The sequence below is a fragment of the Ptychodera flava genome, chromosome 2, assembly GCF_041260155.1.
Source record: "Ptychodera flava strain L36383 chromosome 2, AS_Pfla_20210202, whole genome shotgun sequence".
Classification (NCBI taxonomy): domain Eukaryota; kingdom Metazoa; phylum Hemichordata; class Enteropneusta; family Ptychoderidae; genus Ptychodera; species Ptychodera flava.
In genome coordinates, this window is record NC_091929.1 from 23,623,972 (window position 1) to 23,694,457 (window position 70,486).

The following is a 70,486-nucleotide window of genomic DNA, read 5'->3' on the forward strand; positions in this document are numbered from 1 at the left end:
TCATGTACTCCTTCAAGAGCTGTTCCCCGATATGCTGAGGGCAACACGAGTTGATGCTGTGTCTTGCCATCAGGCCCCATGCGTTTTCTGTATAAAACACCTTCCTTGAAGCACAATCTATTCCACTCTCTCAGGCCTGCAATAACAGCACTTGGATCCTGTTTTCTTTCTTCTTTGGTGGGGGGATGTATTTGTTGTCTATACCAATACAACCGTCCGATTTCTGGATCTATCTGCTGTAGTTTTTCCACTCTTGTGTAGTTACTCTAGGTAAGGACTCCACACCAGCAGGCACAGGAGGTTCACTTAAACTCTCCGGAACGGCCGTTTCCATACATGTAATGGCTTCAATCCACGCATGGTTTGAAACTTGTTGACACATCACCTTTACTTCTTCTCTTGACACCACACTCTTTCGCTCTCCTCTGTGTCATCTACATCTTCTCTTCTTTGCCAAGATAGCCCATCGGCATCCTGGTTCTGTTTTCCTGGTCGATACATCAGTTCAAAATTGTAAGTGGCGAGTGCAGCTAGCCATCGATGACCTGTGGCATCAAGTTTGGCACTGGTATTTACATAGGTTAGTGGGTTGTTGTCTGTTACTACGATGAATTTATTCCCATAGAGGTAATCATGAAATTTTTCAGTTACTGCCCATTTGAGTGCCAAAAATTCCAACTTATGTGCAGGATAATTCTTCTCGCTTCGGGATAATCCTCTACTGGCATACATGATAACATTTTGTTCTTTCCTTCACCTTGGTACAGCACAGCTCCTAATCCAGTTACACTAGCATCAATATGCAGCTCGAAAGGTTTTGAATAGTCGGCATATGCCAGAACTGGTGGATTGGTTAACTTCTCCAGGATTGTCTCAAATGCATTTTGATGTTCTTCTGTCCATCTGAAGTTGGGAACCTGACAATGACTTCTTGAGATGTTTCTACCCTGTTTATGCTTACGTTTGATAGGCAACCGGCTGTTAACTCATTCAGTGGCTTCGCAATTTTGGAATAACCTTCAACAAACCGGCGATAGTAACCTGCAAAACCAGGAACTGTTTCACTTCTTTAGCATTCTCAGGAACTTTCCATTTCAACAAGGCAGCTGTCTTATCAGGGTCTGTCTCAATCCCTCTCTCTGATACCACATGTCCCAGGTATTTCACTCTAGTCCTGAACAACTGGCATTTGCTTGGCTTGAGTTTTAGGCCTTTTTCTTTCAACCTGTCTAACACTTGTGCCAATCGCTCTAGATGTTCTTCAAAAGTGTTAGAGAAAATGATAATATCATCAAGGTACACCAAACAAATATTCAGATGTAAGTCACCCAAACACTTTTCCATACATCGTTGAAATGTCGCAGGGCTGCCGGTTAAACCCATAGGCATTGTCAAACATTCCCAGAATCCAACAGGAGTAACAAAGGCTGTCTTCTCAATATCTTCTTCCGCCATACCAATTTGTACCCAGACTTAAGATCCAGAGACGAAAACCACCTTGCTCCACCCAGTGCATCCAAACTCTCCTCAATCCGAGGCAAGGCATAAGAATCTCTGATGGGCGGCCATTCAGTTTTCTGTAATCTATACACAACCGAGTCTTGCCATCTTTTTTGCGGACCAATACTATAGGAGCGGCCCATGGACTGTGAGATTCTCTGATAACTCCGCTATCTAACATTCCTTTCAGTACTTGACGAAGTTCTTCATACATGGCTGGAGGAATTCGTCTATACCTCTCTCGAATGGGTTCATTGTTTGTCAGGCGAATGTGATGTTTCTCCACAGAACAATAACCAAGGTCATCCTCATGAGCTGAAAATGTAGATACCTTATCCTTAACAGGTCCTGACTTTACGCAGCTGTAGATCACTGATTGACGATTCTGACATGTCGAATTCCACACCATTCTCCAGAGTGAGGTTGCGAGTAATTCCATCTTTGGTTTTCTGCCTGTCATCTGCAGTATAGACATTGTTTCATTGTTCTTCATCCCTGGGAAATAATCTTGGTCTCTCACCAGGATTACCAAGCCAAGTTACTGCATAAGCTCTTGCAACCACCTACCCTGGTCGAATGGTCACTGGGATAGAGGACACATTCTGCACACACACTGGAACCTTTGATCTCTTCTGTTGGCACTTCAAAACAGACACAGCAGGGCTTGTTGTAAACTGACCAGTTACTTCGTTAGTTGGTTCCACTGAAACTACATACTGATCCCCACTTGCTCCTTTTCTGGAACGACCCAAGATAGTTCTCATACAGCCAGGTTCTATCTTCACTGGATGTCGCATCAATGCCCTTACACTACCAAGATCTCCTTTCGATCCAATAAACTGGTCTCGGTCATTGAGTTTCTTGAATACTCCCCTTCCTGTGGCAGATATCCTCATGGCCCTCACACTGTGTTGGGTTTTCGTTCTAAATGCATCCCTGGGAAATAGTCCAAGTAAATTGGTTCCAACAAGTATCGGAACTTGAATGTTATATGCATTGGATGGCATAACTAAAGCAGGAATTGTATATTCACTATCATCCCCAAACACATCTTTGAAAAGGACATCACCACTTCCACTATGCCAATGAAAGGAATGGATTGATCATTAGCACCCTTTTATCTCTAACGTTTCATCCGTAGGCTGGATTGGTATGGTGGCCAACCACCGATCATAGTAATCCTTACTGATCGTTGTCACCTGTGATCCAGTGTCTATCAAACATGGACTTTCCTCCCTTCTACAATACAGTTCCTTCCATTGCTCTGCCAATGAGACCAATACGTTTGGGTTGTACTTGAATAGGCTTTGTAGCAATTTGGTAGTCATACAACTTACCCATTTTCAGCCGTGGAATCTGCTGGTTAGATTTCTGTTTGCAGTGTTTGGCTAGATGACCCACTTCCCCACATCTAAGACAGGATCGGGTTTCTCCTTTCTTGGGCTTCGTGCAATGTTTAGCCAAATGTCCAGTTTCTTGCAATTGTAGCACACAACTGGTTTTGATGATCGTCCTAGTCTAGCTCTATCTGGTTCACCACCTCCACCTCTGGTTTTGAAATAGTAGTAATGGATGACTTTAGTTCGTTATACTGCTCTTTAGTACGTCTTATCTCATTCTCCAATGACTTCAAATGATCTGCCTGAATCTTCATATTCTGTGTAAGTTCCTGTATTTCTTTCACTGCCAACTGTAAAGCATCAAGTGTTGTCTTTCTACCTCTCTAGAGTACACACCATCCCCAGAAGATGAAATTTGTTGATTTCTGACCTTAGGAGATCGAGTACTTTTCTTCTCATCTGTCCTTGCCTCCCTGTCCTTTCCTTGCCTTCTTGTTCGACATTTCTTGCCATCTGGATCAGCTGTTCAAAACTTGTGTCTTTACTAATCTCAGGACGAATGATATCAAAAATTCTATCAGATTTCAACCCTCTCCAGAATACTGTCTTCAGAGTTTCATTTATGGCACTTGTAGTTATTCCTCCTCTCCTTCTGACAGCATGAATTTCTGCTTCTAACCGTTCCCATACCGGTTCCCATACTGAGACACACTTCTCTTTGCCTGTTATTGCTGTAAAATTTCTCAAGAAGCATGGCTCCAGATTCAACTTCACCAAAGCTTATCTCCATTTATGTAATATTTGTTCTATGGTAGAATCTCTGTCAATATTCATAATTAATCGACTAGCCGATCCCCGAAGTGATTTTCTGACAGCTTGGAGTACTGTTGGTACTATGAGACTGATCCTGTTGCAGACAGTCTACTTCATATTTCCATAGCTCAAAGTCAGCGTCCATTTTCCGATCAGGATCACCCGAAAATGTTGACAGTCTTGGAGGTTGGTATATTGCCAGAGGCACAGCCCCATTTGTAAACTCTGTCTGGTGAAGTCTTTCTGTTGGGTTCTCCGGACATCTTGGTGAGGTATCTTCGCGAAGTAATCCGCCCTCCAACTGCAATCGAATATTTTCTTCCTCCTCTTTCAATCTTTCCTGTCGGTGGATCAACAATTTCATCCTCTCCATCTCCGCCTCCTTCTGGTATAGTGATGCCTCCAAATCATCCAACATCACTTTCCTTCTCTCTTCTACCATTTCCTTATGAGGATCAAATTCAGGTTTGCTATTGGATTGGGTGGTGAATGTCGAGCAACCCCACGACCCCTTCCAGCTGATCGCAGCAGCTCTGGACGCTTCGGTATAGCTCCCTTAGACTCTGGAGTAACCACTCCTCCTTGCGGGGTTCCATATCTAACGGTTTAGCGGTGGCCATGGGGATATTATTATAGGGTACGGAATTCAATGTAATTTACTACACAATAAAAATAAAGAAGCACTAAAGCTCTACCTTAATTTGCAATCTCACTCAAACAGGATGTCTCGGCCAACAGGAAAAATGTATCCTAAAATATCTATGCTTCTGTGTCTCACCCAACAAAACAGTCCAGCACACCCTACACCTAAACCGATCAACCGCTGGCCAAAGTACTATTGAGCCCAAAAGCCCCACGTTGGGCGCCATTTTGTAACCAATTTCTTGTAAGACTAACTCGACACAAGCATGAATCACATAAAGAAGTAATTTTTCGTTCTCTGGGGCAAATGGTCTTGGACTCAATTGTTGATGTATACCGGTTATATGTCCACAGAGTGAGACTGAACAGGGGTGAAAACAGAGGACACAGACCAAGAAATATAAATTATAGAAAAGTAATCTATTAAGGAATTGCGCAATACAAATCAATGTACAAATTACTAAAGGCATATACAAATACTATAGGGAGGTCTCAACAACTACAAGTTACTACCCACTACTACAGCCGTTATATGCAACTCTAACTAGCGAAAAGATTTATCCGTAGAGTAAATCTAAATTTGTTGCCACAGACTGTAATATACACCAAAATTTGTTAAGTAACCTACAACAACATGTCAATACACACTAGCATATAACTCAAATATTGAGCCCCGCACTGGAGTCGAACGTTGTGACTAGGACAATTCAGACTGATGTCAATTCAATATACGTATGGACTATAAATGTGGCACTGATCAAAGATGGATTCTAGAGTGATTAGGTACGATAACGCAGATAGAGTGTATAAATGGACTACGCATAATTTGCCAAGTGTACAAAATACAGTCTAATTACCAAAGAGAAATATCTCATACAGGCTGATAAATTCAATGTACCTTTGATGATAACAGCCAATGAATATTCCAATAATTTAGAAATCGATGAATAAATTAAATGTATCCAAATATAATCTAATTACTCATAACAGAACTCTCAATACGAAAAATCAATAACTAATCCCAGAAATGGGGTATCAACTGGTAAAGTAATTCTAACCTCTGGTAAATATGCAAGAGTTTGTGTATTAACTTACAAAATCAACCACGTATCAATGGTAAATGTTACAAGAGTTGAATATCAAATTTTAAACATTCACATAATCAAAACCCAATGATGAATAATATCTTCAACTCATTATCAATTATTCAAATGTTCAGAAAAATTACACAACAAAAGGGTAACTAGTAATTAACACCCATTCAAACTAAGTATCGACTATTCAAGTAATATACAGTTACGTTATTCAATTCATATACAATTAATCAATTCAATTCATTTACATATAGTGAATTTGAATAAATATTGGGAAAAACCAGTATCGAATAATATATTCAAACCTATATAATACTATATTATCCAAAACTTAGTAACATAGTATACAAGTATTTAAAGTACTAATTAGCCAAATAATAGTTGAATAATTACATAACTCATAAACAAAGTCTATCTAATTAATTCAAAGAAGGGATATCTCCGTCTCGGCTATCAGCACATACTTCAGGGGTAGATAATTTAGCGACAAAGCTAGAGTACATATTTCAGAATACGCGCGTAGAACCTGGGGTATCACGCAGGAAATGTCTCCAACCACTCTTCCGGGTATGCGAGTATATCTGGGATATTGCACAGAAACTTCTTCAACCATTCACTCACACATCAAGGCTGGGTAATGAATTGAAGCTTGCTAGCACAGTGTACACGTGGAAATTCCCCACACTAACAACATGGCCAACACACGAACTGGTCATTCAAGCTACACCAAGGAATTATCCTCCAATTCTGTCTGCTCACTTTGAATCTTGCTACTAATAGTGAAATACGGATATACAGAGTTACTCACACCTTGGCTTGCTACACAGGACTCGCCACATCACTCTGGTTGGTAACAGGAAGACTGCAACTTGTACATGCACAGCTCTGTATCAACTACAACTGTAGAGCTTCATGGGCTTCATGGGCTAACTGCATGCACAAATTTTCTGGATAAAAGTCACTCCATTTGGTACATATTCTATCCCCAACAAGTCTTCAAAAATGTTCCCTGAATTGGCATAGTCCGAATACGATGACACACTTACTTCTGAGGTGGCCAAAAACTGTACAAAGTCACTAATTCCAATTCATCTCAGCAACTCAGTCTCCACAGCTCTATCCAGTGCGGACCTCATGGTACACTCCCCTGAGCAACACCCGTTTTCCCTATTTATACTCTCAATGTCGCGGGTTTCCCAATCCACACAGAAGGGGCAGTTATAGCGCCGCCAGTGGTCACTCTGTATGACCCTGCATATCTGGCGCCCTCCCTAGCCACAGTGTGACAATATCAAACTGCTACATGAGGTTTACAACGTCAAATCGACTCTAACATCTTGGTCAAATTATTTTCAAACCCAAACGAGGTTTTTTTTTTAATTTCAGAGACAGTCCCTTATAATGGCGTCTTTGGACTAAAGTATATACAAATACAGATAAGCTATGCCATCATGACATGGTAAATGTATGTGAATACGATTGTTTAACCCGCCCGAAGAATAACTCATGTCCTTCCGAGGTCTTGATCAACACTAGTATACCTAATCACTCGATATCACCTCTTGGTGGGGTCGTATTGCTGCGAGTGCGGTTGTGGGCCGCATCACACGAGTCGAAGACGAGTGTGATGCGGCCCACAACCGCACGAGCAGCAATACGACCCCACCAAGAGGTGATATCGAGGGATAACCTCTGTATCATATACCATGCCCACGTTATTGAATGAATAAATCTCGTATATTAAAATATGATACGTTTCACTGTGGTTTTTCTTGATGGACTACATTTGTTTGCGTCATCTCGCTCAGGCGGATTGATATACTAGCGTCTGACGTAATCAATCAGCTGGCTCATTGACAATTATTTTACGGTTGAGCGGAGAAATGTTGAACTCTGTCACCAAACATGTAGGATATCTACCGAAGTTTCCTTCACAGAGAAAATGAAGCATCTTAGATGGTTTATTCACTACACAGACACTGCATCGATGTAAGTTCAAACTTTCTTTAATAACTCACGAAACTCGGGCTGAACAGCTCACGAATTAATTACTACATCGGGAGCGACATTGTTGACAATGATATATCCTCCACATACGCATGCAATCGGAAAACTTTTGTTAAAATTTCAATTAAAATCGGATGGACAATTTTAACAAAATCACGAATAAAATGTTTTTAAACTGATATTTGATCTGGAAGAGTCATTAAATTGGCGAGAAAAAAACAAACACGGCAATTTCAAATTCAACTTCAATGAAACACAACAGTCACATGTTTGAGTCCAGCGTGTGAAATCTCATGAATACGTGCACGAACGAAATTGGAAAAATCTGGTTTCGGAAGATCAACAGTCCTGGGAGTTGTCAGAACTCGAAGAATCGTATATCACGGCCCTACGACGTTTGCGTGGTGGAGACTTGAACGTGGACGTGGCAACATTAATGGTGAATGAACCGCCGTAAATAACCGCCCCGCTGAATATACCCGCTGTGGCTGCTGCCTGGGTTTGGTACGTGCTTTCGTTACATGTAATGGTCTTGTGAACTGAAATGGTGGATTTGCTTGTCTTGTCACATTTCCCGATGATGGAACCATTGCTGTTTCTTCCTTGTTACTGTTGGATAGTATGTTGGACATCTCATTTTGTTGCTCGAGCGACGCTACGGCGTAGTTGTTTATGCTCTGAACGTTACGGTGTCCAGACAACTGCTGCACTTGAGTTGGGGGAATCCCGGCGTGGAGCAAATTTGTTATGGCCGTTTTCCGCATGCTGTGATTAGTTTTCTTCCCGGAGATTCCCGCTTTATTACACATCGTTTTGACAACATTAGCCAACTTGTTTTGACCCATTGGATTTTTCTTGTACCAAATATGAGTCGTGGGGGTGTAATTGATACTGAGATAAAACGGACTGTCCGGAGTGTTCATTTTTGGGGACGACGGCTGGCGAATTGACGATAAGTCTTGTCGCAAATATCTTGGGGTTAAACGGTCGTGTTGAACTTCCTGCTTGCCCCCATCGCGTTTTTGTTTCCCGCTCGTTGAATTCGAGATATTCTAGGCCGCCGGCGGTTTTCTTCAGCATTATATCACCCCATTTCAGCTGACGATTTTCTTGCCCGCCGCGGAAACCGAGCATTTTGGTGTGTTAGTCCACACTGCATTGAAGAGAGAGCTTCAGGGGTTGATCGGCCGATAACTTCCTTGTCAACGAGAATTTTTTCTTCTTCCTCAGTCAGTCTGTCGGTTGCGTTTGGTTTGTTTCCCATTCCGTGCTTTTTAAGTTCTACTCTTTTGGCTGCGAGGCATTTTCGCGACTTCTCGAACAACTTATCGCGTATGATGGAAAACCCGTAGCCGCTGTCTTGTAAAAACCGATCGATACCTCTTTGATAGTTGGTAGTGTATCAGGCTCATAGTCGCTGCCGTCCTTCTGGCGAGTTCCTAAAAAAAACGCTGCCAGATAGTCGTCAAGCTCAGCAGGAGGGATGTCACATATTCGGCGGGTTTCGTTTGGCCTCATAGCATTCAACCATAGCTGAAACTGTTTGGTAGCCGTGTTGGTGTTTCGCACGGTATTTTTCTTTTTTTGTAGACTGACGAACTCCTCCCGGTCACTCTCAGTAAACTCTACATACCGTTGATGTTGTTGTTCGGGTTGGGGTGGTAAATTGTCAAAAACTTCTTCCGCAGCTAACAAATCTGACAGACTGAAAAGCTCCTGCAGGTTTTCGCTGACAGACATGGTGGAATGGCAAGGGTTGTTATAGTGACCGTCTTATACCGGTGTCTCATGAAAATCACAAATATTTCAGATCATGAAAATTGTGTAAGATGAAGTTCATTTTACTTCCAAATCGGTACGGTACATGCAAGTGTTGTGTTTGGTATTATTTTTCATAACGCATTTGCCATGAATACATGAAATTTTTGAAAGTTGTGCTTTGAATTTGCCAGTCCTCCGACATGTCCGATAGCACTTTTTGCTTGTCGTCTGCGCGTCTATGCTTAGCACGGACGGAACAGCTGATCGGTCATCGATCTGTCAGTGCCCGTACGGTGTGATGCTCTGCTCTTTAGTAGCAGGTTAATCCGATATCGACACATGTGTTTTAGTTACCCCGCATTTCCCTATGCTTCAAAACCCTGCCACTTTTGGAGATCGGACACGAAATCGTAGTCAAAGACAAAATCATAGACGGGCACCATGGTTTGTTTTGATTAGGGCACCACCATGTAAGTAGTCCGGTATGCAAATCAACAGGCCGTATCAGGCTTTGTTATGTAAATCAACAGGTCGTATCACTTTTTCATATGCAAATATTCAATTGAACGAAAGAAAGACGCGCTGATCATTCCTTTCATATGCAAATCAACAAGGCGCATCACTTTATTGACATGCAAATCAACATGATAAATCATATCACTGAACTCAGTACAGACACGATACAGGGCATAGGTATATGATAGTATACCTAATCACTTAGATCTTACAGAAGTAAAGACTGAGACCATTTCTAGCATCAACAAATACCCCATAGAGTAAAACAGTGGGTTTACATTACAGTCAATTCCATTTAGTTTGCTAGTATTAATGCTCGGAAACGTCCTTGTAATATTGGCATCTTTGTGAAACTTTCACGCAGCGCTGATACAATAACTTATTTTAAAAAATATTCAAAGATTAGTATCCCCCTGTTCGATTTCAAATTAAATGACAAGTTTATTTATGGGCTGAAACTTTTCAGAATTATGTAGTGTGAACTGAATAAAATGAAAATGTTCGGCGTATTACTATACAATGCATCTCAAAACGTTACACTACTACTTTCATCATATTTCTTGTCTACTTATTGTTTCCTATAAAATATGAAATTTTATAGAAAATAACTATGATTTTCCATGTTGTCATCCACCTTCACTTTAGCATGTCCGGGATTCTCCCACAAAGTAGTCTGCGGCTTCGGCGTTGTACACATGCAATTTGGTTTGGACTGCATTGCAACAGGTATAGCAGCCACGTTACTGCCTTGCAGTACAGATGTGCCTATACTTGCTATATCATCTGAAGTCTTCTTAAGCTTACTACTCTACCTAAACTTTGATTTTGCAATGCGAAGTGAAAAACGAGCCATACTTTTTGAGTGGATTGTCGTTGGTGGCGCTGGATGAAGTGCCCTTTTCGAGAAACATTGCATTGTCTGCAGTTAAAATAAATCAAAACGAATAGTAAGATATGCTTTAAACGCTTTATTTCTGATCCTTTCTGTTCAACTAATAAAATAACAAGAATAAAATTAGACAAGAATATGAGAAAAGTAACTAAAAATAGTGGATTTTAGTAATCCTATTACACAAAAGCACTACCTTTTCAATGATATCACAACGATTTCATGCTCGTACGCGAAGTCTGCTTGTTTGCAATATCATGTTTGTTCATTGATCAAATATGATGTTAGATCATTATCAATTTTGATTATTTTTACCACAGTTTCTCCTTACAGGAGCAGCATGCTTATATTCCGTCTGGAGAAAGTCGGACGCGTCATTGTGTTATTTATAACATTTCTATCTAATATTCTATAAGTAATAATAATAATAACAGTAATTATAATCATCATCATCATCATCAATAATAATAACAATGATAATAAGCTTTATGTCAATAATAATTATACGTTTTTTACAAGGGTCGAACATAAGAAAATTATTAACAAGGAACACTTACAGAAATAGGAGGAAAACAATACAATTACAAGAACTATCCGATCAACTAGTAACATTATTAATACAGTTTTAAAGACAAAGCTTATGGCTAGCGTTTGTAAATCCCTGGGACTTGTACAACCCGTTATTTGATAGGTAACTCAATGCTAGAGGGCAGGAGCATTCACTCTAAATGATTGATGTTACTATGCAAGTTTAGAAAAATGATACGTGTAGTGAAATGTTAGTGGCAAATCTTAAAGATCCCTGAATTTATATTTTCATACAAGATTTTATTTGTATTCTTATGAATATGGAATAAATGTTTGATTAGGATGCTTAAACACCACCACAATAGTAGATTATCCCCATTTCTTCATTGTTCCTAGGTCATACCGTCATTGGCCTTATCTTTCATATCAGCGGCACTCTGTCTCGTTGTATTGATGACTGTGAATTCATATTCCGTATGCCATGGCTAGATATGAGATAAGAAATATTCCAACTCCTCGTTAACTGGGTGTAGAACCAATGTCTTGTTCTGAAATGGTAAGTCATTAAGTATACATAACAGAATAAGTATTTAAGGAAGTAATATCTAGCCTAGTTCCATCATATTAAATACTGAGATATGTAATGTATCCCTGGTCAAGAATGATGAGAATTAAACCTGCTCACTGTTTCACAAAATGGAAAAAACTTAATAATATATAAAAAATGTCTTCGAGCTTAGGTGAAATCACTTCACTTCTCATTTTCTTGCAATATAGTTGACTTCGCTATTCATCATGATGTACGGTTGCCAGAGGATTGGGAAAAGAGTATGCGGTATCAAAATGTACACAGAGTTAAACCTCCACACAAACTCACTGCTTCTTTCCAATATGAATCCATTTTCATCAGAACTAATAAAAATCAAGTCACTGATTCTTTGTTTTGTAGAAAAAACGAATATCAATCAGTGAGTTGATGTATGTGTTGTCACTGATGGAGGGATTCTTGACCATCATCACGTATGGATTTTCCTGTAGAACACTGTGTTGTGAAAAACCAGAGATAAATACACGTTAGAAATCCTTAAATTCCTTGCATAGCAATATTCATTGAGAACTGCGCCCTCTAGAAAGTGAACGAATTTATTATTCAATTGGAAGAACGTCGTAAGGCAAGGAAAGGACTATTTAAACAGTCCAAATGTAGTAGGGTATTATGGTTTGGGAGTGGTCAGTGAATTCAAGACCCAATAAGTTCAGAAAGGACTATTACATCATACCAGTATATTGATGGTGCAAGTGAACACACAGCAAGGAACGATGCAAGTGTCAGAGAACACTGGGCAGCCAGCAGAACAAGGAAATGAACGGGATTTTATGCAAAGTGTAGCAATGGTAACTACAGGAAATGGTCAAAATCAACAGAAGAACTCTTTGAAATCCAATGGAAAATCTGAGCAGGACTAAAGAAAATTACAACTTAACCAGACTGTGAACTGTGAACTAATTTGATAACTCGTACTTTGAAATCCGAAATCTTGGCCAATACAGTGTTCCATAATATATGGTTGTACGAACTTGCTTTTTCATTGTATTTAATCGAGATAGAGGATTTAATCGAGGTCTCCGTGGATGGTTAATGTCGTTTCTTTTTCAATAAAATTCCAAAAGGTAGATTAATATTGCTGTGAGCACAGATCCCATGCCATGGATTGTAATTAACGATTTCAACACCTCAAAGTAAAGGAAGCGAGTAAAGTTTGTCAAAGCACAGTGACTGAAAGACTAAGACTACGCATAAAATTTTGAAAATTAAAGATGCATGGTTGTAGAATATGTCAGCAAAATGATACAAAGGTCATTATATCATGCAAAGTGGTGCTCTTTCGAAAATCGAAACTAACAGATGAGCAAGATGCTTATACAACCCCTTAAGAAAATATATTACCCCTTAAGAAAATATATTAATAAGAATATAAGCTACCCTGGTCACGCCTGGAAATGTCATATCTAGGTATTGATGATTGACTGTAAAATGTTGTATGTGAGTTAACCCTGACACAGTTTCTGATGACGGCTGTAATATTTGTCATGTGAAGAATGACACTGAGCACTCTTAGCCTAAACTACATTTGTTTTTAAATATGATTTAATGCAATTAAAATACCCTACATCTTTATTCGTTCAATGTCATTTTTTACTTTATTGCTGTTCAATATATGTTTGAAAGGTATGTAAAAGCTTGGTTGTGTTTATCCATAATTAAAAGTCTAATATTTAAACTCGTTTGTGTTTCCCGCTTCTCTTGGAGATAGAAAAAAGTATAACAATTTCTAATTTTAATGTATTGCCTTGAATGAAAATAATTTTTGGACCAGTTTAATGTGATATTATAACATCAATACGAAGGAAGCTAATATAAAGATAATATACCATGTATGCGAAACACTAATATAAAGTTAGTATTGGTATGTATGCATATGCTCAGTACATTTTCCTTTTGCCAAGTTGAACAAAATTGCAGCACGATGGCGCTATACAAGTGTTCGTTTATTCTTTACGAGGCATAATAAGCATCCTTTCACGAGCAATAACCATCGGTAAATGTTTGATTTTGATCGTTTAATTGGTATGCAAATGATATGCAAAGAAGACTATGCATGTCGGGTGATTCATAGGTTCATTTGTGCAGTTACATTAATTTCAATAAATGTAAACTTCCTCAAAATGTGTACCTACATGGCAGACACATCTATGTGTAAGCATATACGACGAGCATCAGCTCATTTGCATATGATAGAAACTTGACGACATTTATGTCGAGAGATTGTCACATTGTTTTATTTATATTTTGGAATACTTATCAAAATGTTCTTATTTTCAAAAGGAATACAAGTTGAAGACATGTCGTCAGACAAACACGAGACGTTTGAAATCGCCGGTAAAATGTCTGTCATTTCCTGCACTTTGTACGCTTACAGTGTTTAACTACAGCATAAAATATCGTTGCACTCGATTAAAGCAATGCTGACCAAAACGTTTTTCGAGAAAAATCGGTCTTTAGACAGTTAGAACACTGGTCATGAACACAGCAGCAAACGTAGTTTGGTGAGCAAATAACAGCTATTGTGCTTAAAGTTTTCAATATTCAAATCTCCTAATACGCCCACCTGTCCAGTGACCATAACACCAATGCATTTGTAAATCCATAGTAGAGTAGAAAACTATCCTTTGTCCATCTCAGACCAACCAGGGTCCTGCACCACCAAAAATAGAATACACAAGTTTCGAGGAGCAAATAAAGTAAAATGATGGGAATTCTGATATGCAGAAAACTCTTTCCTGCTGACATCGACAAGTGAAGGTAGAACACCCCAATGGACATATTTTAGACACCCTTTTATCCTACTGAAGGTTTCTTGAAAGTTGCTTTCATGGTCTAAATTGGAAGTTCGAGGAGAAAATCAACTTTCATGTTTTGTAAAAATGTAAAATTTTCATTTTCCTATAGGCTTAATTAACACAGGGTGGAGCAGCTATTTAGAATGCCAACTATTTGTCGAGTGTACGTAATTTCTTTCGTAAATGCAAAACTTTGTGCCTTCATCCATAAAATGCATTGTTGTATATGGAAATTTGATACTTCGTGTTTTGAACAACCGGAGTATAACCTTAATACTAGAAAGGCGTGTATGCTGTCCCTTAAGAAGAATGTCGTCGATTGGGAACCTAATATGTCACATTCTGCACTGGACTTAAATCCACTTGATTTTCCTGTTATGAATAAAGAGTTTTCAGCTTAATTGTAAACATGCATTTTCATATTCTTTGATTTGGTTGGCGTAATGCCTAGATGGCTTATTGTCAAAATACTACACTTTAGTTTCCTTTTCAATAGATCTTCTCCCCTCGTTAGAAATTAGGACATAATTTTTGGAAATATGGTTAGTTTACCTTTTTATCTACGGCAGTCGTGAAGTCCATCGCTATCTACGTGTCGCTTTCGCATTTCGAAATATATATGTCAGAATGAAAAAACATGTCGTGAAAATTCTAATGGAAGATGAAGTAACTTCCGAAAGAGCAAGTGAGTATAATCGCAAAGCATCATACTTTTCGAACCTATCTTATTGAAATCAGATGTAGAGATGGCGACATTTCCGACACATGGTCTATACTTTGCTGTTCTCGTTACTAGTCACCCATCTGTCTATGATCAACTGTCAACGAGACTCGTTCCCTATCTCATGCAAGGGCCAAAAACAGGCGACCAATAGGAAAGGGGTTTACAACGTCACCCACCATTTCCACCATTTGACCAGGAAGCTACTGATAAGAATGGCGATTTACATTGCTTACACTGATTAGTTTCAACTACGCAGCATCTCTCAAAGTCAACAAACATTAACAACGTCAGATTATGTGAGACCAGCGCTCACTGTGTCTCTGTAAAGTCAAATCATACGAACGGAATCTGCCAAGTTATCTCATTAAATACACTCACGTCGTGCATTGCTTGGGAAAATCTGATTTGCTCTTGCTCTTGCGACTATCAGCTAACGAGAACACAAAAAATCAACGATGAAAGTGTCGTCTTCTGTACATCTCATTGAAATCAAACTGGCTACAAACAAGCAGGGTGTAGATGAATAATTCACTATTTCTTTAGGATTGAAATACATGGTCGATGTACAAATACTTCACAGTGAATTTTTAATACATGTTTTATATGAGATTACTCCTTTTATGAGTTACTAAGGAAAATTAAAGAATGCCTGTCCTTATGTGGTCATCTGATAGATTCAACGCGTACCATTCTTTACACAAGCCGAGATTTGTGACAGACAGGATTACCAGATATCACGCATTGGTCATAAAAATTAAACTTTTTTAATATACCGCGAGGGCTTCATACGACTAGTGCGAGACACTTTGGCATTGTTTCCGTTTCTCTGTCGTATTTATTATCACATGACATGCCTTGACCAATAAAACGCTTTACACATGTTCTCATTTCTTCTGATTGGTTTGTTTGTCTGTTGCGTGGTACAGGTATATTTTAATAGCAGATAAACAATATATCACCGTTTATACCGACCAAGTCCCCCTCCTCAATCGAGATGTTAATCTTTCATTTAGCCAATCAACAATTATTGACGTAATTTCAGTTTATAGAAAAAACTTAGATATAAACGCCCTGAATCACAGGTTGCAAATTCAGTTTGCCAAGATCACCTGCTGGAAAAGTCATCGTCGAACTGAGCGGAGGTTAAGTATTCGAATATAGCAAATCATAGCTTTTAATCATCTGTTTTTATAAAAGTATTTTTTGAAAGTTGTACGTGTCAAAGCTAGTAATATTTTCATGTCAATGGAAAGGGAAACCATCTTTGGCAAATTTCTCTTGGTACATGTCAACATCTTCGTTGAAATTAATCAGGGTGAACAGATTGTGTAGATGTACTTGTATAATGTATTCTTTACGATAACTTACGGTTGGTTTTACAAAATTTTGAAATTGACCACAGGAAGTACATTAGAGATTATGGCAACACTTCTGTATTCAATGGTAGTGTTCTATGCATTCATCAACTCTATGATCATCGTGACGAAATCCTGGTAAGTTCAACCTGGAAATGTCCATTTATAATATAGCCTTTAGATATAAACAATGACATCCGATTAGCTTGACCAGGAAGATGTCTCTTATGCCTGCTTTCATCACTGTCGCCTGTCACGCCTCTTGATTAGTTGGGTTGTGAACAAGATCATGTTTCTAAACAATGCTACGCTATGTTAGTACAAGTAGCCTAGATTGCTAATTTTCTATTTTCGCATGTTTGTCTAATGTGACAATTGTAACAATTGATAATACATTCTCCTCCAAATAAGCTTACTGTTTTGTCAATTTTCAGGCCAAATGGTTGTTACCGAGCTAGCAATTGTTATGGATACTGCTGCAGCTCTTATAATTGGTATTGCTGCACAGGTAAATGATTTTACAATATATAATGACATTTTGTAGTAAGATTAGGGAAAAAGTATAATTTTTCCTTGGATTTCTGGGCAAAGCTAAGGGGTTGGCAATTTTATTTTACGAACCAGCATATCTACCACTTGCTACATTATACTGATGACGTAGAGTCTACATTTTACAAACTCTCAACAATAATAGAGGCATACAGCAATGTTGACAAAACACATTCTGAACATATACACACGCTCTAAAAGGAAAAAAATATTGTAAAATTCTACGCTACAAAAATGCCATGAAAGCAAAATAACTGCAGTTTTGTCTTTTAAACGTCCTGAAGGTGGAGTTTAACATTTCCCCTTTTGCGTTTTACTTTGACCCGATGTTCTAGCAGTGAAGTATGTTTTGCCGTAACTTTTAAGAAAGCACTGATACAATTTATTATTATTCATCTTGGCCTTAATAAGAAGATACTCTTTAAGACATTCTCACATAAACCTCACAGACGCAGTTACTTTAAATTGATGATACTTTCCTGTTCCACATTTCATATGATTTAAGACGATACATTTTTATCTGTCACCTTACGTGTTTGCAATTTACTAAAAAGTAAAGTGTGGAGTAAATCTTGTTCTGTTGATGTTTTTGAAACAACTCTGATCTTCTGTTTGTCAGTGTAATTCTACTTGTCGACTGTGAAAAAAGTTTAAAACGATTATATACCTGACAACATGGGAATGGATTTGAAGATCCAACGTCTGAGACACTGACAAGTTTAGTAAGTGTCTTTCTGAAAAAAAATCATATGTTGGTGAACATGAATTTGATAAACGACTATTAACTTTTCTAGAATGCATGCTATTGCATTATTGTTAAACAGGATGTAACGGGGACATAGACAACTGTGCCGATGTTCGATGCACCACAAGTGCAGATCGATATTGTTACAAGTGTTCCTACGACAGAGGGAATGGAAAAACGGCATATGTACCAATTGCCCAAGGGTCGTACCCAGCTCGTATATGTGAACGTATGTACCCTCCAATGCACTTTATGCGTTATCAGAAGAAAAATTATTTTCTTTCTGTTTCAAAGTGTGTAACGTTGACACAACCGTAGTTGTAAACTCAAGTATTAAGAGATGCAGTTCTATTAATAAATCGAAGTAGATGTAACAAGACGCTTTTAATAAGAAGGAAACGCGTAGATAGACTGTAGATGACATTGGTAATCGATGGTATTACATAGCTATAGCAACAGGTCTATAGGTTGGTAGGTAGGTAGGACGTGGATCGATGGATATTGATCAGTAGGTAGGTAGGTAGGTAGGTAGGTAGGTAGGTAGGTAGGTAGGTAGGTAGGTAGGTGGACAGATACCGTTTGTTAAGACAAAGCGTACACTGGGATTTGCCGCCCATCATAGTTCTCGTACAAAATGATGCGATGCCACCCGCACTTCCCTTTTATTCCTTCTTTGGTCTCACAAGATCAAAATACCAACATAAAGACAACGCAAACAATATGGCACAAGCCCACTAATTCACTTCCGGGTTCGTTACCCAGTTCGGAAGAAAAATAGTGCAGACCTTGATGTTTAAATATCTGTATGGATGCTTGCTCAGTTTGAACTTTAACGTCAAGAATTTTTGTAAAGATATTTTTCTGCCTGAATCAAAATGCAGACTGTTGTGAATAATGGCTGAAGCATTTGTTGGTAATATGAGGAGTTCTAGGCTGATATAATCATAATAATAAGCCTGAATTTTGTCAAAACACCACTGAGGGCGCTATTTTCATCGCTATCTCAAAATTTCCGTGGATTTGCCAAACGAAAAATTAATCAGTAGTCAAGCTGACAGTGACCTAACACCTGTTAAGAGGAATCGTGCCGCTGAATGTTTTAAAATAGGAAAATCGAGCTCAACGCTACTGTGGTGGCCTATGGGAATTAATTAGTGGCCTTGTGCCATGTAATGTTTAAATTCAGTTGTAAGGCTAGCGTGCAGCATGATGGCGACGATAATTCACTGTTCAAAAGCGTAAATTATGTAAATATGATATTTAAGATTTTATATTACGTATTTGTTGCAATTTTATAAAAGGTCAGGTGGTCCAGATTAACGCGCGCAAGACTGACAAAAACATCTTATCTTTTTAGTCATATTGGTGGGTGGAATATAGATGATGAAAAATACATGAGAACAGACAGACGAATATGTTGATCGATAAAGAGGTACAAATTTCCAGTTTGTAGATCTTAAACACTAAACATACGCTCAGACGGATAAAAGTTATGAAATTCGTACTATGTTTTTATGTAAACAGAACGCTGCTCCTGGCGGACAGACAGTAAGTTTTGTTACCCTGGGACTTGTCGTGGCCATCCTTCCACATGTACGTGCCTGAATGGCTTTGGAGGAGATAACTGCTTAACAGGTAGGTAACTATACATTTGTTCTATTCTATCAGGAAAGGGATGTAATATGAGCGTCGATGGCAGCAAAATGTTTATAAAGGTAAATATTTTCGTAGAAGACTGCTGATGAACATTTTTGCAGAATTTATCCTGTATTCACTATTACTTGTGGAAAACAAAGCAATGTTTTGGGAATAAATGAATTAAATCGCTACTCCTTAAATGCACTTAATGGCTAGTATCATTTACTGATAACAGCTAGCTTATTAATAGACATACTTCTAATTGTTCAATATTTGCATAATTAGCATGCAAACCACCATCTACTTGTGTAGTTTTAATCTAAGACACTGTACCTTATACAATGCAATTTATACGCTAAACCTTAAAAATGAAATACGATTAAATGTTGAATTCAATGGTATTCATTTCTTACAAAGTGATGAATATATTTTCTGTTTGTCAGTGAACACTAAACCAACAATTGAGGCATGTGACGGTCTTATCCAGCGATCTGGCAGTCCTGCGACCTGTACTTTTGATTGCAGTGATGATGGTACTGTATACTGTGGAGTGAATAGCGATAGGTTTGTTGTAGATTGGGTGGCAAGTTATGACCCTTCCCTGAGTTCACTCAATCGACCCTATTATGTAAACGACACAGGTTTTGGCATTGTTTCGGCTGTCTTGAACTGGAAACTTATGCAAGGTGAGGCATCCTTTAATGGCTTTGACACCAATACTCGATTAAATGTCGAGCAGAATCTAGCAGAGTTGATTATCCATACTGATCACACACGGGAACATTCATTTAAGCGGGAACATTCTGTTTACCTCCTATCACATGTCTTATAGATGTATGGCACTTTTTTTAAGGAAATATCAATCTGTAAATTCAATGTGCTGGGATCGTTTTGATACCTCGGTTACATCTTTGAATGCCTTGTAATCGAAATTGCCGATGATCCAATTTTGATGTGTTTTCCATAGACAACAACGCCGCTGATAGCGGAGTTGGAGTTTGTCTTTCAGAAGAGTCACATATTTTGGATATCCCAAAAGATAAATTGCCAAGGCGAACCTGCAGCCACACCATTGGTATAACATCAACTGTGCGTCACAACGACAGGTGCGTAGAATTCAAATCGTACAGTTCAAAACTGAAAACGTTAATTATCTGACCAATTTCACGTCAAACGAGATAATCGAAATATCTCACCAACGTTGTAAACGTACCTTTGTATGTTGCTCAAAAGTTTAAGGCTAGGCGATCTGATCAAAACATTGCAATATTTCGCGCAAAGATAACATTGTTAGAGGAGCATGTGCGATCTTTATGATGTCAATGATATAATATTGATTGAAATGTGACATTAAACTGGTCCAATAATCATTTCCATTCAAGGTAATATATTACCAGGTCTATGGGACAATCGTGATTTACAAATTTAAGTAGGATTATCCTGAACCACTGATAGTTAGTGGTGGTACCAGGTGTCCGGGATGGGTAAGCGATTGGTCCCAAAATTGTCTAAATATTGTATGAAAAGATACAGGATATGAATCACTGTAATAAGTCAAAGCCGGGTATGCTGTCGTTAATCATTTGAGTGACCCGTAATGATTGAATGGTCTTAAGCATTGATGTTTGAATAGTCTTAGCATTGCTATCAGATAAGTATTCTCTAGAATTGCACATTATTTTTTGTTGATTTTGCAACAGAGCGACGTGGTGGTAGAGAATCCGTTTATAAGGGATAAAGTGTGTGTGTTTCGGGATAACTATTATCATACATGCTGTGCCTGTATTGCCATTCTTCTATTGTTCAGACGGTACTGATATAAGCCCATATTTTAACTAGTGAAAATACGAAAATTTATTTATATTTTCACTGTAACCGAACTACTTACAGCGACGCGTACGCGTGACCTTCGCTGTATGCATGACCTCCGTTGGTATATGTACATATAAAACAGCTGAGCGAATAAGACAAATGACAATCCGAAACGTCATTATGATTATGGTCAAATTCTGTTGTTTGCAGTCACTTCATGGGCATTGCACTTAGGCACAAGTACAGTTGTACCAAAAACATACAAACAAACGTATTGAAAATTTGTATAATTTGCCGACACCTGTCAATTCACGGCCGGTCCCGTGGCGGTGCACGGTGCAGTGTTTTCGTGTCGTCTACGCTGCTGAAGATTACACCATGGATGTATGATTGCACGTAATGATATCGGTTGACAGAGCATCATGATAGAATCGCTTTACGACAAGTTTCCTGTTGATGAGCTTAAAGTATCTGGGCGGTGAATTACATCGTTTACAGTCGTAAATGAGCCACGAAAATCCAACCGCACTGAAAATACTCGCGACAGACAAGGTTGAAGGCGATTTGTACATGTCAGTGCACAGGTCATGATCGTGTCTGGTGGCACCGATGCGGTGCGGGTTTCACATACAATGTACCATCTAGAGAAAGTCAAACTTTCGCTTAGGTTGTCAAAGGAAGTTTAGTTCTATTTAGGCAAGCCAGGAACGAAAATATACGAGCAGACGACGGAAATACCTTTGAAATGTTTTATTCCTACAGCAACAAAATCACGAACGAGTTACGACACTACAGCTTACAGTGTACTCACTTCATGTTTTCACTAATCCGCTTACTGAGATGGTAAATTCGGCATATTTGACGTCTGGGAACATGTATAATTCTTCGAGATAAACTGACTGGTATGGGTATTATATCCACTGTATGTGCATTCATAGATGTCGCAGAGCTGCTCGCTCTCTGTGCTCTCAGCTGTTCATACTCGATATAGTTTGAGCGTGGCGCGAGTATTTTGACCCGATTTTTGGCGGCCTCACAACTTTCACGCAGGGATGAGGTTATGTATCAAAACACGAAAACACCCATTTTATAAACTCCCGCCTATGTTTTACATCCATCGTCATTTGAAACTAAAAATAAATCTTCTTCAAATTGTGAAAACCTGTGTCGACATCGTAATATCTAAATTGTTGGCTTTAAAAGTGCTCCATAAACCCTCCTTTGAAGTGGAATGGGCCAGTAGCGGAATAATATCAAGAAGTGATACGGTTGTCATCACTCCTTAGCAACCAACTTTTTATAAGTACAGCCTGGAGGAAGCAAGGTCGATTTCAAGTTGATTTCGTCGCTAATTTCGGAACGTCCGTAGGAAAACAGTCATAACCAAAGCATGCATGTATGATAAAGGGGTTATTACACGAAGTTAGGGCGATACCGCGTCGTATTCTCGTGATGTGTCCGTATTTTGACTCGTTGCTGCGCAACTCGTCAAAATACGGACACATCACTCGAATACGACGCGGTATCGCCCAAACTTCGTGTAATAACCCCTAAATACATTATCAAAGGGATGAAAATATGCTTCATTTTACAACAAATATAACACGACTTTTTAAACAGAGGATATATTTAAATTAGCAGGCGACCTATTATAGTTACCCTATAGTGTCTGCCACTCACGGAATGTAAGTGAAGTACAAGCAGTTCAACGAGCGCAAGTAAGACTGAAGTCGATATCCAACGAGAAATGTGTCGCATATTAAAACGATACTCCCTTTCGGTATCATTAATCAACATTCATGAAATTACACAAGAGAGCTTTGTCACGATTTCCTATTGTTTTTGACTTCCCCATCCAAAAATCATGAATCCTTGTCAGTAACTTGCTGGCCTAAACAATTATCTATTAGGAGCCCCTTACACTGATGGCTCAACCATAAACATTCTTTATTCTTAAAAGGTTCAAATGACGTTCCCATGACGGCTTCGTCACGTGTATATTTTCACAAGGCACTGCGTCAACCGTAGACATCGGCTTATCATTAGCTGATAAACTTACTCTCTAAAAAGTATGGAAACTTGCCAAACAATTTTATCTCTTAGTCTGCTTCCTATGTGATGATTAGGCTTACTTATCTGAACAACTTTCCTGCGAGGCAGGCGAGTTTTTACAAACGTTTCAAACAAACTTATGACAAACTTTTATTCACTATCTTACTTTCGCACATATTTTTGGTAGAAATGTATTCTGATTTCAACGTTTGTATTCGTGATCCCGAATTTTTATTCATTCGGATCTATTTAAGCGTGGATCAAATGTCCTTGAACTACATTATTCTTTTTTGAGTTTATAACGAGTGAAAACTATTCGTTATTAAGCTATTACTTTTTGTCTCAACAAAGTCATTAATTCGCCAAATCGTACAAAAGACATCATTTGAAGAATACAGAACACTATTTGAGCAAGCCTATTGGTGTTTTATGTCAACATTTAATTCAGACATATTCCAAAAGCCTTGCAATGTATCCGTAAATGACGATGATTTAAGATATCTACTGTCTTCTTAAGAATGGAAAAACACATAGAGTTTATAGCTTCGTTCGGTGAAAACAAGATTTCTAATCTGATACCACGTAACCAAGAATACTTTGCGGTGAACTTCCGCGACATTTTAAAGGATGTGCTATTGTTAAGAGTCACGTTTGCATGAGGAAGCAGGAAAAGGATTTAGTGGCCCCTTTGTTGAAAATATGCAATTTGACAAAAGACCCAATTGAAGGGGATTTACTTCCACCAAAACCCTATTCATCATTTCTATTTTAGATATTTCATGGTATGTACGCATAAGAGAGACATAACAAGATCCATATAAAACAGAAGTTCATAAAGATAAAAGTAAAAATAGAGCAATGGAGTACGGTGCATGGTGATAAGCGAGACGTTGGTGCCATGCTCAAAAAGTCGGTCTCGATGATGCTTTAGTTTTTTTCTATCGCATCGATACTTCCCAATTTTAATAACAGTTATTATAGCCGGATGTAATTTAAGAAGTAAAAATGTATATTTCAAGAAAGCCGATGAAAATACCACGTAACATACTTTTTAGATCTTCACTAAAAGTTTGCTCTTCACCTGAAGAGTTAACGTTACATGCGTTTTCTAAGTCTGAGACCGTCTCAGGCACATGGAACCATTATTTAAAAATACAAAATAATATGACAACTGACAAAAAATAATCCCCACACCCCAATTAAGTCACGATTTGAAGTTGCGACTGAGTTCGGTGATCCCAGATGGTAAAACAAATTTTGATGGGATGTAATTAAAACACCGCGTGACTGTTTAAGATGAATAGGCAAATAATTACCGGACAACTCGGTCGAGAGTCTAGCGCTAAAAATTCTTTGCGTCATAGGCATAATAAACTTAATGGGTTCAGTATCTTCATTTTGAACAATTTGCCATGGGACCATCGCGTAATATGGTTCGAAATGCGAAATATTTCTACCTTGTTTGGCTTCGAATAGATCGACGACTGAGTGAACAAACTTGCACAGACCTCTTTTTATCTTTGATGTTAAATTTTTACTGGGCAACATGTTAAAGTTGATTAATGAATAGCTGATCGAGCACGCCATCATCATGTGTTTATGGATATATCTGAGTTTTCTTTGAAACCGAGTTTGACAAAAACATGTTCACAAATGAACACATTTATTAAATAATTTTTAATTTCTGCTGTGGTGATGATTGTTTGTCTGACATTACAAAACTGTTATCTATTGATTTCGTTTTTTTAGACTTTCGCTGACGTTGAGAACAAGGAACAGTGGTTACATAAAGATCAATAATTACGACCAGGAAAACGTTGTTACGGTTGACGACGCCAAATTCTACAGCGAACACGTCACAGAAAAGACAACAGATATATTGTTCGACTTCGCAGCTCCCCAGCATTGTATCGCCACGTCTTCTGCATGCGTCACAAATATCCTTGATATTGGTGATCCGTACACAAGAAACGTAAGTGCAAAATCATTGGTCTTTTTGATGTTCTTTCTAATTAAATCCTGCCCAGCTGCGGTAGTGAATACTACCTGAGCCATAAGACGAGACACCCCTATGACCCTTTTAGCTTTATGGTTCAACACATTGTTACGTGCAGAGAAAACGAACAAAAGGGTGAACTCAGCAGTTTACGTTTAAACAAAATTTATTACGAAAACAAAACTAATTGCTAAGTCAGGGATAGAGTACAAGCTTTAAAAGTGGTACAGACTACTTATCTCAGCTGGGACGGCAAAGCTCCAGTCTCAGAGTTGTAACAGTCAGTCGAATGAATGAACAGTCCTTTGGCTTGCAGGCTTGAAGCTGCACAAAGTCCACAGTATAAATCCAGCGTTGACAGTGAAGGTCTTGAAAAGTCTTGAGAATGACTACTGCTGGAGTTTAGTAACACACAAGAGACACGATCCCAAAAGTCTGACTGGAAGCTGTGCACGTCCCTTTTATAAAGGCATGTAAGAACAATCTAGAACTTTTATTGACATGCTAATTACTGTTCTAAAATTATCTCTCTTACACAACTAATCAACTTTCCAGAACATTCCAAACATGACTAATTGAATTCAAGGTTGTGAGGTCATCAAGGGCAGTGACCTTGAGAATGTTCTAGACTAATTGAACTCAGGTCATGATGAGTGTGGGGGAAATGACCTACATAACACACCCCCTCTTCAAAAAAAGAAAATTTTTCAAAGAAAAATCTTTCTTTTACAAATGTAATCTTGAAAAGGATTTAAGTACTCAAATTTTGTTTTACTCTAAAGTAAAATTTCTTGAAAGTGAACAACAATAAAATTTCTTGAAAGTGAACAACAATAATTTCTAAATACGAGAGAGACAGTCTGCAATTAAATTGTCTCTGCTTTTGATATGTCTAATGTCAAGATTAAACTCCTGTAACATTAAACTCCATCTTAGCAATCTCTGATTTTTGCCTTTAAATTTCTGCAGAAAAACAAGAGGGTTGTGATCAATATAAACCACTATTGGCTGATTTGAAGAAGTAACATAAACTTCAAAATGCTGTAAAGCTAATATCAAAGATAAACACTCTTTTTCAATTGTAGAGTAGTTTCTCTGGGATTTGTTAAATTTGCGTGAAAAATAGCAAACAGGATGATCTATACCATGACTATCCTCTTGCAATAAAACAGCACCAGCAGCCGTATCACTAGCATCCACAGCTAATTTGAATGGCAAAGTGAAATCTGGTGCAGACAACACTGGAGCACTTTGAAGTATGGCTTTAAGTGTATCAAATGCCTGTTGGCATTGCTCTGACCAAACAAACTTTACTTTCTTTTTAAGTAAGTTAGTCAAAGGCTCAGTAATTGTGGAGAAATTTGGACAGAATTTTCTGTAGTAACCAGCCATACCGAGAAAGCGCATCAGTTGTCGTTTGCAGTTTGGTATGGGAAAACTTGAAATGGCACTGATTTTGGCATCAACAGGTTTTACCTCACTCTGTCCTACAGTATGTCCGAGGTAAGTTACCCTTGCCCAACCAAACTCAGATTTGGCAAGGTTGACAGTCAACATTGCTTTGCTCAGTCTCTCAAAGAACTTCCGCATGAGCTTGATGTGTTCCTCCCAGGTGTCACTATACAGGACGACGTCGTCAACGTAGGCTGCACCACCCGTCTAGCCCGGATATGACGTCGTTGATCATCCGTTGGAACGTTGCCGGAGAGTTCTTCATTCCGAATGGCATCACCTTGTACTGGAACAATCCGTCTGGTGTAACAAAGGCGGATATTTCACGAGCACGATCCGTCAGAGGGACTTGCCAAAATCCCTTCAGTAGGTCAAATTTCGTCACATACTTGGCTTTTTCCCACTCGGTCGATGCAGTCATCAATCCTCGGGATTGGGAAAGTGTCTGTCTTTGTTAAAGTGTTGACCTTCCTAAAGTCCGTGCACATACGATAACTGTGATCTGATTTGGGAACAAGTATGCACGGCGAACTCCAGTTACTTTTACTGGGTTCAATAAAGTCATTGTCCAGCAGGTATTTGACTTCTTCCTGGAGATATTTCGCTTTTGTTGGATTCGTCTGTATGGATGTTGTTTTACAGGCTTACTGTCCCCAACATCAACGTCGTGATAGATGACGTTTGTCCTCGTTGGAACATCTTGAAACAGGTGTTTATATTCATGGAGCAGTTCTTTCACCTGTTGTTGTTGTTCTGGCTGGAGGTGTGCCAACTTTGTAGACTCCAGCTTCTCCAGGATTTCTGAGTTCTGAAGCTTGACCGAGCCCAGCTTTGAGTTTAGAGTATTTTCACTCAAGTCAGTTTCAGTATCACTATCTTCATAATGGTTTGAACTGACTGCACTGACAGGCTGAGTTATAGTAGGATTATCCCTATCAAAATATGGCTTAAGCATATTTATGTGACATAGCTGTTTTTGTTTTCGCCTGTCAGGTGTTGTTATGATGTAATTTAAATCACTCAATTTCTTATCAATTAGATATGGCCCAAAGTAACGAGCATGGAGTGGTTTTCCAGGAATTGGAAGTAGAACAAGAACCTTTGACCGGGTTCAAACTTCCGTTTTGAGGTGCTTTTATCATATTTGGTTTCATTGACTGCTGAGATGACTCAAGATTTTCTCTGGCTAATTCACATGCTTTAGAGAGTTTTGTACGAAAATCTGAGACATATTGCAAAATATTCAGACAATCATCATCGTCTGATAGGAATTTCTCTTTAACGAGCTTGAGTGGGCCACGGACTGTATGTCCAAATACAAGCTCAATGGGCTAAAACCAAGAGACTCTTGAATTGACTCTCTAACAGCAAAGAGCAGAAAATGAATTCCTTCATCCCACTGCTTCTCTGTGTCAAAACAGTAGGTCCTAATCATGTTTTTCAAAGTTTGATGAAATCGCTCAAGAGCACCCTGACTTTCTGGATGATAGGCGGATGACCTATACTGTTTAATGCCTAGCTGATCCATTACTTGTTGAAAATTCCAGACATAAAGTTGGAGCCTTGATCAGACTGGACACATTTAGGGAGGCCGAATAAAGTGAAAAATTTGACTAAAGCTCTCACTATAGTCTTTGTCTTTTATATTTCTCAGTGGTATGGCTTCTGGGAACCGAGTTGATGTACACATTATTGTTAGCATGTACTCATTTCCTGATCTTGTTTTTGGTAGGGGCCCAACACAGTCTATTAGTATCCTACTAAATGGTTCTTGAAATGCAGGGATTGGCTGTAAAGGGGCCTTTGGAATGGTCTGATTTGGCTTTCCTACCATTTGACATGTGTGACAAGTTTTACAGAAATGTGCTACATCCTGCCTGAGATTAGGCCAATAAAAGTGACTGAGAATTTTGTGATAAGTTTTCCTTACTCCCAAATGACCAGCCCAGGGCGTTTCATGGGCCAGGCGCAATATTTCAGCACGATAGGGCTTTGGAACCACAATTTGATGTTTTATAGCCCAATCATCATCAACCAAGACGTCTGGAGGTCTCCATTTACGCATGAGAATACCAGATTTTGTATAATAGGAAACAGAGCTATCTGAAGTTTTACCTTCATCATCTACCCTGTCAAACAAAGACAAAATATCTGGGTCTTTGTGTTGTTCTGCAATGAGATTTGATCTAGAAAATGTCTGACTTTGGTCAGCAGAAGTTTTACTGGAAGTTTCAAATCCACGAGGGATAACGGAATGATCCGTGTCAAACACCTGACTGAGAAAGGTGTCATTTAAGTCAACATCTGTGACATTATTTTTGAGAGAATTTTGATTCTCGGAAGTTTTCTTTGACATGGCTCGAGTAATTGCACACGAAGGAAATAAATCGGGTATCTCTTGTTCAATTGGCTCTGGATCCTGATCTAAACTAGGATTATCAGTCACAAGTGGATTAGTAATGACCTTGTCCCCGGCAAGGTCGTTTCCAAGAAGAAGGTGAATCCCTTCAAAAGGCAAAAAAGGCCTAATACCTAAAGTCACAGGTCCAGAAACAAAGTCCGAAGACAAATAGACATTATGGAGAGGAACAGGAATGTAGTCATTACAATCTACCCCCTTAATAAGAACTTTAGAACCTGAAAATGACTTTTCAGAAAACGGCAGGGTATCTGCCAACAAAAGAGACTGGGAAGCCCCGGTATCTCTTAAAATTTTGACAGGGTAGCGGAAGAGAAATCACTAGAAAGTGATATAAAACCATTATGAATAAATGGCTCGAAAATACCCATAATGCTATCTTGAGAAGAATTGACCTTGACCTCATTAATTGGGGATGAGAGGGGTTTAACCTCAGAAAATGTGTTGCACACATTATTAGACTCTAATTGAGTTGATGAAGAAATAAAGCCGGTGGGCTTAGATCCACTTTGACCACTTTGACCTTCACGTTTTCTTTTCAATTTGAAACACTCTGACATTAAATGGCCGTCTTTCTTACAATAATTACAAGAAAGTGTACCAAACTGTTTGTCAGAAGGAGATTGAGACTTGGGATCTGATGATGTGGGAGTGTTACTTGAACTCTGTGAACTGTTGTTATTTGATTTCCTACTGTCCTTTGAAAAATTCTTGGATGAAAAGGACGAGTTAAATTTACCTGCATTGTTTCTGTATGAAAAGGACTGGGATGGTTTGCTGAGAATGAAGATTTGTGGGTCAATGAATAATCATCGGCCAAACGTGCAGCAACCTCCAATGTATCTGCCTTTTGTTCATTGATAAACGTCTTGATGTCACTCCGGATGCACCTTTTAAATTCCTCAATCAAAACAGTTGTCGTAATTTGTCATAATTCTGACTGACCTTTTTCGAAGAACACCAACGATCAAACAGTTGTTCTTTTGTTCGAGCAAATTCAACATACGTTTGATCTTTCGCCTTCTCACAATCCCTAAATTTCTGACGGTAAGCTTCAGGCACCAACTCATAGCCCTTGAGAATTAATTCCTTCACAGAATCATAATCTGAAGCCTGCTCTACTGACAACTGAATGTAAATTTCTCTGGCTTTACCCACCAAAGCACTCTGCAAAAGCATAGACCAGGACTCCTTAGGCCAATTCAGACTCTGAGCAATTTTCTCAAATGAAGGAAATATTTATCAACATCCTTTTCTTGGAAAGGGGGAACTAACCTGAAATGCTTAGTGATGTCAAACTTGTCTGAAGGGAAGAATTTTCCTGATTGTCCAAGCTCTAAACGTCTCATTTCTAACTGTAGTCGATGTTCTTCCAATTCTCTCTCCTTTTCTCTCTGTCTTTCTTCCATTTGTAATTCTTTCTCTCTCATTTGTAATTCTAGTTTCTTGATCTCCAAATTTGTCTGCATTTCTAATTCTAATTTTCTGAGTTCAGAGGTAGACTCGGGCTCATAATCTTTCAGGTGGATTCCTCAAATTGGCCTAAATCAACTAGATGTTTGGCAATACGGTACTGTATTTCCCTCTTGCGCATAGATCTTTTGACTTCTACTTTAAGGAAATTGGCCAGTGTTATGAGGTTGTCTTTTCTGAGGGAATTAAATGTGTCCTGATCAAGGTCATCCATAAATTCGTCTGGTTTAAATTCCGCCATGATTAAATTTCGCTGAGTTCACAGTATACAGTAGTTTTGAAAAGGCTGTCAAAATGTTGTCAAACGGCTCAAAATATTCGTATCCCGGACGAGCCCCCAATTTGTTACGTGCAGAGAAAACGAACAAAAGGGTGAACTCAGCAGTTTACGTTTAAACAAAATTTATTACGAAAACAAAACTAATTGCTAAGTCAGGGATAGAGTACAAGCTTTAAAAGTGTACAGACTACTTATCTCAGCTGGGACGGCAAAGCTCCAGTCTCAGAGTTGTAACAGTCAGTCGAATGAATGAACAGTCCTTTGGCTTGCAGGCTTGAAGCTGCACAAGTCCACAGTATAAATCCAGCGTTGACAGTGAAGGTCTTGAAAAGTCTTGAGAATGACTACTGCTGGAGTTTAGTAACACACAAGAGACACGATCCCAAAAGTCTGACTGGAAGCTGTGCACGTCCCTTTTATAAAGGCATGTAAGAACAATCTAGAACTTTTATTGACATGCTAATTACTGTTCTAAAATTATCTCTCTTACACAACTAATCAACTTTCCAGAACATTCCAAACATGACTAATTGAATTCAAGGTTGTGAGGTCATCAAGGGCAGTGACCTTGAGAATGTTCTAGACTAATTGAACTCAGGTCATGATGAGTGTGGGGGAAATGACCTACATAACAACATACAAGTAAAAGAGAGGAGCGTGCTTTCTTTCCTCCAAATTTTGATGTACAGAAGTTTTATGTAACACTACCCGCTTTTCAACTATTTCACAATCAAAGAATCAATACCTGTAGCTCACAAGTCTATACACGGCTTTAGGGAGACAAATCATGTCCAGGTGAGGTAATACTTTAAACAGACTGCCCAAATCGGCTCTATTACAATAATTATGTAATTTTTATCGTTATCATTTATCAGTTTCCAAAATACGTAATATGAGATATTTGCTTGACACCTTGGCTAAAGAACTTCCTTGTTTTTTCCCCGACTAGCAGAGATTTATCCCTGTTTTCTTTCCCATGGTCCATAAATCATACAAAAATGTGTCAGTCATGGTGGTAACTCTGTCTTTATTAATTATAAAATCATAAAGCATATTATGAAAAATGTTTTGTTTTTTCAATCGACTATAAATGCAATTTACGCTTTTCACAATTTAATTTCCGTGACCTCATCTGGTCCCTAAAAATAACGCCGTTCCCGCTCAATTTTCCAGAGATTTCTTGTATCAGAACGCAGAAGCATATATTTTCTTGTCGTCACATGATGGCAGTTATTGAATTGTATGACGTAATTTTCGTCCAATCAAATCAAACACTCGTAAATTGGTCAGCTAATTATAATGCAACTCCGTAATAAACGATCTCTGATCACGTGACCATGTGACACTCATTCTAAGTGACTCAAGAATCCATGACAAATTGCGTAAATAATACATTAGCTATATGTCAAAAAAACACTTTTGCTCTTGAGCTCTGTGGTTGGAAAATTACAAGTGGATAGAAGCATGAACCCGCTATCGCGCTACACTGAAAAGAGCAGAACTGAAGAGAAAGATGGCCCACTTTTCAACCTTTTCATAACCAAAGTATCAAAACCTTCGGCTTACAAGTCTATATGCAGTTTTCAAGTCTATATGCAGTTTTAGGCTGACCAACTATACGTAAAGGCGTTAGAACGTTTTACAGTTGCTGGATAAATCTTTACAGAAACAATAAGTATGACATTTCTTCATTGCCATATATTAATACCAGCATAAGTGACGTTCAGTTTTTACGGCCGGGGGGGGGGCCGGCAAAATCCAGGGGGGGTCATCAAAATTTTGGAATCCGCAAAGGGGGGTCATCGCTTTTTCACTGGTAGGAAAGGGGGGGGTCACCACATTTTCAAAAACATAATACCAACAATAAAGTTCACTTTATGCCATTGCCATGATCGACCCTCTTTACCGGCGGGCCGCCTTCGGCGGCCCACTACAATAAATATACATTATGTATTACCCATGACCCTCTTAACGGGCAGACGCCTTTGGCGGCCCACTCCAATTAGGTTTACTTCATGCAATGGCCATGATCGACCCTCTTTACCGGCGGGCCGCCTGCGGCGGCCCACTCCAATAAATTGACTTTATGTAATACCCCACGGCAATCTTAATGGCCGTGCGCCTTCAGCGGCCCTGTCCAGTAAAGTCTACTTTATGCAATAGCCATGATCGACCCTCTTTACCGGCGGGCCACCTTGTGGCCCACTAGAATAAAGTTGACTTTACGTAATGGCCCATGACTCTCTTAACCGGAGGGCTGCCTTTGGCGAACCACTCCAATAAAGTTCACTTTATACAGTGTCCATGGACATGAGTTGTCTATGGAAATGAAGTTAAAAATTGCCTTACAGTCGTCCTAATTAACAGACGTTTCAATGGATGTGGCTGAGAAGTTTGTGCACTGGCATCTCTGCTACACGAATAAAGTGCGCGGCGTACCGGAGTTCAAATCCAAACCATGCGGATAAATTTGACATATGGGTTTTAGTTATTTTTAAGCCGGGGGGGGGGTCATCAATTTTTTTTCGTTTGACAAAGGGGGGTCATCTTTTTTTCACGAAAAATGCAGGGGGGGGTCTATATTTTTTTGAACACCGGCGACAAGATTTTGCCGCCCCCCCCCCCCAGCCGTAAAAACTGAACGCTCCCTAAGTGACATACAGAAATTGCATAAATTTCCCACCAATAACTGTTCACTCAAATTTCTCATTTATGCCTTGAGCGATTTCTTTGAAACTTGGTACAAGGATTACTACTACTGCCATTCATATGCGTGCCAATTTGTCTTTTGATACAATCCAACATGGCTACATGAGGACCATTTTGTTTCCAGTACGTGATGATTACAAGTAAATAATCTGACAGATTTTGATCAATATCTTCCAAACTTGGCACAATGACAATGCACTGTAATTTACATTTGGACGTAAATTGTGTTAGCAATATGATCCAATATGGCAGCCAGACCAATATCACTACACCGCCATTTTGTCAATTATAATTGATAGCGAAGGAAATAATACAGTCATTTTTATTATTGTCTACAGTCCGGGTCATTTCCACATTTGGTGACAATACACCATAATTCTTTTTCCTGTCATTAGCCAATCAGCGGCCAGCGCGCCATCTTTATATTTTCTGGTAACCTCCACATGCGCGTCAAAATATTGACAGTTGTGAAAGAGGGGTTTGCCAAAACACTTAGCGTTGGCACCTTTCATGGGAATACGGATGTCATTTGTTAAATAATCAATCGCGCCGTATGAATCTTGAACAGTTGTGCGGCCACTATGTCAACACACATTTTCAAAATCGCGTAGGCCTACCCTTTTAATTCTAAGACAACCAAATATATTTGTGTGATCCCCGGACTCTGGCCTGAAGTCCTGCGAAATACAAACAGCGCACCTTCACAGATTGTTCAGAAAACCCCATTTGTATCGGAAAGGGCAGCTATCTAAGTTCTGCCGTATTCTGTCATAATGTCGAACAGTTGTGTGGCAACGCTGCCAAGGCACATTTTCAAAATATGTGTACCACTTTTAGTCTGGCTCAGACAACAAGACCACACATATTGCTGTGATCAGGAAACGGGTAATCGAAATGAATCGTAAATATCTTGGTTGCTGCTTTGCTTGCTGGTCTTACTGTTTGTCAAAGTGTTCTTGGAGAACATAGTATAATGTTCATCATGAAAGAAAAGCGAAGTTGTGGATTTTACGACCTACACGAGGGCCGAAAGTAGTCGATAGTGATTCATACAATGCTGGCAAACCTGCAGTGATTGCAATCTTATCAATGACGTAATCCGATTGGTGCTCGGCTAATCATGGAAATAATATTATTGTAAAGCGTCGTCAATTTTGGAAATGACCTGGACTATTGTATAGAATTGTGAGCCGTAGGTTTGGATACTTTAATTATGAAACAGTTGAAAAGTGGGTCATGTTACTTTTAACTTCTGTAATTTTCACATCGGAGGATAGAGGGCGCGCGCGCCTCTCTACGCTTGTAAATCTGAAAACGTCAAAGCAAGAAGGGCCGAAGGGGTCTCGCAGTTTGTCACGGATTATCCTGCCACATTGTGATTGTTATCGATCAATATCGTTGATCATGGTAAGTAAACGATGACAAACTCAGCTAGTAGCAAGCACTAACAGGAATGTAGGCATTGGTGTTCTTGTAGGCGTAAATTAATACAAATTACTGAGTATTACTTATGATGGCATTAAAATGTGACAATTAATAAATGTCATAATCATTGCATGGTAAATATTTTTGCAACAACTGTTAAATGTTATATATCACATGGACGTAATGAGTCACCCTAAAATTGTATAGACTTGAAAGCCAGAGAGTTGGATAATTTTGTTATGCAGTCAAGTGACTGAAAGTTGGCCTTGATACATTTTACTCCAGAACTTTTCGGAGGATAGATGACGCGCTCCTCTTCAAATTTGTAATCTTCAAAAGTACAAAGCTTAAAGGTCCAGCGGGGTCTTTGAGCTTGTAGCTGTGATATCACAGCGGTGCTGTGGCGTGTATCCATCGACCTCGGGTCAAGGGTCATTGCCACAGAACCGCTGCGAGCCAGCCCATGGACTTTTTTGGTAGTTTACTACGACATCGATCGGTGTCTCTGATTTAGCTGGCAAAACGATGAAATATATTCGTCTTTGAATAAATAAACTTGTACCCAATTTATTGTTGACTATCCACAACTCATCTTCTACTCCTGGTTACTACCTAGAAAATGAGAGCACGTATTTTCAACCGTTTTTTTCCGAGAGCAGTAGTCGACGGTTTTAGCTCGAATTTGAACTTTTACCTCCAACGTATTGGGTGCGTTGTACGCGCGAGCAGGCAAATGTTGCAGAAACCGTCGAGGGCTCACGGTAAAATGGTCGAAAATACATGTTCTCATCGTCGAGGTAGTTAGCAGGGGTAGTCTAAGATAGTCAATGATAAAGATGATACAAGTTTCTTATTCAAAGACGAATATATTTCATTATTTTGCCAACTAAATCAGCGACACTGATCGGTGTCGTAGTAAACTACCAAAACGCCTATGGGGTGGCTCGCAGCGGTTCTGTGGCGATGACCCTTGACCCGAGCGCGAACAATAAACGCCACAGCACCGTTGCGATATCACAGCTAATGTATGCATTAGTTGCAGCTGGAGATTTGTCGGACGAAATTTGCCATGAAAGCTTCTTTTAAAATATATCTTGTATACTGAGGATTGTTTTCTTTTTCCTAAAATGTTATAATATCCAAATCTAAATAATCATTATTGTACGACCACTTTTGCTGTACTTATTATGAATTGAGACAATGTGTACTCATCGGTACGACCCAAAGAAACCATATGCATAGTTACTACAAAACTTTGAGAACTTCCATACATCATAAACCGCGCTCCCGTTCAATGGTGCTCCATTGATTGCAAGTTGATTCTGAAGCATTGGGAAGACAGGCAAATATCGATCCAATGAGGTCAAATATTATCATATTTCCTCTACTACAGAGAGTTGAATGACTTTTACTGACCCCGAGTTATAAAAACTATAAAACAATTAACATCGTATGTCGAAGGGGGTATAGACACAGCCCTATTCTATAGAAAGTGTCCTGACTTGTTCAGTCATTTCGTACACCAAGAAGGATGTCTTCGTATTCTCTCATTTTTATATGCCCACTCCCTGGTTTACCCCTGCAGAGCGACATCACAGTTACATGGGAACCCGCCGACTGGAACGATATCGTCTCCGGTATAGACCACTATGATTGTGAAGTATATCGTCTGACATCTAACCCTTCTGGCAGTGGCCTTCTGGGTATGAGAACTGGTGCCCCACACGCGTCCGAGAAAAATATAGATCGTACCTTGAAGAGTGTGCAATTGAATCTGCCTGACACAGGTTTGAAGGCAAAATTAATTTTCCCTGTTATCCCACAATGCATTGCTGTGGCTGTATCAAACACAGCTAAAACACTGAAAACAACAAAAATTTACCAATGTTGTGTTGTACAACGGATAGTTTATACAAGAATATTACAAATTTGCCATGCAAAAAATTGCCTGGTTTATTTTTAATCCACTGGCGAACAAAATATTAATCAGGATATATAAAACCTGCCATAGTGTTCTTTAAGTAACATTCCCTGCGGCGTAAAGGCTCTGTCACACCTTGACGATTTAGCCAGCGTATGCGACGTATGAAAATTTCTCTAAAACGCTTGCTTGATATCGATGTGTTTTCCAATTTTGCGCGTATACATAGCGTATACATAACGTACTCATAGGTTAAAAATACGGTTCGGGTACGCTAGATAATTTTCTTGACGCATTTCAACTTAAGAGTAAGTTACAAGTATGGTGTGTGAACGTGTGTCAACGAGCACATAACCTACCTGCAAGTTATGGCCCTCGTGTGCGGGATCAATGAGCCGTACGCTAGCATACATGCATGCATGCACAAAACTTTTCGACGACCTCGCCGTACTACAACGTATACAAGAGTGCTTCCGCGTGCTCCTAATTTATACAAAACTTATACATAACGTATTCGACGTACGCCCAGCGTATTCGCAATTTTTTTCATAGTTTGGCATACGCTAAATCGTCATGGTGTGACAGGGCCGTAAAGATATAAGGGGAAATTACGTGTTGTTTGCCATAGTGCACTGTTTCACAGAACCGGTACAAGAACTGTAGACGCAGTACAGATTAATTAAAGCTCTATCAGCTTTATCTTCCGATGCGTTTCAAGTTCTAGTAAATTTTAATCTGATTTGAAATATTTTGCTTTAGTTTTTTGTCATGTTAATTTAAGTACGGTAAAAAAGGTAATTTATTAAGGATCAGGATTATATTATAAATGTAAAAAAGGGGCATTAACAAAATTAAGCTGATTTCTTTAACTAAAATGAAGATCGAGAATGTTATAAAAATTACAGCCATTACCCAACTAATTACTCTTGTTAAACATCTTTGTAATATCTTTGTCAGAATTGTTCATATAAAGTTCACATACTTTTAACAAATTAAAATTTCTTCGTATGACTTGTCAACACAAGTCATAACAAATTATAAGCGTGGATGCCGATGGGACAAAATATGAATAAAGTAAATAATTAAAAACCCAAGGAAATGAAAAATATGAATTGATAATAAGTAGATTCAAATGGATAACTCTACATCACCCGTCACTCTTGACCTAAGGAATGTAAATTTTACAAAAGGGTGTGTAATTCTATGCTATGGTGTCGGCACAGGTATTTTCGCCGTGATTTTGACTGTGACTGACGCTGTCGGGAACTCTGCCAAGGCAAGACGATTTCTCACGTACGACCCAGACAGTGTTATTAGCGTTGACAAGGACAAACCAATCACGGCTTCTGAGGGAGCGTTTAACGCAGGTTTTGTCTGGCTGACTAGGTCAAAGGGCGATGTGAGTATTCAAATAGCATTGTTAGATAGTGAATAGAATCTTGATTATCTATACTTGGAGGCTCTCGTCCGCCCCTGCCCTTAAAGGTAAAGTCTGCAATCGGTAACCGAGACTAATTGCAACAAGGCTGCAATACGTTAAAGGAACATTGCGTCATAAATTCACGCTGCCGAGTTGTTAGGCTGCTTGCAAGTTGCCGTAGTATTCATAGTATGAACATTGAAAATATGAAAAAACAACATTGATTCTGGTTGTAGCGCTTTAAGGTTGAGTGTCACTTGAAAGATATCGCATTCTTGAAATATGAATAACCATATCTTACATAGATAACAGTTACCTGGTCGGGCCACTTCTTCAATGCGTTTTACCGCGATGGAAAATTCCTGAATGGAATCGAGGAACACGATCCACCTCTAGGTCCTTATGACGAGTCGTCTGGACTGCCACCATCCTCAAGATCGCGTCAAGCAATACCAAATGACAACGGTATCGTCAGGTTTCAGTTTGACTTCGCTGAGTCAAGTTCTGGCAGATATGACCCAGAAAACTGGGTTGACATCGATGAGGGAAAGGTAGGCAAGCCTCATATCTCAGTGCGTGGCTAATTTGAGTAAATGTTTGCACAGTTTGTACTGAGAAAAGTACTTTTTTACTAATGGCACATCTTACAAATACTTAATGTATAATGCTAAAACATATATATATAACACTTTAAGTTACTTCTTCATTCATTCATTCAGAGTACGCACACAATTTCAGTTACCGACGACAACAATGAGTACATTACTATTTGGATGAAAGCCTTCGACGTTATGGACAACATGAAAGAGGAAAAGACCAAGTTTTACGTCGACAAAACGAATCCGGAAATAAGGCGCGTTACTGTCGTCAACTCGGATTCTGTCGATTCCAGTAGTTCTTCGTCACGATCCAAGAGGTCTGCGCCGGCTGGGTCCGGGTGAGTACCCGACTCGTAGCGTTGAACAGAATACGTTTGATTGCAGATCACGTAGAAGGGTGAATTGGGCACGTGTGCAGATAAATTCTTACGGCCATCAGTCGTTGTCATAAATAAAGAATACCCGGTAATCAACACAATAGATCATGTTGATTAAGGGGCCATGGATAATTAAAATACGCGTATGGTAAACGCAACTTCTTTGTTTAATGGGGGTGGGGTTTGGCTGTATTTCGATTACCGTGCGCAAAAATCGCACTACATATTGTCCTATCGGTATATCTCGCTACATGTTTTTCTATGTTACAAAATATCATGAAAATTATTTGGCGTGTACCAGGCCAGTACGGCACCGGCGCTACACCAGAATTTTTGGCATACATGTGAATCAGTGGACGAGTAAAAAAAGGTAACAACCATTTTGGATACACTGTTTCATTTCATTCAATTGGTTGCGTCATTTTTCAGTTAGGCGCTGAACAGAGATTGATTTTAGAGGGGTCGGTAGCGTATGCGTGATTTCATGGCGACGTTATCGCCGATTGTTGGATCCAAATACAGAATGAGGTTTGGTTTGAGTTTTGCGCTTCCAAACTTTCGTTTAGGGGAGGGGACTGAGGACAAGCGCACTTAATTTCGTTTACCGTGCGCATGTTTTAATTATCTACGGACACTAATAGCTGTGACCCAACGTTTATCATTCGAATATTCTCTTGATATGTACAGAAATTTCTTCCATGTTATTCTGTTAGAAAATACAAAGGTATCATTCAATAATTAATACAATTACTGGAAAGTAAGTTGAACAACCTCATTTTGCTTGTTTTATGGTACTTCTTAACTGATTCTAGTGAAGACATAACATTTTAAATGTTCCAGGAGTAAATCCTGTATTTATTTTATGAAATCATTTATAAGAACAAAATAGCCTTAATTGTTGTATTTGGAGCGGACTTCCTGTTTTATAACGGCGCCTTGTTTCGAAATTTTTCTTTGACCATATGCACAAAATCGCACGGCGGGAAGTTCTTCTGAATAGTTTAGCCTTAAAGCTTTCACGTAATTTCCCTGGGTTAAGGTTTACGCGCTCTTTAGGAACAAACGGTAATTCACCTAGGCTCTTGATAAGGCTACTAAATTAATATGGCAGACAGTTTATCAAATGTTTGCAACGTCGACGAATAAATGACAACCGAAGTTAGAAAACAATCGTCTTGAATCCGCTGAACTGTGTATTGAGGGTCTGCTCCCTTAGAGATAGAGTATAGTCAATTGTGTAAGATGGTGCAAATATTTATCCTAAATCGTTTGATTTCACCAGCGTGTCAGTAGAAGCACATGATGACGAGAGTGGTATTCTTGAGATCCGATGGCAAGTCATTGACAAAAAGGATTCGAATCGCGTTTATGGTGAAGGAAAGATTGAAGAAACTTCTCCAGGAGTAAGTTACTCTTTGCTGCAGGAATAAAACGTATATAGACAACTTAATGTCAAAAACTATGTTTTAAAGGGTCTGTTGTCTTATTGAATAGCTGAAAAATATATATAACAACAGACTGAAATATCCGTAGAAAGAGGGTTTTCCCCTCCAGACCCCTCTTCCTGCAGATGTGAAGGCCCAGCCTTGCCTCTAGCGAAGGCTTGTATTTTAGGCTCTCCCACTCTCACTTCCCCTTTTTCTATAGGTGGAAGGTATGCCCTACCACCAGCGACGGATTTTATGCTCGAATACATTCCACACGGAAGATTGCACCCGCTATGACATCGTGATTAATTAATCATGGCTTTTCAGAAAGTAAACAGCTTAATTAGTTCTCCAAACGCGTATGCTTTACTTCCTTAATTTGAAACAGTTCGCTTTTCTTTTATTTTCAAAGATTTATGTTATTCTACAAACAGAACCAACTCAAATGACTTGAACAAGACAATCATAGTCTCTAAAATTTCAGTCGCACTTATTTCCCTAAAATGTTGACTATACATTTTGCAGACGTAATATCGGCACAGCCATAACTTAACATAAATGAAACGAGCTATTTGATGAAACACCATGAGTAAATGCAATTTTTTTTCAAGATTGCAGTATACCAGCTGAAATCGGCATTGATAACCGTATAAGTATATATATACGTAGATAATTGCACGAAGTTATGCTGAATTATCCATGACGATCGTAAAATATTACTTGTGCACACTAGTGCATCCAAAACAATAATTTCATTGCAGTTACAGAGTATTGCTTTATGAACCTAGTGATTATCCTGAATGTATTCACATGTCGTGTTTTATAAAACATAGTAAAATAAAGGTTATTCTCATTAGTGCTGTCGCGCTGATTTGGATGAAAAGGGCTGCAATGTTTTCAGCGACAAAGTGCCTGGTAGCTGAGGACTGATAAATCATTATCTTGATACATTGTTTGTCAGGATAACCCAGATAAACCCTGCACTGGTTTGACGTGTGCCTGCCTTCCACATGACAATGTATGCTTCTACTTGGAATATTTGGTTGCCATCGACACTACACAACTCAGTGACTTTCCAAATGGTAAAACGGAATGTGTTGTCAGAATAACTGTGGTCAATAACGCCATGTTAGTAACGTCAGATGAAGTTGAGGTAAGTGATTGTCATATGCTGTAATAATCAAATAAGTCAGAGAAATACCTCCCGTCTTCAAGTTTTCATAGCTTAGTCATGGCCATCTACACTATCTAAACTTTATATTTTTTTTATTTCAAACGTTTATTTTTAATATTTGTTGATAATTTCAAACAACAAACATGGCAACGTTAAAATAGTCAAACTATGTATTCAAACAGTTCCTTTGTCTGAATTGTCACATCATACGTTGACGAAAGAGAATAATAATATTTTCCTGAGGAAAATACCAGCATATGCTTCACACTTAGCTAAACTTTTCACGTCTATTTGACATTGTCATACTTTCCTAGATGTCACTGGGATTTGAGCCATCGACTGGGTCCAGTGCCGGAGCGGCCGCCGGGGCCACAATTAGCGTCCTTTTGATCATCGCTATTATTGTAGTGATTGCGATATTCCTGTTCAGGAGGGGAACACTCACAAAGTGGGTAAGCAAAAGATAATTCGTTAATCTAGTAAAACCATTTTTTCGCTGTTGATATTTGCCGTTGTATGACTCGATCCACTGTGTGTATGACAGCACTATTGAAGTTAAGGGTCGCATTCGATAAATTGCATCACAACTCAAATGCAGCCCAGGAATTCGTAACAAATTGCGCCAAAACATGTGCATGTTCACATACTACATAAGCCATAAGCAAAAAGATCACTTTGGCCCCTTCAACTTTTCGGCTTTTTAATACCAAAAGCGCAGGAAAGTGCGCGGCGTCAATCTTACTATGTATGGAGAAGTGAAATGTAGCATGACCCACGCTTCAGTCATTCCATAAGGGGCCGTGGATAATTAAATGGTAAACGCAACTTCTGTGATTAGGGGGTGGGGTGGGGTGGGGTTGGGAGGGAGGGTTGGCTGTTTTTCGATTATCGTGCGCAAAAATCGCACTTCGTGTTTTCTTATCGCAACATCTCGCTACACGTTTTCACGTATCGCAAAATATCGCGCTGTATTGTTTGGCCAGGCCAGTGCAGCACCGGCACCACACCAGCATTCTTTTGACATACATTACATGTGGTTCACTGCACGAGTAAAATAATGTAACAATCAGTTTTGATGCACAGTGACATTCCATTCTATTGGTTGTGACATCGTTGAGTTGGCGCTGAACAATGATTGATTTTACAGAGGGTATGCGGGGGGGGGGGACTAGCGTACGCGAGATTTCATAGCGAGATAAATACCGGTTATTTGTATGCTGATACAGAATGAAACTTGGTTGGATTTTCGCACTTCCAAACTTTCGTTTAGGGGGTGGGGTGGTTAAGGTCAAATACAATTAGTTGCATTTACCATGCGCATGTTTTAGTTACCCACGGCCCCTAACCAAAGTACTCGAATCTACGGATCCCAAGTCTTCACACAGTTTTAGGGTGATACGTCGCTCTGTTGTGATATCCAACCAAACACTGTTTAATAAACATTAAAAGGCACACGTACATAACTACTTATGCAATATTTTCCTGCATCGAACAAGCATAGAGTGTTTAGATTGTAGATAGCACAGTCTGATTTTTCGATGCGGTCAAATTTACTCTCCGCGTCCTTACATTGAGATGTGAATGCATAATAAGATATGGCCAAATTTTTTGTGGATATTACTAATTACATACATTATTTTCTTGATGTATTTCATTTTTAGATAATGTATTGCTAAGATCTCTCTCTCTCTCTCTCTCTCTCTCTCTCTCTCTCTCTCTTCTCTCTCCTCTCTCTCTCTCTCTCTCTCTCTCTCTCTCTCTCTCTCTCTCTCTCTCAGCGTCAGTCTCTCAGCGACACTCTCTCTCTCCCTCGACGTCAGAGGAATGTGTCTAGCCGTCTACCATTCAGCAATGCTCGAACGGTCAGTTTTTCAACAATTCCCCTTCTCATCTGTTTCTCATCACTTCCATCACTTTACATATTTTGAAATGGTACGCTTGTATAATATCAGCTTTCTAAAAATACGATGTTCAAATGCTTATAAGTATAACACTTGACAGATTTTTGAAATGAAAGGTATTTATGATATCTCATAATCAATACGTAAAGGGTTTATTTGAATTTTTGATCTTCCCAAATGACTGTCTGATTTCACCCTATACCAATCAAACACTTATCTCTAGAAAATTGTACAAAAAACCACGTTGATGATATTGATTTCAGAAAGTATTTATAGCAACACACTGTCTTGTGGCAATGGCTATATAACCCTATGATATGATATGATATTATGAGGTTATCCCACGATATCAGCGCTTGGTTGGGACGTATTGCCACGAGTGAGGGTGCGAGCCGCATCACACGAGTCGAAGACGAGTGTGATGCGGCGCGCACCCTCACGAGTGGCAATACATCCCAACCAAGCGCTGATATCGTGGGATAACCGATTTATCATATGCCCATGACCGTATATTTATGTAAAAGGTAATTAAAAATAAAGAAATTTTATTAGTTTTTGTCAGTCTTTCGAAGGGACTATGTTTTTATTTCTGCCGCTGGTCTGAGCGCATTGATACATGTTTGTTTACAACAGCTGATCAAGTCGTCGATCGCATCGTTGATCGCATCGTGTCTAAACAGGATTATTTCAGCGCAATTTACCGCAGTTCAGAAAAGGAATGGAGCCAATTTACTTATTCTGGTCACTGTCCCGGTGTTCTGGTGGATAATTATTACACGGACAATATTGTAAGTTTGAATTCACTTTAATAACTCTTGCTGAAACATGGCTGACGTGAACAGGAACGACGAAGTAGCGCGAAATACAACAGATTGTAAACATCAACTTTTAATTTTCTACAACAACCTGTCCTGTAACTCTCTTTAGATCTGAAATAAAGGAACGTTAAATTCATATGTACTAGTAATATGTTTCGTTTTATATCGGTAAATTTTGATTGAAGTGAAAGATGGATTTGATCGTTAAATGCAAGATGAACATCATAACATCAAAATCGGAAATAAACAACAATTGATGACGTATAACGTGCCGTATCAGACTGATGTTTTACGTTCCACGTCACGACGCGTCAGAGGAGACACTGATACGGTCATGGGTATATGATATGATATGATATGATATGATATGATATGATATGATATGATATGATATGATATGATATGATATGATACGCGAAGAAAAACTTAAGATAAGGGTAAAAATCCCATTGGTACTCCCATACAAAGGTGCACGTGTATGTGCCGGCCGAATGAGACACTTTTTCCTGAAGAAACCCTTAAACATCGGTCGATTTTTAACAAAAAATCACCTAACATGGGACGATAATGCACCATGCTTTAGGAAAGCCTTCACATGTAAAAGAATAAAGGTGGAGATTCCCCAAAGTTGTCAACTTCCTGACAGTGGGTCATATTTTCGGAAAATACATGGATAGATGTTTTCAACTTCGACGGAACATCCCCGTTTGAAATGTAAGTACTCCCCAGGGGGGTAAAACCCTAGCAGTGAGCATCAACTCTACAAGTCACGATGTGAATCCGTATTTAGATTAACTTTAAGTGCATATGTCAGCATAATAAAATGTAAGACATCACATTGAATTCTGTCTTGTATAGTTATTACTTTGTCTATATACAATCGCAATGGTAAGGAAGCATAAAGTTACTAATTTTACGTGGGAGAAAGCATTGGAGAAGGCTTTGATTGACAACTTTACTTCTCAATGGTTTATTGTGAGTTTAAACTTTACAACGAGCTTGGGTGATAAGAAAAATGTTTCCGGCGATAGAAATGACGCCACCTGCATTCATCACAAACGTTCTCCTTCGATAAATTTTGCAACAGTTTAACCCTATACGACGTTCACTGTGCTAAAGTCAAAATGTCAGTATTTCCGCCCTCTCATTGAAAATTCACCCGTACACTGACTGCTTGAACATTCTAATATTGCCTTTATCTCATTTCCCGACGATGAAACTGCACAGAACGCTTGCGACAGGTTTTTCGGCAGGGTGCAGTGGTACGAATTTCGGATCAGTACAACCAGGGAGTAGAAACGTTTCTAGCTCTGTGGTACAACGATTGGTATTTCCTACACTGAACGTATTCTGTAAGTGAGAACAGTGGACGTCGTATTGGGGTAAGCCTAATTCACGTGCCAAGTGCCGCGTGCCATGCGCCGCGTGCCGCGAGCCAGAAGTAGGTGCATTTTCACTCCAATTTAATTCATTGATTCATTTTTACCTCGCGTGCGCATGCGCGCAGCGAGGTTATGGTTTAGGCGTTTCTGTGTGTGTGTGTGTCTGTCTGTCTGTTAGCACGATATCTCAAAAACGGCTTGGCAGATTCCGATCACATTTCGCACACAATTTGTTCTTCAAATTTGCAAGAACTGATTAGTTTTTGGTGGTTGTGCTTTGCGAATTTATCAAGTTATGAGTAAAAGAAAATTTGTGGCCTGTATAAGTCTATGGGAGGCTAAATAAGTATGTTTGAGGGCGCTATACTAAAACATTTTACACAAAGTGATTTCTGAATTCAGTCACTCGGCCGCGCTGATCGCTAATCTTGAGTTTTGACTGTTGATGTCGTCGTGTCGACGTTTGACTTTAAGAATCGTGTGGGTTACTCTGGACATAGCGAACCAAAAGCTAGATTATCGAAGGTAAGCGTCATAATATTTGATCAATGCATTTTTCTCTGAGAATGAGATGTAGAGTGACACTTTTCAATCTTGTGTGTGTGTCAGCGAATTTATATTCCGGCATGGTTCCCCTGAGATCAGCATAATATTATGGCGACGTATTGACAGTCTGTGTCTTTAAGTTGCTTTTCAAGACTGTATTAGCTACAGAACCAACAATGACAAATTTTCATGAGATTTCCATGTTGGCATTGATGTTAAATCAGCAGCAGTAGGCTAGCTCCTGCGTACAATAGGTCTGCGTTTCCCGGCGGTACGGTGGTAGCCGATGGCTTGTACCACACTGTCCACAGGACACCACGTGGTAGAGGCCGTGTGCACAACCTGTACGCAGAGCTTCGAATACACTAGACAGAGTTTGTGTTTCCGTAAATTAGGCATTGAACTTGACAATATAGGCAATAACCAGAATCATCGACCATCGCCTGACAAGTGCACCATAGTCAGCTGTACATGAGTTGCGTGGCGTGGTGAGCAGGTTCCCATGGGTATTTATTTTTTGAAACGCGTACTTCAAAGGTCACGAACTCATTTTGCTGCTACACGGCGCGGCACAGATGATTGTATCGTTTTGGGCGCATTGAGATACTGTGAAGTAGGTCAACTCGTTCTACATGGCAATTTTATGTGAATATGCAGAATGCAGAATTTATACGCAAACGCGACCTCTGCCAGTCAAGAGCCTGCTCAGCCATTTGCACTTGCATCGACAGATATTGTTGGATCATAATTTTTCAAATGGTTTCTTTTCTTTTTTTTCATTGCGTAATACAGTGGGGATAATGTCAAATTTAGATAGATTGGATTAATTTCGGGAATAAAAACAATGTAATGTAAATGATTTGTAAAAGTTTTAATTCTGTAAATTTTCCAATGTTTATAAGCTGATTTTGCTTTTATTTATTTTTTTTGGCATACATTTGGTATACCAATGTGTGCTTATAGTATGACACGGCGTCCGTCATCTGTATGTATGTATGTCTGTATGTATGTTTTATTTACGCCATCATTATTTTATCTTTGTCATAGGCACAGTTCACAGCAACCTTACAACCATCTAAAGACTGTGCAAGTGATTTTATCGTCCAACTATTCTAATTTTGAGAAATTCGGGAACAATTTTGTCATCTATTGACACATTTTCCTTCTTCATAAAGCCAATACCCCAAGAAGTAAGCACTTTACAAAATGTGCACGCGAGGCCATTCAGTTCATATCTGGTCATGAATAAATCAACATTCGGGCTTCAACGCCGCCTTCTAAATGCATGAACTGGGGACCAGCGAATGACCAGCGAATAGGGAGGGAGGACCAGTATTTTTTCAAAATCACACTGCACGTAAATTTGTAACATTAAAAATTGATCAATCAAAATTCTGTACATTGATTTTGTAGACCATATGTTAAGGTTGCTATATTGCAAATATCTAGGTCCTATGGTGTCTATCGAACTGTGACTGGTATGGGCGTAAGCCTATTGACAGGTATCAATCAAAACGTTGCAAACAGGTTTATTTTGTGGACAAGTCCACCATCCTGCCAACTTGTATCAATCAAAATGTTACCAAAACACTGTATTTCGCACGCGTGCAAGTAAACCACAGTCACACCACAACACATAGGCTGCCGGTAGGACTACCCACAGGGTAGCAAGGAAGAAAAAACAAACAAACAAATAAATAAATAAACAAAAATATACAAACATACAAAGAGGCATACAAATACATAATAAATAAATAAATAAAAATACAGACAAACATAAACAAACAAACAATACCATGAATAAATAATATGCCTCTTTGTATGTTTGTATATTTCTGTTTATTTATTTATTTGTTTGTTTGTTTGTTTTTTCTTCCTGGCTACCCTGTGGCCTACCATGAACGCAATAGGCATACTCGTGTCAGGCCAGGTCAACATTGATTTTCGAAACACGATACAGTCTTGGCCAGTCTTGGTTCCCTAATCACGGGCAAAAGACGACTCTCACTTTATACCTCCATGCGTAAACTAATGCATTTCCAGTTAATCACTGTGACACTAACAAGAGACTTTCCTTTCTTGTTCAACGAATTTCAGGCTGGAACAACGGTCCCTCCACAAACGTACATATGACTGAAGGGCCCACTATCGCATGACGGTGATAAAAGCCTGTCGATTCGATGCATTTTGCAGGATCAGGACTCTGCCTCAGCCGATTTTCAGTGCAGTGGCGTTCCAACGCATAGGGCGATACTATTCGTTAAGGGTCAGAAATCAGCACGTGTTGCAATAAAAAGCCGCTAAAATTAGAAATGTCATATGGACATTCCCATAGAACAAAGTGAATTTTCCCCACTCCAGACATGCCGCATTTCAGATTTCGGGGGAATACTCGCAATTCTAACTGGATTAAGTAAACCAAGATAGAGTATGTATCGTTAACTTCAGTTATCACGGTAATTACAGGGGAATGTTGATAACAACACCAAGCGGTCTTCCTACATGAATGCTGCTCTCTTCCCTTTCAGTCCATTGCACGTTATGGAATACGATTTTCATTATCTTTGGTTTGTGAGGCCGGAAATATTTCTACTCTATTTTTATCTCGAGTAGACCATTTTGTGTTCTAAATTTTAGCATGGCTGGTAAGATAAGTGCTAGTGACAGAAAATCCATGGCTTCAAAAAAAGCCATGATGATGGTTTGCAGTATTCCACAGAATATGCAGCGTTTTGTGACGCAACTCGCAACATTGCTCAAAAAGGCGGGAAAATAGAGAAAAACTAAAATTATCAGCCAATAGTAGGTAGAGTTGACTTTTCAGATCCTCAGATTCAGATCCTAAGATCCTCAGATTCAGATCCTCAGATCTCAGATTTCAGATCCTGTAAGTTCAGATGCAGATTCGGAATTAAAATTTCACATTTTCAAATTTGATGTAATATACTGATATATAAAGTATAAATTAAAATTTGAAAATGCTTTAGAAATTATTTTATTTCTATCTTGAATCTTGAACTTAAAAACTTCGATCTCAGAATCAGAACGTCATCAGTCGAAGACAGGGTGCGCAATGACTCCACTTGTTATGTCATCACATGAACGTTTCCTCATAGAAATAAACACACCCGCGATCGAACGATCAAGACCAAAGACGATCATGTAAATGCTGGCTATCGACAGTCCGTATTTTACCATCGCTCGTAATATTGATGGCGAGGAATATAACTAATCCATGTTGGAGGCCAGTTACCCCGGCTAAATCAGAATTCAGGGGTCGGAAGAAGCAAATTAGCTAATCTGTAATTGTAGACCCGTGTTCGTTGAAACTTGTTGAGCGAAAACGTTTACGTAGACAGGTTTTTTTTTCATAACTGCCTTGTACATGTCATATTCAAATTATTAAATTTAATATTGCAATCATACTGTTAATACGGGTATTGTAAAAGGCTTGTAAATTCGAATCTGCATCTGAAGTTATAGGATCTGAAATCTGATATCTGAGGATCTGAATCTGAGGATCTGAGGATCTGAATCTGAGGATCTGAAAAGTCAACTCTACCGCCAATAGTATTTTACTTTGTCTTTTCGTCATCGACTTTGAGTGTGAATTGCTTCCGACCTAGCGATCACGTGAACGGATAGCGTATCCCGTATGTCTCCATCTTTAGCCAACTTTTCTACCTACACGCTGTGTTATTACCGTAACATTTGTTGTTCCGCTTTCTGGTAATGAAAACAATTACTGACACCCTTTCCCAAATATCACTGTGATTCACCATCAGTTTATCACAAAGATCGCGAAGGTTTTCCGACAAAATGCACAATTGTACCAGTCTTTACCTCCAATAAGTTTGAATACAATGAGAACACGGCCGTAGGCAAACTTCTCCGCTCTGCGACAACTCGGCTCCGAGACAAAGTCGGCCTCTCTGTATGTAGAGGTGTCGAAATTGGTCAAATTCTAAAGACTTTATTCCATCTAATTAATTTCAATCCCCGACTTATGTAAGTTTGGCGAAACAAAGGAAGTGTTGAGATGGGTATTGTAGTGTTGCCTGAATCATGGATGTAAAATTACATCCATGCCTGAATATACTCTGGGTATGTATAAACTAACGCAATTCCTAGATTCCTTCTACTCTTTTTAATTGGGCCCTCTCTCCCTCCCTATAATTTCTCACGAGTCCCTGGCACGCGGCACGGGGCACGTGAATTAGGCTTACCTGTCGTATTGGGTTGAATTGTTGCAAACTCTACCAAAGGAGAACGTTTGCAATGGATGCAGGTGGCGTTATTTTCTATCGCCAGAAATGTTTTTCTAATCACCAAAGCACGTTGTAATTCACGGCCATTTTGAAATTCAATATAATTTGCAAAATTTGTGAATGCTTTACTAACTGTATTATTTACGGCGACAGAAAACTGATGGCCTTGACAACTTGAGCTATGAGCAACACATGCAAGCCGGCACTTCGGTGAACAATTACACCGAACAACAAAAAGTTATGAATACATCGGGCGGCAACGATTCGGCTATGTCACGTGACGAGATGGAGTTCTCCTCCAATCAGCTGGTATTGAAAGACAAACTGAAGCCTGGAATTCACAAAGCCAAGGCTACAAACATAGCCGGCAAAAAGGGAGATTCGTTGGTTGCGGTCAAAGCTCTTAAAGGTGGGTACCATGTCTGAAATACAATATCAGAATGATGGTATTGAAGAATGCTAAAAACTCACAGCTGTGAAGGAATATAGTATTAGGCCTTTACAAGTTGAATTTGTAAAGAACATACTCCAGCTTTGCCTGTATTTCAAATTCAATGCTCATTTTTTGCGGTTTTTTGAATCAGCGATGGTACCTAAAAATACTACATTCAATCATAGAGAAACATAGATAGAGTGGCAACGGGTATTGTTTAAGGCGTGAAGCGGTTAGAATACGTAACCCATCCATGTTCGCCTCGCCTCAGGTTGCTCTCGCCTCTCTTTTCCGAAGAGTGCCGACCATGAATCCTTCGGTAATTTTCGGATTTTCGCCAATTGTTAAGCGAAAGTATGTTCGGCAAAGTTTGTGTTGTTGTTGTCGTGTGGTGCTGAGCAGAATTGACGTGCTGGCGAAAACGGGAGTGTTTTGAGCTTCAGAAAAGTGAGTTTTACTGTTTTAAAAATTCCTCTCATATTTTTATGAATATATAATGAGTGTGTTTGAACCAAATTTGAAAGTCTTTTATCGATACTGTCTGGTTTTACTCAATGGTTTACGGTCAGTCATACCGTCTTTAACACGTGCGTCAAGGAAGGACATGTTTATGAAACTGCTGGCGTGTTATGTTTTGATTGGCGTGAAGCAGTGTTTCTGGCCTGAGAGCTCACAAAGTAACTATGGTTGCTACGCGACTGGCAGTACGATGCCACCTCGTCGTATTTTTCGCATAATCTCGTGTAATTATCAACCACAAACAAAGCCTCCAAAAAGTTTAACACCTTTGAAGCTCATTTTAATATGAAAAGCCAATAGTCTACCGAGACGACCATGGAACAAAAGGCATGCAAGTGTTGCGACTCTCTCTATGTTTCTCTGTGATTCAATTTGACAAGGAATAGTAATTATTGATAAAATATAAAAAAACCATTAAAGTACGGCTGTAGCACTTCATCCACACACTGTCAAAAGTTTTTATTCTATTTGCGAACACCAGAATGAAAGAGTCCCATTTTTGTAGTGAGATGTACGTATTTTCATACTACACTGCTCTGTTTTCACTTCAGATGTAACAAGCAAAACACAGCGTGAGCACTTACTGAACGAGTTGGACATAATGCTGTCAATCATCCCACATGACAACATAATTCGACTGTTGGGTTGCATCACACAGTCAGGATCACGTGAGTACATCATTAAAGTTAATTTTATAGTCTTCCACACAACAGGACATGGTAGAAATAAATTGGGAATGGCGGTAGCAGATTATTTATCAATAACATGTCTCAATTTAACGGTGTTTTACTCATATGATAAATGATAGAGATCGAATTTCGTTGGCGTAGCAACTGAAGACTTCAAAAATATGAAGGACTTTGTTAGTGATGAAAGTTTTAAATCTGTGTGAAATGTTTACTATTGTTACTTTCTTTCTTAAAAATGAATGTTTTAAAAGATATATAACTTAAACATGTGTTATCAGGTGAATGTCAAAATACTTTAGACAGGAAGCTGTTGTTTTAATGTATTTGTTCACAAAAACTTTCCCAACCAAATTCAGCCAAGCCGAGCATCATTATGGAGTTCGCCCCCTTCGGCAACTTAGGGGAAGTGTTGAAACGGAGTACCAGGCAGAACGATGACGTCAAAAATGGCGACGATGAAGACATTTACGCGTATACTGAAGTTTTTGAATCCAAGAACTCGTTGACGTCAGAACAGTTGATGTTATTTGCGGAACAGATTGTGATTGGATTGGAACACCTGGCAAGTCTAAAGGTGTGATGACATACTGTACTTCATAAAAACACGTTAATCCTAAATGTTACAGCACAAGAACTAAATTTGGTCATTTCTTCTAGCTCTAAGCAAGTTCAACACCCACTTATCAAAATTATGTGCATGCATGACAAATGGGTAGATTTATAATATCAGTTCTACTGTAGAGTCTAGGGTACAGTTTGCAAACAAAATTCATTAATTTGACATAAAATTACGAATTCAAAATTAAATTTACCGCTTGCTTCCAAACTGTTCAGAATTGACATGGTATTTTTGAATATCTTAATCACACGATTTTTGAATGAGATATGCACAGCTCTTTTATACTTGATAAAACGATGATTTAAAGCAAGTTGGGCTCTACATTTATTGATGAACCTGTCCTCCAAATATTGAAGCGACTCTTTCTCCGGATTATTTTTTAATTAAAATGTAACCTTAACTCAACCAAAATAATTTCCTTATCTAGATAATCCACCGAAAACTTGGCGTCAGAAATGTACTGCTTGGTGACGGAAAGGTCTGTAAGATTTCTTCGTTCTCCCATGCTATTCGATCGGACAAGGAAACCGTCAAGGATTCTCTTGGGGTGTGTAGCATAGCTATTGGAATTTCATAAGTAAATAACCAAGGACTCACGTTACTTCCGACAGATAATCCGTATGCTTATGGATAGAAAAGCAGACAGTCTGAGAGAGAGAGAGAGAGAGAGAGAGAGAGAGAGAGAGAGAGAGAGAGAGGGGAGAGAGAGAGAGGAGAGATGTTTGCTTGCACTTGAATGTGCATGTGCACGTATGCATTTATGGATGGAAGTATGATATATATATGATATATATATATATATATATATATATATATATATATATATATATATATATATATAGGCATATACATATATATTTGTGTGAATGTTTTGTATTATGTATGTATGTATGTATGTATGTATGTATGTCTGTATGAATGTATTACTGTGAATTGCTTTGGAGCATTGGCATTAGACGAACTAGACACAAAGTCTAAATCGAGGTGTTGCCAACACTGTCAGGTGTAATTATCAGCTGAGCAGTAATTCCAGTCGACCACAAAGAAATCAACTCTGCCAAAGTTGAAACATTGTCTCGCAGCAGGTCAGATGTAGTCAAAACAACTACACCTGAAAGCAAGTGATAAGACTTGGACAGTGCTTAGACATACCGGTATGTGGTGGTTTTGTTTAGACTACGTCTGACCTCCTGCTAAACAATGTTTCAACTTTTGCAGAGTTGATTTTTTATGATCGACTCATGTTACCGCTTAGCTTTTAATTGCACCTGACAGTGTTGGCAACACCTCGATTTAGACAATATGTCTAGTTCGTCTAATGCCAATGCTTCAAAGCAATTCACAGTATGTATGTATGTCTGTATGAATGTATGTATGTATGTATGTATGTATGTATGTATGTATGTATGTATGTATGTATGTATGTATGTATGTATGTATGTATGTATGTATGTATGTATGTATGTATGTGCAGCTTTCCGTCCATTACGCTCTTAGAAGTGTTGCGAAAAGGTAAAGTGAACTAATAAATATACAAACGAAATCGAATGTGATTATTATTTCTTTTGATTTTGATTTATTATTTCTTCAAGATATTCATTAATGTTATCAACAGACACATTAACATATACATTTTCGCAAAAAGAGACCAGACAGCCTGTTCAGGAAGAGTTTAATTTAGCGGTTGGCTTCGATCTTATCAAAGAGTTTTTTTTGTTTCCGTAGGGTCGTCTTCCAATACGTTGGATGGCACCTGAATCGCTTGTCTCGACCGAGTTCTCTCTCAAATCCGATGTGTGGACCTATGGCATCGTCTTGTGGGAGATTATCACTCTGGGTAAGCCATTGACACAATTGACTATGTCGTGACGATTTCGAAAAAGTTTACTTATTGAAAGTGATTATAATATCCAACTGTAGTCGAGGAAGATGAGAGCCGTTCTGTACAACAATAACGATCTAACTTTGACTTCGAAATCATTCTGTGTTCGTTGAAGTTTATAAATCGGAATGACTAGGGTAGGCCAATAACAAAAGTTAATAGAAAGCAACAGTTTTTTCCGAAAATAGAGAGTTTCTTCGACCTAAAGGTGACGGATGTAAACATAAATTTTCAAACTTTTTTCTAAACAGGTGCCCTACCATACCCAGGCCTGGTAAACAAGGAGATCTCTGAACATATAAAACATGGACAGCGAATGGGAAAGCCACCACACTGCACCGATGAAATGTACGCAATGTCCCACATTGATGCGTTATAATTTCAGTACCATGCTTTATAACCTTTGACTATGTATGTATGTATGTATGTATGTATGTATGTATGTATGTATGTATGTATGTATGTATGTATGTATGTATGCAGGGTTTTCCTCGACTGCGCGATTGCGCAAATTGCGCATTTCGAGCCTTTTTCTGCCTTTTAAAAGTTACTGACTGCGCGAAAATCGCGCACAAAACAGAGCACGCAGATACGTCCGTATGATGGTGACCCAAGCGCACAGTGTAGTGACCTGTACATTTGCCATTATTTCTATTCAGAATATTCTCCCGGAAAAGACAAAATATCGCCTGTCATTCAATTTTGGGGACGTGCATGACGTGAGTGTGCGCGTCGAAAAGAAAACACAGTAAAGGACATAGTTGTGCTTCAGTCTCCATGGATACCAGTGCCATTTTATGTTCATGATTTGATAGGATATGTTGTTTAATACTACCCCCTCAAATGTCAAGTTTGCCCCCTAATTTTAATGAATGGGGCAGCAATTGCCCGCTTCAGTGAACATGCAGAGAAATCTTTGACTATGTATGTATGTATGTATGTATGTATGTATGTATGTATGTATGTATGTATGTATGTATGTATGTATGTATGTATGTATGTATGTATGTATGTATGTATGTATGTATGTATGTATGTATGTGTGTGTGTGTGTGTGTGTGTGTGTATGTATGTATGTATGTATGTATGTATGTATGTATGTATGTACGTACGTACGTACGTACGTACGTATATATCTATGTATCTATGTATAATGTACGTACGTATGTATGTACGTATGTATGTATCTATGTATCTATCTATGTATCTATCTATATATCTATGTATGTATCCATGTATGTCTATGTGCGTGCGTGCATGTATGGTTGTGTATATGTATGTATGTGTATAAAAAGTTACATAAAAATCAATATTATTTCTTCCAGATATTCATTGATGTTGAAGTGTTGGTCACAGAAGCCGAGAAACCGTCCTTCCTGTGCAGAAATACTTGCAGAGATCAGACGAATCACGAAGAACGAAGAAGTAGGTATTTGTCTAAGAATGAAAATAGTACACACTTAGAAAAGTGTTATTTCTCTTAAAAGAATTTTGCAGTTTCAAAGAGTGTGCGGGAATCAACCGGTAAATAATTGCGGATTGAGTGATATTACCAACATAGCCATTTACTAACGCTATCAAAATTCATTCTAGGTCATTGACCTCGGCGAATACGACGGTGAACTGTATGGTGATGTCAACGATCTGTAATGGCTTACAAGGCCAGTGTTTGAAGACTTCTTTGAGCAAGATGAAAGTCACTCAAGCAATGTTCAATCACTTCAAAATACCTGTTGATATTTATACAAGTTGGAAACGTTTGTTCTCCGATTTTTCATAGCAAAATATGTTGAGATTTTCTATCATAACTCCCTTTGACGAACCACAAGATTTCCTAAATGCTTTTTCACATTGAATAAAATACAGAAACGAAATACCTATTATTCTACAGCTATATTAAGGTTCAATGGAGAGAGGTAAAGCCTGATTTTGCTAAAATCTTCCAAATCATCAAAACAAAAGAAGAAGCAAATTCGAGAAAATACGTTTTCTATAATTTTCCCTTCGTTGTGTTTTTTTATTTTGCAAAGGTTTGTTTAATCATGATACTGTCGGCGGTATTGTAACCCCAAACTAAGTTACCTGATAATGATTTAACCAAGTTTTTCAACAAAAACGCAGAGGATCATAACAAAGAAGACAATCATATTCGTATTGACCAGTCTTATATTCTTGATAACGATACCTAGAGCTATCAATAAATAATACATCACCAAATTATAATAATATTAAATATATAAAACGAACTGTTAGTGATCAAACTTTTTCTGTATTTTACTAAAACACACTGCAACTAAGAAGTTTTTCAAAAAATGACTTAGAACATTACTTCGATTTTGGCGCTATATAAATGCCTTAGATTGATTGATTGATTGATTGCAGAATTAGCTCTTAATTATAAATACAACTATATTGGGATTGTTGAACAAGATGAAAAAAATAGTATTTGAGTTTTAGTACAGCTTCTAATCAAGGAAAATTGGATGCAATGATTTTCACACAACTTAAAATCACTAAACAAAGAATAGAAGACGGTCATACTCTAGTTCTTGTATTGCTTATCCTGTAGTTGGGTCATATTACATTTTACGTATTTAGCTGTTTAACCCTGAATAACCATCCCTGAAGATACTTCAAAGGTATTTAACATTATCTGTGTTGTATTTTAACGTATTTCTATCCAAGGTTTTCGTACGTCAAAATACCTAGAATTGTTAGTTCCAAGGTTCCGGGCCTTGAATTGCAAGCAAGTAATTTTGTTTGTGATCTCCCTCTTAGATAAGAAGTGTTAGGTAACTATCTTTAACCTAGATAGTTAACCTAATTAGGTAGTTCGCACCTCGAAAGTGAAAGACTGGAACTTTTGATGAAACTTTTGCCCAAAGTCTCACCAATTCGAATTAAGAGTCAGGATCTCCGTGCAAAATTTAGTATTAGTGAAACTAACTACCTCATATTTACCAACATTTGAAATTAGAAGTGGCCGCCATTCCTACGATAACTCTATGAAGAAAGAATTTTAAAAATCCGAAATATTAAGTCTGTGAAAATTTTTGATACTCCGACTGCTTAGGTTGAGTCCCTATAAGAGGTCGGTCAGAAAATACAAAAATGAGATTCCGAATAGCTGTCCTCGAGGCGCATTCTACTTAAACGACCCTTGATAACTAAATTTTTGAGCCGAAGCATGGTTGACAAACTTGGAAGAATAACAGAACGGTTAATATAGCCAGGAGTTTCTGTTTCTTTGTGGAGTTATATCCATAATCTGTTGTTGATTATACTGACTAAAATTAAACAACTCACAATTCTAAGGATGAAAATGAATGTTACAGTCAATATTTTTGAGAGGATTTAGTATAGGATAAAGCCCGAGTACGAGGGCTCTTCTGGTATATAAAGTCCAACCCAACGATAAAATGTCGAGGCCGCAGGCCGAGACATTTTATCGTAGGGTTGGACTTTATATACCAGAAGAGCCCGAGTACGAGGGTTTTATCCGACTTAAAAACTATCGCCCCTAACTGATATATTTTCGTTTTCAATATGTTTACGTCAACCGTCCCCTTTGTCAATGTAACATGTTTAGGATATGAATTAAAACTTTTATTTGTGAAATAGCCTTCCCATGTAATGGAACATCCTATAAATCCCTAGGGCACATTATATAAATGCCCTTTAGTCTGGTTCCCTGACCCATTTCCCCGGTAGAGGGCGTGGGGAAATATAGGGTCAGGTACCGGGTAGCCATCTTGAACAGAATTTTGTTCAAGATGGCGGAGGTTAGTCACCTGACAGAACATGCTACAACAAATATGGCTACTACCATGAAAACGCCGGTCAAAATTCGACTGGATCAGAATTATTTTCGAACACTGGTATCCGAACCAAAAACATTGGCACACGAGACGGGAAACATAAACTGAAAGGATTTATCCAGAAGTACGGGGAAATAGAGGTGATTGAAGGCTGGCTGTGCGCAGCAGTACTTGTTGCGTGTATCGAACGCACTAGGGTCATTGAGGTCATCGCCGACTGTGGCGTGACCCCAATGACCCTAGCACGTTCGATACACGCCACAAGTACCGCTGCGATATCACAGCTAATTGAAAGCAAACTTTGTTGGAACTGTGAACGACGATTGATTTTGATGGATAGAATGGTGTCCGAATTTCGTGAAAAATGCAAGGCATCATGTCGACGTTCTAAAAGTATCAAGAGGTGTGCTAAATCACAGTGGCTAAATCATGGAGGTAGAAAGTCTTTCTTTCTACCTCCACGGCTTTGTGGTACAAACCCGGGGTACAAACAAGAAGTTGGTGTCAAGTGAGCCTGAAAGTGCGAAACCCAAGAAACATGAGAAAAAGTGACAAGTGTTACTTTTATCCAATCACAGCTTGTTTTATTTTAACCCAATAGCGTCCATGTTTACATTAGCCGGTACCTGACCCTATATTTCCCCACGCCCTCTACGGGGAAATGGGTCAGGGAACCAGACTAAATGCCCTTGGGCACAGCAGATTTTGTGTTGCAGCTGGTTTCCGCTGTGTTACCAAATTTGAATATTAAACGTACCAGATGTCTACAGAATATGACATGTTCACTTTTGATTGGACAGTACTTTACTACGGCGCTGTCATTCGTTTCTGGAATTTGGTGACCAAGGCTTTATGAGTAAATAAAACACCCTGAATTGAGCACTCTGATTGGTCAATCAACAGTAGATAGTTTTTAATTTTAATACACGCGCATGGCAAACAAAGCTCATCATGTTCAACTTCAAAACTCGATATCAAAAAACGATATATTTGCATGTGATTTGAGCCTGCCCTGATTCGATATATTTCCAGAAAAGTTCTTAGATGTTCCTACAACAAATATTGTTACAAAACATGCGTGGGTTTTGAATTTTTACGTCACCTTACGCATAGCCTTAAAGAAGTTTGTTCCTAGAAAATGAAAGACTTAAACCTTTTGCTCAAACTTTCCTAAAGCAAACTTTCGACCGTTCTGTTTCGAAATCAAGAATACAAATCGGGTGACCGTGCAAATTTTGGCGCTAGAGAAACAAGTTACCCAATATTTACCGATATTTGAAATTCAAAATGGCCGCCATCCCTGTGTTATCTCTCCGGGGGAAAAATACAATTTCCCCAAACGTAGTCGGTGAAAACTCAATTTACTCCATAAGCTTCCAAAAAAGGTCCCACAAGTAGTAGGTCAAAAGAATATTGCAAAAGTTTGAGAGTCCGAATATCTGTCCTTTAGGCGCGTTCTACCTTAAGACCTTGTTTGCAGCCAATGTAAGGTAAATGTAAATGCAGTTTTTACTTAATATGTTATTCATACAAGATTCTTATATTCACACTTTCGGTGCGTGGAAAATCTCAGTATCACCTTTTCTAGAAGCCTTATTGTCATTAACGAGGCTGCTAATATCCGAGTTTTAATCACTTTGTTACTTTGCTATTCAAGGTACAATAAACATACTTTATAAAAGGAACCCATATCATGTATGCATAGTTATTGCATGATCGATTTTGAACGTCGTAATCCATGCGTTATGTACTTCGTCCTTATACGTTAGTAGCGTATTCATTTCTAACTCCACATCTTCAAAATACACTATGCTAACAATTTATATACTTTGCAAATAGTGGAATTCTGATGTCATCATATATTTATTGACAACTCTTTTGTTGGCTGACCTAACATGTGCTTTTGTCGTTTTTCAATGTCTCCATCTACCTATGGAAAGTATCAGAATATAATTTTTTACCATATTTGAAGAAGTCACAAATCTTTGAAAACTATCCAACTTTTAGCCTTCACTTCTTAAAGACCTGTAGGCATCGTGTCGGCTAAACAGTGAGCCACCTACGGCGAGGATCTACTTTTCTTTCTTACTCGTATTTTGTGGCACCAAACTGTATGAAAAATCGAATTGTCATATATGTACGAAGAATTTCGACTATGTGGAAAATGTTGATCAGTGCTCTACAGGTGTGACGGGTGATGGAAGTACCATAGCGATTAAAATGCAACATACGCCATATCCTAAACAGGGGGCTATGTACCCGAAGGCAGCTGATCGTTTGCCCGACGTAAGGACGGCAAATGGTCACCTTCCTCGAGGGACATAGTCCATTGTTAGAGCTAAAATGTTATATAACATGCTTCTAACATAATTTACATTCCCAAAGATTACGGTTTATTTGTAAATAACAATAATATGCTTTATTTCCAAACTCAGACCAAAATCCCCAAGAAATAGAATTGATTTTATCATCAAACGGCGAATAACTACATTTCAGTCACTACTATGCGGCTTATAGATATTTCTTGCATAATCTTGTAAAACCCCCGGATTCCCTAGTCAATCATATTACGGCTAATTTATTATCCCACATTGACTACTTGAAAAAAGTTCTGGGTAAGTTGAAGTCAAATAATGACTATGTCGAAATCACCAAGTTACTATTGAATCCTATCGGATACATGTAATGAAGAATATGTAGCTTTTGTAAGATAGTGTAGCTACCCCAAGTAGAGGTGCTACAAGCACAAAAATGTCGACATTGGCGAATTTTTGGCGCGGGCTGTTTGTGAAAGTGTTGTGTGTTAGTCTTTGGGATCCCTAACTTAGTGAAAGTTTTCTGTGTAAATATTTGGCACCCCTAACTTTAAATTGAGCAGCGAACCTCTCAAGGACACGTCCTCAACTCCATTAGTAGTAACGTTGACAACAACACGCTGATATACGTCACCTATGGTACCTTGTTAAGTATTCTTTGCAATGTCCACGAGTTAAGTTCTCTTGAACCAAGAGAAGAGATTCTCTCCGATTGAAGCACATCGAAATTTAATCCCTCCATGTGGAATTGTATTAACTCAAAGAGCTTGAGTGGAATAACAACGCAACGATCCGTGTGTAGCTACGGTCCGACAGGTATGTACTCAACGTATATGGTTTTGTATGTTAATGATTTGAAACACTACTCGAAATACGAACTTGTCGCTTACAATGAGTCCTTGCCTCCCCGAAATCGGGCATACGTCTATCAAAATTTCCACTTTAAACCCGGAAGTACAATGGAGTTCTCGGCCCAGGGAGTCACCATAGTGGAAAGCGCCTTTCATGACGCTGTTGCCGGGTACTATTTTACCATGGCCTAATTCTTTGTGGGTTTATGGAGACTGCGCAGACCTAACTTTGTTAACAGTAGGCAGTTATGCTTACCTCAAACCACGGCCTCTCCACTCGGGATAGTGCTCAAATGCTGAACATGATAAACTGTAGCCTCTTTTTCTTTCAACATTATTTTACGGCAAACGTTTTCTCGGGACAATAATTCAGTAACTATGTAGTTAAGAGCTTGAGTTGGGTACACTGAAAATGTTAAAATTTAAATTTGTAGTCAGCAAAGCTGCAAAACTTTTAACACGACTACGAACATTCGGTCTATTTTATCAGGGTTTTAGGCTTTTGTTTTGCTTTTTGTTTTGCTTTGTTTTCTTTTTGACTTGTGTAAGTCTATATTTATGTAGGGATTTTTACCTACAAGGATAATACAAACCGCCACTCATATTAGGAGTTTACTAAATTAATGTACATTTGCCACTTTTTTCATGTCTTTTCCAGCTTTGTGAGAATTACAGAATTAATTCTGTCCGTTCTTTAGATTTCACTGCGATAGGGAGTCGACAGACACCATTCCCTGTCTTTTTTTCGACTGGCCACGGGTGCTTAGCAGAATGGTTAAGTTGCGTCCAGGATTCTCCCACAAAGCGGCCTGTGGATTTGGCGTCATTCATCTCCAGTTTGGTGTGGATTGCATTGCTGTGGGAATAGCGGCTGCAATTTTGCCCTGCAGTATAGATGTACCAATTCTCGCAATATCATCTGGAGTTCTGGTGAGTTTACACTGCTCTCTTTGAAGGTGTTGCACGCCCTCATCCCGAGAGTGAGTTTTATGGATGTCACAAAAAACGAACGTTGAGGGGGCTACATATATTCTATGATATATTTACATTTTTATTTCCAATTAATAACACGCAAGAAATTATATTACATGTTAAGAAAGCTTAAAGTCAGCTGTAAATATTCAAATCACAATTTTCGACAAAAAAGAACAAGAAGACAAGAAATGAGAAGTGAAAACCACCTTTGGCTAGACTAAACCACCTCAGGTCGAATGCGAAACTTTGGGGATGGGGGGGGGGTGGAAGAATAATTAATCATCACCCATAGCAAAAGTACAATTATTCCTCAGTTTCTACTGACTGGAGCTGCATGTTTATTTTCCGTCTGGAAGAAGACCGATTCATGGGTAAGTACATATACACCACTGCACCCTCCAAAAAGTTACCATCCAATTTATTGTACAAGTTATGTAGAATTTCGAGACAAAGACAGTTAAGCTGTAAAAGAAAATACGCGTACCTTCTGACATCAACAATGTCGTGACACAATCTTGATGCATAGAATGTTGTGTGTCATGTTTCTATATACGGTTAGTTTTCCTGCTTATAGGATTGGCAAAGTGTCCCGTTAAGAGACTAGCCTTTCCCTCAACAGCATGAACAACGGCTATAGATACCAGAAGTTATGTTCTTTCTTCCGAATCTGTCCTGTCTGAAAGTTTAGCCACTGATGTGTTTTGTGGACCGCTCTTTTCAGCAGTATTCAAACTGCCAGTCAATATACATATAGTAGTTAAATAACTCAAATTTGACATAGGCAACTTAAATGCCACAACATATTGGTGACATTGCTGCAAACTACTATACGCTACGAACACATTAGTGAAAATATCACAAAATCTCCGGGGGGATTGGCTTAAAACTAGTGACACGAGAGGATTCCTGCTATGCTAGTGTAATTATTGTATCACGGACTTTCTTCTCTGTCTCTAGATCATAACATCGTTAGTGCTATCAATTATATCAGCGGTACTGTCCCTTGTATTGTTAATCGACTGTGGATTACATATACCCTACCTTATGTCCCGATACGATGTAAGATATATAGCAACACCTCGTCCGCCCGAACTAGAAGAATTATACCACTCTGAAATGGTAAGTTGTTTAGGACGACAGTGATGGCAAACCAGCTTAACAACATCTTTCCAAGAATGTATACGTTCAGTCACAAATCGGGATGATATATCGTCCACGGTAAAAAATAACACAGGCTGTATTTAGTGAGAAGAATGACAGTTTTTCATCAGCTTAAGTAGCCGGGGGATGCTGCCCCTCGGCTATGCCGCCTCGGTGAGCGCAGAAGCGTCGAACGGGAGCCAGCGTGGATCTGCCGCAGGAACAGATTTTGATGGTAGCAGTAAATAATTAGTTGCTTTGAAAGTAGAATGCGCCACGGGCATATATATTCTGACTCTCAAGATTCACAATAATTTCTGATCTGCCGTATACTTTTGTACATTTTGATGCTGAATTTGAATTCCTATATTAATTTCTATTGTACCAAAATTTACACGATACCCCTTTGTCAATTTTTGGTTTATCTCGTAATTTTATAAGCCTTAGGCTATTTTTTTAGTTTTCTTAGATAAAGTTTGAGAAAAAAGTTAAGCCTTTTAGTTTGACGCGCGCACAACCTTAATGACTATTCGTTCATTCAATACACATGTACATGTGTTCAGAACAAGAAAATTAAGTATTTAAACCAAAAACAGCCTAGGGGTATGATCAGGTTAATCCTTTTATTTGTTTTCAGGTTAAGCGAATATCCATAAATGCTTTGGTAGCTGTGTTGTCGCTTATGGAGGGAGTCTTGGCAATCATCACGTCTGGGTTCTCATGCAGAACGCTGTGTTGTCATAAACCAGAGGTAGGTGAACTTTTTAAATGCACACAGACTGAGAGGCATTAGCTGTACAGGCATTAGCTGCTCAAGTCGGAACGAAAACTCAACTGCTTGTAAAAAGCTAGTGTCACATAGTATTTTGCGAGAAAATAACATACAATTTACTCTAGGGCATCAGTTGCAGATGAAGGAATAATAGATCACGTCACATTGAACGGAAAGTGTAGGTTACACATATTTGGATTTCACCTTGTCCTTACTATTCTTATTGGGCTCTTTGGAGTAAAGACGTTTGAATGCATCAGTATTATCTGCGATACGGCGTGCGGATTTAGTTCGCAATCTGAATGACGTTATTAACACTCCAACCCTCATATCTTCGTTTTTGCATCACCAGATGTATGCTTATCATCCAATCCCAATGGTATCATTACCAACTGGACAATTCAGTAATCTGTTACCCACTGCTATGCCTGTATACAGTGATCAAAGTAAGTTGCCAGTATAATTAAATAAATGCAAACTATTTTGTCAGTGTCGTGAGGTGCAAATATTGACACAGTTTGTTTAATATACAAGTCACTTTCACTCTGTATTGATTACAACGGAAGGAAGTCGTATGCAGTCGAGCCGAAAGTCTCCGAAGACAGTGAAGCCTCTTCAAGAATGTGAAGTGTACTGCGCTGTCTGCTATTAAAACTCTCCTGTATAAGCAAAAAGAGACAATTTAACGTACCGTAGAAAAAACTGTACAATGTGATGAGTTAGTCTGAGATTTGCTTACATATCCAAAATACATGTTTTTACAATTACATTCATTCATGTATCTGTCGCCAATTGTTCGGAAAATACGCTTCCTTTAATCAAAACCATCAAACATTCGTTATTGCTTAAGTTTTGTCGTGATACTGCACTTGCAAGTCACATTCAACAAACAAAATCGATACCCGACAGTGATACTAGAGCGTTTTCGGGTTTTGTTTTCAAGATGGGGTTTATGGATGTTCTGAGAATTAAGACTTCGACATATACTAGATCTGCAGAGACATGCACGGGATCTTAGAAACTAAAATGTACGGGGTCTTGGCCTAAATGGCAAGGCTCCCGTGAGAGAAGTGTTCCTTCAACAATGGTTGACTTCACTCAATGGTGACATGACATTACAATTGACACGAAATCAACACACTCGTAGGCTTATAACTATTAAAGATAAAAAGGCAACTTGAAGGGTAGTAAATAAAATTCCTTACGTTTTATGGCCATGCAATTATATATCAATGCCAAATTCTGTCTATATATACAGTTCGTCGCTCCCACCGTATTGATTCATTGTCTTAGTCTGACAGTATCAATTTACCGAACAATGTACGTTAAATTTCAGTGCCTCACTTCAAAAGTCAAGCTATGATTAACAGCTTAAATTCATTCTACATAAATAAATTGTCTGAAAAAGTAATATCCATTCTATTTCATATTGGATAACAGGCACAGCTCCACTTGAAGAGGCAATGAACGCCTCTGAACAAGGAAAGTCACTTGGTACTGAGGTTAACAGGCAGCATGGAACCGTGCCGTCGCAAGCGTCAGAGAACAGTGAGCAACTTGAAGAACACGAAATTGAATGGCCTGAGGGGCACGGCAACTTAAAAGAAACTGTATAACAGGCCATGTTAATGGACAAAGGAACTCTTTGAAATCTGCAGACGATAAATCTAACAAAGACAAAACAAGACTGCAAGTTTATCCAAACGACCACTCTGTCTAGAGTGAGAGATGATTCTTTGATTGAATTCTGAAATTTGTGATTTACTGACGTGATAACACTTGGGCTATGTCTCATCATGGATTCATCTGGAAATAGTGGTCAGAGACCTTGTAAAAGGGGTGTGTAATCAATCGTGAAAGTCACTTATATATTGCTCTTTGTCGATATTCAACGGTAGGGGAATTATATATTGACTAATTCCCCAACCAAGACGGTGTCCTGGCAGAAATGAATACCAGAAGAACGACAAGGATAGAGATAATCGAAGCAACACTGCAAACAACTCTCCACATTTGACGAAACGACGATGTTTTTTGTCCTTGTAGTTCAATAGCTAGACACAAACAGTTCATGTTAACATGTGGTATGAATCATATATCGAAATTTCAACTTCACCTCACAGGCTGTGTTGGCAAGCTGATACTGGACAGTTGAACATGCTGTAGGGAGTAGAACAAGAACGCAGTTGTGTAAACTGAACAAAGTTATGAGGGATTTTTGAATTACAGCATATGAGAATAATCAAATATTGAACAAAAAAAGATGGGGGTCACCATGCTTGATTTTTTAAATATTCACTTTCTCATCGTAAAATAACATAAAATTAAAACTTTGTAAAGTAAAGACTCTAATTTAAATGAAAAAATGTGTGACTCAATTGAATTATTTTAATTCTACCAAATTTGCCAGTATTACACCAAAAAATTAAATCGTTTATTTGATGTATTATTTTAACCTTCCTGTATTGTTTGTTTTGTAAAACGTTTATAGATTTACGTAGACAGGAATTTACAATTTGCATACTCTTTCATGATCGTCATTTCGTGTGCTCTTCAGCAGGTACATGTCATTGACCTTACAAGAGTTGGATTAACTCAAGTCGGCTTTGACAGATAAATCGAAAAAGTCCACTGATGCGTTTAAAAATGAACCAATTTGAGTACTTGCCTAGGAATATGGCTTTACAAACTGCTGATAACAAGTAGTGTCGAACGTCTGCGAGCAGAACTGTCGAATACATGTGCATGTATTCTTTGTGTGCATCCCTAATAAATATGCGGCTATATGACAAATGGGGTTGAAGAATTTTGATCATATAGACGGGCGGGGACTGTGAACATCTTTGAGTACTGAGGGGAGATCTGAATAAAAAATAAGATTTCAATCGCGATTCCTCTAACCCTTTTGTGAATGCAGCCTAATGAGGACACCCTGAAGCAGGCCATGGATCCGGAATTGCATATGCATGCTAAAAGTTTTACACAAGAGCCAGCGCTGTCTTTCACTGCATCATATACAACCAGATATGAATGAACATGCTCACGTGTTTCATTATATATTGCAGTTACGTATAAATTTGTACCTTCGCCACATGTTTGCAACTTCATTGAAAGTGTTATGATCAACATAATGAAAAATATTCACCACAGATTGATTCTAAACACAGGCGACCCAAAAACTATTCTTGAGTTTTTCACGCTGTTTTCTCTATCATTTTCTCTCCTTTCTTCATGCTCTGACTGATCGGAGTATATAAAATAAATGGTTATATAACCTAACCTAGCCTTTATTTATTTTACACTCCATTACAAGGACGTATATCTCTCATACACACATGCTGTAATTAATTAGTCAACACAACTAATTATGCTAATCCGTGGACTTATCAGAGGTTAGTCCACATCGGAAAGATAGTGTTGTTAATGAAAAAGAGAAGGTATGAAGATCTTGGGCATTCATATCTGTCGATTTTGACCAACCCGATCAAATTGTGTGCAGTAGTTGTCAATATACACTTTTTTTCTAAAATCATTAATTATGCAAATGAGAAAAAGTAAGCAAGCCACACACACCAAAACTAATCAGTTCTTGCCATTTGCATACTGAATCTATGTACCAGATTTGATTCTGATCTGATGAGCCGGTTTTGAGATATTGAGTACACAGACAGACAGACAGACAGACAGACATCGCTGTGACATATGCAAAAGTAAAACTTTGGGTTCACCAGATATGAACTGAAAATGCTCACGTGTTTCATTATATATTGCAGTTATGTGTAAATTTGAACCTTTGCCACATGTTTGCAACTTCATTGAAAGTGTTATGATCAACATAACGAATAATATTCACCACAGATTAATTCTATATCCCCGATCAGGAAACTTCATTAAAATATGCAAAGAAGGAATTGACTGAAATGTTCTCATTAAATATGCAAATTAGGAATTGGCTAAAATATAAATGTTAAATGACTTTTAATAATATCGTATCATAGTATCTTTAATGTACAAAGCAATTTGTCAGCTTTGGTCTAGTCAAGACAGATAAATATCCTTAATTAGGAAAGTTCATTAAATTTGCAAATAAGGAATTGGATAAAGTAAAAATGCTTAATGAATTTCAATGTTGTTTCATAGTATCTTTAATGTACATAGCAAGTTTCATCAAATTTGGTCTAGTCAATAAAGATAAATATCCGTAATTAGGGAAATTCATTAAATATGCAAATTAGGAATTGACTGAAGAAAAAAAGTTTAATGACTTTCAATAATGTTGTTTATAGTATCTTCAATATATGTAGCAAGATTCATCAACTTCGGTCGAGTCAATTCAGATATATGTCCCTAATTAGTGAAGTTCGTTAAATATGTAAATAAGGAATTGGCTGAAGTAAAACTGCTTAATGATTTTCAATAATGTTATATCATAGTATCTTCAATTTACATAGTGAGTTTCATCAACTTTTGTCAAGTCAATTCAGATATATATCTAATTAGGAAAGTTTATTAAATATGCAAATAAGGAATTTGCTGAAGTATAAATGTTAAATGACTTTCAACAATGTTATATCATATTATCTTTAATGTACATAGCAAGTTTCAATATTTTTGGTAAAGTCAATTCAAATAATTATCCCTTAGTTCAAAAGCTCATTAAATATGTACATAAAGAGTTGGATGAAGTAAAAATGCTTTAATGACTTTCAATAATGTTAAATCATAGTATCTTCAATATACATACCAAGTTTTGTCAATTTTGATCAAGTCAAATCAGATATATATCCCTAATTAGGAAAGTTCATTAAATATGCAAATTATCCATTACCTTTTATGTCACCCCTTAATATCTTTCACAGCTGATATATCTTGGTGTGATCAACATTTGTAGCAAATCTCATCTAAATTGTGTGCAGCCGTTGTCAATATATATCCGTTTTTTCTAAAATCATTAATTATGCAAATGAGCAAAAAGTAAGCAAGCCACACACACCAAAAACTAATCAGTTCTTGCCATTTGCAAACTGAATCTATGTACCAGATTTGATTCTGATCTGATGAGCCGTTTTTGAGATATTGAGTACACAGACAGACAGACAGACAGACAGACATCGCTGTGACATATGCAAAAGTAAAACTTTGGATTCACCAGATATGAACTGAAAATGCTCACGTGTTTCATTATATATTGCAGTTATGTGTAAATTTGAACCTTTGCCACATGTTTGCAACTTCATTGAAAGTGTTATGATCAACATAACGAATAATATTCACTACAGATTAATTCTATATCCCCGATCAGGAATGTTCATTAAAATATGCAAATAAGGAATCGACTGAAATGTTCTCATTAAATATACAAATTAGGAATTGGCTGAAGTAAAAATGTTAAATGACTTTTAATAATATCGTATCATAGTATCTTTAATGTACAAAGCAATTTGTCAGCTTTGGTCTAGTCAAGACAGATAAATATCCTTAATTAGGAAAGTTCATTAAATTTGCAAATAAGGAATTGG

General features: G+C 38.4%; 2 protein-coding genes and 1 long non-coding RNA gene across 4 annotated transcripts; 2 read left to right on the plus strand and 1 right to left on the minus strand.

Annotated features, from left to right (window-relative positions):
• Window positions 1–10,626: 10,626 nt before the first annotated feature.
• Window positions 10,627–12,126, minus strand: LOC139117329 (uncharacterized). The gene is made up of 2 exons (XR_011548500.1): window positions 11,968–12,126; window positions 10,627–11,638 (listed from the first exon to the last, which is right to left on the minus strand). It is a non-coding gene; the product is annotated as an uncharacterized lncRNA (long non-coding RNA).
• Window positions 12,127–19,395: 7,269 nt separating this feature from the next.
• Window positions 19,396–58,447, plus strand: LOC139117314 (uncharacterized). The gene is made up of 20 exons (XM_070680325.1): window positions 19,396–19,500; window positions 19,947–20,189; window positions 20,471–20,609; window positions 25,117–25,339; window positions 36,707–36,908; window positions 38,266–38,441; window positions 38,768–39,013; window positions 39,182–39,399; window positions 40,721–40,841; window positions 41,827–42,018; window positions 42,354–42,491; window positions 43,818–43,901; window positions 51,108–51,363; window positions 52,458–52,574; window positions 52,952–53,169; window positions 53,642–53,761; window positions 54,940–55,051; window positions 55,348–55,444; window positions 56,422–56,521; window positions 56,690–58,447. The coding sequence occupies exons 2-20, from the start codon at window positions 20,183–20,185 to the stop codon at window positions 56,744–56,746; spliced, it is 2,823 nt and encodes a 940-aa protein (XP_070536426.1). The 5' UTR covers window positions 19,396–19,500; window positions 19,947–20,182; the 3' UTR covers window positions 56,747–58,447.
• A 3,334-nt stretch (window positions 58,448–61,781) lies between these two features.
• On the plus strand, window positions 61,782–67,850 carry LOC139117334 (uncharacterized). Of its 2 annotated transcripts, none has more exons than XM_070680354.1 (7): window positions 61,782–62,045; window positions 62,779–63,010; window positions 63,370–63,426; window positions 64,013–64,174; window positions 64,833–64,946; window positions 65,320–65,413; window positions 66,408–67,850. In XM_070680354.1, exons 2-7 carry the CDS (start codon window positions 62,852–62,854, stop codon window positions 66,581–66,583), a joined length of 762 nt encoding a protein of 253 aa, XP_070536455.1. In that variant the 5' UTR covers window positions 61,782–62,045; window positions 62,779–62,851; the 3' UTR covers window positions 66,584–67,850. The 2 variants fall into 2 exon arrangements, with proteins under 2 accessions (XP_070536455.1, XP_070536464.1); XM_070680363.1 differs by having other exon boundaries at window positions 61,791–62,045; window positions 62,739–63,010; window positions 66,408–67,691.
• Window positions 67,851–70,486: the final 2,636 nt, after the last annotated feature.

Bases quoted from the DNA above. Each gene is read 5' to 3' on its own strand.
- LOC139117314 (XM_070680325.1), top strand. The intron at 25,340-36,706 runs GTAAGTGCAAAA...TTACCCCTGCAG, and splicing joins GTGATCCGTACACAAGAAAC to AGCGACATCACAGTTACATG. The intron at 43,902-51,107 runs GTCAGTTTTTCA...TTACGGCGACAG, and splicing joins CATTCAGCAATGCTCGAACG to AAAACTGATGGCCTTGACAA.
- LOC139117334 (XM_070680354.1), top strand. From the start codon at position 62,852: ATGGTTAAGTTGCGTCCAGGATTCTCCCACAAAGCGGCCTGTGGATTT. The intron at 63,427-64,012 runs GTAAGTACATAT...CTCTGTCTCTAG, and splicing joins GGAAGAAGACCGATTCATGG to ATCATAACATCGTTAGTGCT. The intron at 64,175-64,832 runs GTAAGTTGTTTA...ATTTGTTTTCAG, and splicing joins AATTATACCACTCTGAAATG to GTTAAGCGAATATCCATAAA.